At 41.2% G+C, this 72,089-nt stretch overlaps 1 protein-coding gene across 4 annotated transcripts; it reads left to right on the top strand.

Moving 5' to 3' along the window:
* Positions 1-34,924: 34,924 nt before the first annotated feature.
* Myoz2 (myozenin 2) lies at positions 34,925-63,722 on the top strand. 4 transcript variants are annotated; one of them, NM_001355462.1, is made up of 7 exons: positions 34,941-35,108; positions 35,648-35,736; positions 36,565-36,736; positions 43,696-43,865; positions 53,250-53,379; positions 56,145-56,328; positions 63,311-63,722. In NM_001355462.1, the coding sequence occupies exons 4-7, from the start codon at positions 43,707-43,709 to the stop codon at positions 63,543-63,545; spliced, it is 708 nt and encodes a 235-aa protein (NP_001342391.1). In that variant the 5' UTR covers positions 34,941-35,108; positions 35,648-35,736; positions 36,565-36,736; positions 43,696-43,706; the 3' UTR covers positions 63,546-63,722. The 4 variants fall into 4 exon arrangements, with proteins under 4 accessions (XP_006501891.1, XP_006501893.1, NP_001342391.1 ...); XM_006501828.3 differs by lacking the exon at positions 36,565-36,736 and having other exon boundaries at positions 34,925-35,108; positions 35,648-35,786; NM_021503.2 differs by lacking the exon at positions 36,565-36,736.
* Positions 63,723-72,089: the final 8,367 nt, after the last annotated feature.

Genomic DNA, 72,089 nt, shown 5'->3' with positions numbered 1-72,089 from the left:
TAGTTTATGTTTGGGGGATAGGGTCCATCTTATGCATTCCAGATGAGCCTCAAACTCGCCATGTAGCCAAGTCAGATCCTGAACTCATGATAATTCTTCAGCCTCAACCTGCAAGAGTGCTGAGAATATGAATAAGCCACCACACCTGTATTGAGGATGTATGAGGTATTTTCCAGGTGGTGTGAAAGAGAAGGAGGAGGAGGAGGAGGAGGAGGAGGAGGAGGAGGAGGAAGAGGAAGAGGAAGAGGAGGAGATAGCAATCATAGTTGTGGTTTTCATGGTAACTACTCATTGTCTACAGTTGCAATATAATAAGCCATAGATTGAATAATAATTTGAATAATAATTTAATAATGGGTTGGATGAGCCCAGCTGCTTCAGGCTCCTACCACAATAGCCAGAGATGCTCTCAATGCCTTCCCTTCCCACGGTGATAGACTGCATCCCATCTCAAGCATTCCTTCTTTAAGTTGTTTTTATCAGTATTTTGTACCATCGATAAGGAAAGTACATTAGGCCATAGTCGCCCAGTGGAGCACAGAAACACTCCATTCATGTTACCACCTCCCTTCCAACTCCACATTCTTCTCTCTCTACTTGGATTATCAAAGTGGCCTCAGGCCATGTCTTTCCCTCTGCAGGTCTTCATAGTTACACCCCACACTGAGACTTTGTTATATTGAACTACTTTCGCTTGCCTCTTTTCTGCCCTCCTGAAGGCCATTGGCCTTGTCAGTACTAACCAGTCTCTTGCTCAGTTCCCACTGCTCCTCTAGAGGGTTATCATCAGTCCATTCCCCCAGTTTTGCTATCCATGTTCCTTTGCACCTCAGCAGGCTCTTGTCTAGGTCTACAGCATCTACTTCAGTTCCTACCTTGCCAACTGGTACTAGTCACCCTCTCCCTGGTGTTATCTCAGTATGGGAAGCAAAACCAACTTGTTGGGTAATTGCATAAACTGTGAATTCCAGTAGTCTCTGGAATACTACATTGATTTTTTTTTTTTGTATATAAGACCCCATTTAGTCTTCTAGTTCATCCATGTATTAATAATATTTCTACTATCTGCAAGATGCTTTGCTAGGTCAAAGCCATACAATGGAGACAAAGGATAGAGAAGGTCCTGCCCGCATAGAGCTCTTCTACCAAGATGTTCAGATGATCAAACTAAACATGTGCTAGAGAAATAATAAGCAGCAGGGGAAAGAGGAAAGAATGAAGGGTCACCATTCAGAAGAAGATGCTAGGATAAGGTTTTCTGTGATGGTTTGTATGTGCCTTAATAGTGCCCAGGGAGTGGCACTATTGGAGTAGGCATGTGTGGCCCTGTTGGAGTAGGTGTGTCACTGTGGCCATAGACTTTAAGACCCTCATCCTAGCTGCCTGGAAGTCAGTTTTCTGCTAGCAGCCTTCAGATGAAGATGTAGAATTCTCAGCTCCTCCTGCACCATGCTTGCCTGGATGCGGCCTTGCTCCTGCCTTGATGATACTGGACTGAACCTCTGAACCTGTAAGTCAGTCCCAATTAAATGCTGTCCTTATAAGAGTTGCCTTGGTCATGGTGTCTGTTCACAACAGTAAAACCCTGACTAAGACATTTTCCAAGCACTTTTCACCAATATCTCAGGAAGATGCCCACCTTTGTAGGGAGTTGGAGATTTTCTATGCAATTAAAAAAGGCTTTTACACACCACGATCCAAAACCCAGAAGAGGCCTTTGTGGCCTGCATCACAAAGTGGAGGGGGGCATTTTGGTGAGAAGGGATTAAAGAGGTTGGCAAAATGTTGTTCAGCTGTCTTCCTGTACCAGAAGGATAACGTGAGGAAATGGTATTTTCTGATTTTTTTTTAAAGCGGAAAGTGAGCCAATGTCATCTGTGTATTGAAAAGTTGGGAAAACAAGTGTGTCTGACCTGAGAATAACTCTGAGGATAGTGCCAAAGGGTGTTGTTAAGGCTGCCAAGGGAAGGAAGCAACCCACAGTCCTACCCAGCCTGCAATGCCTGAGAAACACAACAATGACAACCATGGAAGATAGTCCCAGGGTGCACTAGTGGCACGTACGCCTTAGTGATAACCAATGCTGTCTACTTGAACTTAAGGCCCTCTCGACAAGAGTACATCATGCCCAGTCATGGAGACAACTGTGTAAGGCTACTGAGGTTATGGTTCTTAGAGGAAAGTTACAACCTCCACTTTTCTAAGCCACTGCAATTCTTGAGTAAAACAGAAAGAAAACAAGAATGACTGGAAAAGGTGAGGCAGGAGACCCATTGGGAAATTCCCGTTGAAATCCATGAAATTTATGTTAAAAGTGGAGTAATGAGAGACAGATGCACAGACAAGCTTTAGTCACACTCTGGAGACAGATTTGCTAAGTCTTAGAAACGTATCGGATGAGGGTGGCTAATTGAAGGGGCAGTTGGTTTTTAGACTTTTATGGCTTGCACCACTGAATAGATGGTATTCTTTTTTTTCTTTTAGGGATGAGAAACTCTGCACTTGAGAGATATATTTTGAATAGAAAAATTGAAAGCCTTGCATTGGACATCTTAAGCTGATATCAAGTATAGACATTTTTAAGCTTTGTGAAAACCATTGTTAAAATAAAAGAACAGCCAGAGTGTAATAAACAGAGCCACTAATGGTGGGGCTTGCTTCCTCTGTGTCAGACTGTTCACACACTCACTTATTTAATCCTCACACTCACCATATAAAGGAGTTGATATTGTAACTTCTATTTTTTCCGACGAGAAAAATGAGGTACAGGGCAGTCTGGTCGTCCAGCTCCCCAAGAGCTGTGTTTCTAACTGGAAGACTCGGGGCTCAGTCAGTTCTAAGCTATTAACTTCCAAGCCTGGTCCAAGCGCTGCACCTTAAAACCAGAGTGTTGATGCCAGAGAAGGGATTAATGTATTACTCATTCCAAATAATGCCAGCAGCAAGCAGACACAACGCTCTACCATGCCATGACAGGACCTACTAAAAACCGATCTTGATACATTTCAGCAATTCCATTATTGAAATAAGACTTTTTTTTTTTTTTTTTTTTTTTTACTTTTTTCCTGTTTTGTTATTGCTAGTGGTGGTTGGTTGGTTTCTTTTTGAGTCAGGGTCTCACTATATCACTTTGTATGGCCTAGAACTTTCTAGGTAGACCAGGGTGTTCTCAACCTTTGGCAGTTCTCCTGCCATTGTCTCCTGAGTACTGAGATGTCAATACATGGTACCACTCTTGGATTAAGATGACTTTTCTTATAACAGATACAATTACACACGTAGAGTATGGTCTGGACACTAAGGTCTTTTGCCTACATGTGCAGTGCTGGATAGTGACTTCTAAAAGAATTCTCAGCACCACCACTCAGCCTTCCTGCCTGGACACAGTTACCTGCACATACTCACTTATTCATAAGTGTCCCTCCAGAGGCTGTTTGTTGTCACAGTGAGCTGAGCCCTCATAGGTGCCCACCAGTCATGGGCCCTGCAAGTAGTTATAGTGACAACAATATAGAACCATCAAGTTACATAAGCTGTGTGAGCTGATGGCACACAGCACAGCAATGTTCAGCTATTAGGGGAGCAGAGGTGACATCTGCTGACTTTAGTACACACAGCAGTGACAACTGGAAATTAGGGTAGGTAGGGTGATAGCTTCACTGTGCACTGAAGTGACATTCAGCTATTAGGGTTGGTGGCGTGATATCTGCTGAGTGTCATACACCCTGCACGGACATCACAGGTGTCAGAACAGGTAAGTATGTGTGTGTCAGGGGGTTATACCTGCCCACTGTAGTACACATCACAGTGACATCCCTCTGTTAGGTAGGTGGTGTGATATCTGTTAAATGTAGTATGTTAGGATAGGTGGGGTGATTGATAGATGATGACTATAATGTATACTGTAGTGACACTTTGGCTGGGGACAAGGATCTGTTTTTGTGACAGCTTCCAGCCTCCAGAGCTTTGCACCATAGTACTTCTCAACACTGTACTAGCATCCTGCTGCTCCTGGCAGTTTGAACTGGTTTCTTTTAAGTCCCATGTGATGATCTGTTTAAAGTCATTTTTTTTTTAAACCCACTTAAAGGCTGTTAAATCTGAAGCGGCAGTGAGGACCTCCTGTTTATATTCTTCTTCGCTGCTTACCCACTTCATTCCTAGAGAAGTGTGAGACAAGAGCCCTGTTGGGGACAACAGCACAACAGCAGACTGTCTCCACTGACCACTTGATAGCCCTCTGTGGAGGAAGTTATATTTCAGTGAACGGAACTAAAATGTAACCTGGAAGCTGGCCAATCTTCAGGGTCCAGAGCACAGAGGAAGCCTTGAGAACACTTCAAAAATGGTAGATGTGTTCATCCATACTGTTCAAAACCCTCAAAAGTTATGGAAGGAACAAAGTTTATTGCAGAGAATATGCATGAATGCGTCGTGTGTGTGTGTGTGTGTGTGTGTGTGTGTGTGTGTGTGTGTGTATGTGTGCTTGCGCGCGCGAATGCGCACATACTTTGAGATAAGTCTTATTCTATAGGCCAGTCTGCCTTTGAACTCATGTTGATCCTCCTGCCTCAGACTTCCCTAACACTGTGATTACAACCATGAGCCATCATCCCACCTGCCTCAGTTCTACCTGCTTCCTCCACATCAAACCTCTTAAACTCCATAAACTCCTGTGGATACAGATTCCCTACCCTGAGGCTCTAAAAGCGTTATCAGCTTGAAATGCCTCTCAACACTACCTATCAAACCTGTCTCTCCTTTCAAGCCTCAGTCTACAGGTCATCTTCTCTCTGAAGCACTTCTCTGCTCACTCATCTTCTGCTCCAGATAGAGCTGACCTTTGCCCTTGTTTATGCCTCTGTTGCTTCTAACGAGAAGTAATTCCACGGCACTTCTGTAATAGTAATGTGGGCAGAACAATGCAATGCTGCCTATCAGAGTCCCTTCTCTTCAATCCTGTTCTTTGGGTCTCATGGGTACTGAGGAAAACATTTATCAAGAAGCCACATCCCCCAGCTCTCGCCGATCGCATTCTTCAACAGACACAAGTAGTCATAATCTGTCATACATAGGTGCTACAGCCAAATGCCAGAAAAGCAGAGAGAATAAGTCTTGTCCTCTGTATTTCTATATGATCACAAAGTAGAATGTTTTGGCCCCAAAGTCACAGGCTCTCCCATGCTGTTTATATCACAGACACTATAATGGACCTCCTTCCATGCTCTTTATACCCCAGGTACTATAGTGGGATTTCCCTGCAGCTAACAGCAGGACTAGTTTAGAGACTTCCCTTCTACAGTTCCGTGCTCATTTTTATATTTTTAAATTGAAAATTATACCTTTTACATAACATGTTTTCTAAAGTGCAGTCCTAAAGTTAGAAACATTTCAGGTCCAATAAAAACCTGCATCCACCCTGGCTCCAGGCTGCTGCAGTCATTTATCTGTGGCCACAGATTGTAAACAGAGCTGAGGAAAAGTCAACAGCGGTTCTGGGTGGGTTGCAGAGAGGTGGCACCTGCTTCCTCCTGGGTGGGGAGGCTGAGTGTTGAGTGAAGCAGGTCAGCCCTTGCCTCCCCTCAAAGAACTCAGACTGAAACCCCAAAGGCTGTTATTGTCTCCAGCTCCCCTGCTGCCCACCGCCCCTAACAGAGGTCAAAAAAGCCATGGCTCTACATGATCAACAGAAACGGCACCCCACTGGCTCACGGGTGTTCTTGATGCTGCTGAAATTCCGGGGAAACACAATGCCTACAGGCCAGAGAGGGGGGAAGGGAAGCGGGAAACAAAAACAAAAATGAGGTTACCTGAGGCCTCCCAGACCTGAAAAAGGAATCGCTTTCCCTGCCTTCAGCATGGGCTTTCTCGGTGGCCTAAACTAGTAGTACTGAGTCCAGATTATACTTGGGTTAGAATTTAGTTCTTTCAAGGTCCCAAGTACAGAATGAATGAATGAATGAATAAATAAATAAATAAATAAATAAATAAATAAATAAATAAATATTGGGGCTGCCTCTGCTTCCATTATGTAATGCAAACCACTCAAATATGTTTTTAGTGACACAATTTACATGTATGCTGAAATTAGGATATCCCCCCCCCCCCAGGTTTGGAGATTTGTACATTTGGGGCAGACTAGCGGACCTTCCTTTCTTCTCTAGTTAGCTTATCCTGCCTGTGCTCCTCTTTACTGACCCCTGTGCTCCCCTTTACTGACCCCTGTGCTCCTCTTTACTGATCCCTATGCTCCCCTTTACTGACCCCTGTGCTCCTCTTTACTGACCCCTGTGCTCCTCTTTACTGACCCCCGTGCTCCCCTTTACTGACCCCTGTGCTCCTCTTTACTGATCCCTGTGCTCCTCTTTACTGACCCCTGTGCTCCTCTTTACTGACCCCTGTGCTCCTCTTTACTGACCCCTGTGCTCCTCTTTACTGATCCTTGTGCTCCCCTTTACTGACCCCTGTGCTCCTCTTTACTGACCCCTGTGCTCCTCTTTACTGATCCCTGTGCTCCCCTTTACTGATCCTTGTGCTCCCCTTTACTGACCCCTGTGCTCCTCTTTACTGAACCCTGTGCTCCTCTTTACTGATACCTGTGCTCCCCTTTACTGATCCTTGTGCTCCCCTTTACTGACCCCTGTGCTCCTCTTTACTGACCCCTGTGCTCCCCTTTACTGACCCCTGTGCTCCTCTTTACTGACCCCTGTGCTCCTCTTTACTGACCCCTGTGCTCCTCTTTACTGACCCCTGTGCTCCTCTTTACTGACCCCTGTGCTCTTCTTTACTGATGGAGCGGTGGTGAGAGAGTCCCTACCCACTGTGTTTTGCTCATCTATAGTTGGTGTGTAATATCCCTTTAACCTTGTAGGTCTATTGATGCTCATTGTCTTTCCCCTTCCAAACAAAAAGGTTTCAAATACTTCTCAGGATTGTGCACCCTACTGACTTATACAGAGACAAGATGCTGATCAGATTACAGAGGCCATCCTAGGAAGGTACTGATGTATCTGATTTTACTCATTCCATAAATGCTTACTGAACACCTACCACGTTCCGGCTGTTGAGGGTACAGTGATAAACAGAGGAAATATTCCTTCCCTTGTAGGTTGCAGTCGGAACTCAGTGCTTGCTTATGGGATTGAGCCAGCTGTGTGAGTCCATGGTAAAGTATCCCGAGACTGTGATGAGGTAGTCTAGGCTCATGTTCCTTGCTTTGTGACTTTGGGCAATGTAGTTCTCAAGGCTCTGCACACAGCCAATTATTCCCTTCTCTTTAAAATCTGGTTAGAAATTGGATGTCCACATGCCCAAGATGTGTCTCACTCAAGGGATGCTTCTGCTCAGGAGATAAGAGCAGGAATGTACAGGCCCGTGGGGGTTTCCTCCTTGCCTCATTAGAAGATTCTGGCCTCGGAGAAAGAATGATTCTCTCTCCACTGTGTGTCTTATTTTGGAATTCAGAGTTTAGAGGGTGAACTAATGTCACACTGCGAGGCAGTGAAAACACCCTTTCTAAGGTTCAGAAAAGGATTGTGTTTCTTTACCGTCCTTTCATTTTTGATGGAAAAAATTGTCCTTGGGGGCTTCAATAGGGAATCAAGAGTAAGCATAGCTCCAATTTCTTCTGTCTCTTGCTCTTCTGTTTGATCTCCCCAAAATCTGCCCCCGCCTAGGAATGAATATCCTTGCCAAAAAGAAATGACTGAGAAATGTAGGGTTTACTCAAGAGTTTATGCAAATGAAGGGAAAGGGAAACCATTGAAAAAGCCTGTTAGACAGTGCCCACTTCTCTTTCCCAGATCCTCCCCCACCAAGTCACCAGCAGCAGCTTTAGTCCCCTCCCTGCAGCAACAACTGATGCCAAACCTTACTCAGAAAGCTCAGACTCTGTCCCCGATAGGCCAAGTTTGTCTGTGATTTTTCTCTTCCCTCAGGGTTAATCCTCCATGCCATCTCTACCCTGTCCTGCAGGGAGGCAGATGCAACCTGGATGGACATGGAGATCCAGTTCTGCCTCTGAGGAGATGCCGAAGTTGTGCTACAGGTTGCTCTCAACCGCCAACAAGCCTTATCATTCACAGCAAAAGCTTTGCTGAGTACGTTGAACGTTTACCACCACCCTTTGGATTTGAAGCTGGCCTGGCCTTCCCACATTTTAGCCCCTGGCAAACATTCTGCTTACTGCATGTTTTCTCTAACAGCCCCATCGCCTCCAGAACCCAACAGGTCTCAGGTTCCTATTTGCTTGACCCCTAGTAGATTACAAATTCCATGAGTGTAGGCGCTGGGGGCTTTTGTAGCTCAGCACCCAGTACAGAGCAGGACTCCATTAAGTACCCCGTGTATTCGTAGAATTAAGGAGTGAATGGAAAATGTGGGCTTTTCCACAGGTCATCCTACTGAGGGAATATGTACTGTGGTTTTTGTGGACAGTCCCAAGTATCAGCAGTCTACAATATGAAATCTGTCACAGGAAAGATCCAGTGTGATTTTAACTTTACCTCAGGATTCTCTCCTTGCCAGTCCTCCTCTAGAGCCTCACAGGAGATGCCATCATGGAGTCGTCATTTCATTTGCTGGCTTTCTTCTCTTGTTCTTTCAAAGCACAAGGCAAAGCAAACATAATATCTGGAGGTAAACAGACAAATAAACTAGATTTCACTATTCAGCCTTGTGGTCTTTAGAAATGTCTTAGCTGTGCAATGGTGGCACATGGCTGTAATCATTGCACGTGGGAGGAAGAGGCAGGAGGGCTATGGAGTTCAAATTATATACTCACCCCAGCTTGGTAGTATATAATCACAAGTACACTGACATACACACACACCAGTGGGGAGAATAAATTACCTTTCACTTCATTTTCCTTATGATAGAATGAAGACTCTTACCATAATAGTATTGTCAAAGAATTAGTTGGCACATATGGGCCCTCCTGGCACATACGAGAATTCTGTATATGTCAACATTAATCCTGTTAAAGTCTTTCTTTTCACTTTTGCGGTAACTGGACTATGCTCTGGAAGTTCGGTGTGATTCTCAGTTTCTTGCTTTCTTCATACTGTCAGATATTTTCTCCCTACAGCTGATTTTAAGTCTCCCTTGCCCTCCCTTGTTCCCTTCTCTGTTTCTACCCCACCCTTTTCTTGTTTTGGTGAGAATCTCTCCTGTAGCCCATGCTGACCTTGAACTTGCTGTGTAGACACGGGTGACCTTGAACTTCTCATCCTCCTGTTTCTACCTCCTGAGTCCTGAACTTGAGAACAGACTTTTCCAGACTTTGCAGCCAAGTTAATAATATGTCTTGAGATAACTTCAGACTTTTACTAAAAACCCTGCTGTCCCAGTGTGTGCTCAGTCTGTTTAAGTTTAACCCACCTTTAAGAGAACAATGTAACCAATCTTAATATTCCTTGAATTTTCCATGTGATCAGATTTTATAACCTAAGTTAACACATAGCTTTAATCTTAAATTACCTTATCTTCTGTGTCCCTGACACAGAATGATGTGTGTGTGTGTGTGTGTGTGTGTGTGTGTGTGTGTGTGTGTGTGTTGTGGTAATGATTTGTTGAGAGCAGCTAACAGGTTGGAAGCAACCTTAAAACAAATAGCCACCATCGATATTGCAAGCAGCATGTGGCTATGGATTGATAATGTCTGTTTACAATGTCGAGTGCTACACTCTTGAGTCATATGGGGCAGCAACTGCTACCCTTGTGAAATTCGATTGAAGAGTTTGTCTAAAAAGAAAATAATAATCCCCCATTCCTTTTCCCCATCATGTTTTCTGTGCTGCTCAGTTACCATAGAACAAAGCCTTTTGGAAGAACCAGACACAGTATCAGACACAAGCACAGATTCAGACAGACACAGGCACAGCTCACAGGCATAATGAACAGGGCACAGCTTTAGAGATGTACAACAGGCAGATCACAGATAGGCCAGTAACCACCAACTACAGGCAGACAGAAAGCAGGGAGAGAAAGTGGAGAACTCAAACTTGGGCTTGCTCTTGGTCAAATTAATCCAAGAGGAAGTAACTTTATTTTCATTGTTTATGCATCAAAGACATCTTCAGAGGCCATCTTTAGTGCATTAACCAATGCAGACCCCCAGCCCTGCATAACCCCAGTGTGGGATTCCATACCTGCCATCCCAGAACTCAGGAGGTGGAAACAGGAGGATGAGAAGTTCAAGGTCACTCTTGACTATAGCTTCCCCGTCCCACATAAAAGATGCTCTCTCAGCTCTCACTATGGTCCCTGGCTCTTACAGTTTTTCACCCTCTCTTCTCTGATGGTCCCTATGGCTCAGGTATAGGGATCATACAGTATAGTGGTGTAGATATGTCAGGTGGGGTCAGTTAGTCACCAGCTGGAGCTTTCTGTAATGGACCCCATCTGCTGAAGAAGCCAGAATCTGAAGGTACGTGTAGGATTTTAATGAACTACTCATCTTTCTTGAGCCTTTCCTCGTCTTTAAGACCTGAGGAAAAATGGCCTTCTATACATGGAGTTCCCGTTTGTTTCTTTTAAGTGTCTTTGCAGTGTTGGCTTAGGATCACTTGAAAATACCTACTGTCTTCAGATTCTCCCAGCTTCAGGAGAATGTGGAAAGCCAGTCTTCAAACACATACAAAACTAGTTAATAGTGAGAAGTTCTAAAGAGACTTTTTTATATACCCTGCTTATTGTGCATACTGGACAGGAACGCCACCACCAAGCTCATCTCTCTCTTACTTTTGCTTGATGTGGAGTCTTGCTAAATTGCACAGGCAGGCTGGCCTCTGAGTTGCTATGTATACCAAACAATCTTTGAATGTGTGATAGCCTTAGCTCCTGAGCAGCTGGAATTACAAGTGTGAACCACACCTGGCTTTATTGGCCAGAGGTTAAACACAGGTAATATCTCCAGGGAGGGGCAATGTACATAGTACAAGCAAGTTTATTTTTGGCTCTCCCTTGGGCTGCAGGTATAACCCTTTTATATTCTGACTTTATAGCATGTGGGCCTCTCAGCAAGCTTCTCATGGTGTCTAAACCCTTGGCTTTCTTGTCTATCTTCATAAAAGATATACAAATGAATTCTCAGGTTCGTTCAGGTCAGGAAACACCTTCACTATAGGATTTCTGAGGCAGGAGATTTGTATATGGATGCCTTGGTTACATTATTGTTCTTTACTCTTTTATCTTTGGGCAATGAAATGTTGCTAGAGAAGAGAGGATAAGAAAGCAATGTCAGTGGGGCAGTGGTGGCGCACGCCTTTAATCCCAGCACTTGGGAGGCGGAGGCAGGTGGATTTCTGAGTTCGAGGACAGCCTGGTCTACAGCGTGAGTTCCAGGACAGCCAGGGCTAAACAGAGAAGCCCTGTCTCAAAAAAACCAAAAGCAAGCAAGCAAGCAAGCAAGCAAGCAAGCAAAGATCAGGAAGAATATTCATTTGGGGCAGGGATCTCTCACACATTCCAGGCAGGGCTTAACCTGTTTTCTTTGCCTTACCCTGCTTATGATTTTTGCCAAGTTGGTTTCACAGTGGGAAAGCTGATTGTTTACACATGCTCAAACATTTGCTCGCTGACCCCACGGTTGGGTGCACCTTTGGGATAACCAAAGATAAAGAAGCTAAGATGAATTTAATTTTATCCATCTCCTGTAGACTGTTGAAAATAAACAACAACACATAGAAGCAGGAATACGTATACCTCATCGTGCACGGTTTCCATAACACAGACACAGAAGCTCTCACACAGTTCAAGGCTTGTAACCATGCTACAGCACCGGCTCAGCCAACCCTCTTCGGAACCAAACAAGGAACTACATGACTCCCAGCCCAGTGGGAACTACATGACTCTACAGCCCAGTGGGAACTACATGACTCGGTCAACATCACAGGATAGAACCGCTCCTAGGAATATAGCTCCCGATTTGGGCATAACAATTTCTTTCCACTATGCCATGTGTCTGGGTAACACACAATTTCTATTTCAATAGAAAATGATGAGTGTGTTCAACACACAGTGTACTTTATGAATGTAGCTTATGTGTCAAAGCTAATTTCTAGTATCTGAGTGCCCTTTCCGGTTCACTAGTTAGGAACCAGTATACAGCCAGGGATGCTGGCACATGTCTACAAATCCACCAGCTACGGGGCTGAGAAGAAAGGTTGGTGAGGTGGAGGCCAGCTGGCTATCTACTGAGTGCTACAGCATCCTTGGAAGCTTATATAATAAGACCCTGTTTTTTAAAAAAAATAGGATAAAAAAGAAAACCAGTATACATCAAAGTTACTTAAGCCTTCCATGACTATCAAAAAGAAAATTTTATTATTTAGATAATTTTCTTTTGGAACTTAGACATTGATATCCTGAGCACGGGTTTCTTCTTTGCTGACCACTCATGGTAAGATACAAGGATCGATAGCTGTATCTGGGAAGACCAGTGTTGCTTGGGGACCTGGTAGGAGTAAACTTCAGAACCCAATGCAAAACAAAAAGAAAAGATTCCGGAATGATAACTCTAAGTCTGTGTGCTGGTACATTCCATCTAGTCGCCTAGAACTAATTAGATCCGGCAGGTACATTTTTTTAAGCTTATTTTCTTTTGTTTTAACTACAAACGCAGAAAGTTCACTTATTTTGAGGTTTGTGTCACATCTGCAAGGGATCCAAAGTGAATATGGAAAGCATCTCCTTCAAACGTAGGTTGTGCCGTCAGAGGAGCTGCGTGTGCCGGTGGAGTTTAGTGTTTGAACGAAGTCTCATGAACAAGAACTGAGGGTGACTCAAACATAATCTCTGTTAATAACAAAGTGTCTAGCCAAGAAAATACAAGCGGATTTGTTTATCCTTATTTGTCAACCTGACACACCCCAGGTACATCAGCAAGGAAAGTTCCAATGGAGGAACTGCCTAGATCAGGTTAGCCTATGGGCAGGTCTGCTTGGGGGAGTGGGTAGTCTGGACTGGTGATTGATGTAGGAGAGCCCAACCCACTGTGGGAGGCACCATCCCTAAGCAGGTGGTCTTGGCCGCCCACAGGAGCTATGGCTCCGTGGTTAGGAGCTCTGTTGTTGAGGCAGAGGGGCAGTGTTTGGTTCTCAGCACCCATGGTGGGTAGCTTGTGATGTCAGTGAGGGGGAGAAAATGAAGGTCTCAGATTGTCCATGTATGCTTTCTTTGTAGCTCCTTCAGTAAGTAGCAGGAAAGCCTCTGCTAGACATTAGATAGTCTTGTTGATACGAATTTGATAGAAGGAAATAAAACTAAGTCCTTTTCTTCGTGTGCATATATTTCAGGGCAGGGACAGATCACCTTTGGCTATAAAAAGGCTTTATGGATTTGTGGTACCCAGCCCTGCTGCTATAATGCAGAAGTTTCTATAGAGAGACAAAGTTTCTATAAGCCATGACTTCATTCTAAGTAAACTTCATTAAAACAGGTGAAACCCGGCATGAAGGTGGAGAATGGAAGGTGCTTGGCATCTCCACACTCTGGAGGTGAGGGTTCATGAGTTCAAGGTCACCCTTGGCTGCGTTAGAGGGTTCGTGTCAGTCTGGGCTAAAAAAGACCCTGTTTCGACTCCCACCACTACGATGGTCAAAAATAAAATAAAATAAAAGATTTTAAATAGAGAGCCAAAGAATCAGATGCCATTTTGAAGGAGGATTTCTACTGGGTGTTTCAGAACGAAGTACAAAAACAAAACAGCGAAAGCCTTTAATCCCAGCACTTGGGAGGCAGAGGCAGGCGGATTTCTGAGTTCAAGGACAGCCTGGTCTACAGAGTGAGTTCTAGGACAGCCAGGGCTACACAGAGAAACCCTGTCTCAAAAAACAAAACAAAACAAAACAAAACAAAACAAAACAAAACAAAACAAAACCCAACCAACCAAAACAACAAAATCATAAAATCATGTGTGGTTGTTAAGATTTTGAGTTAAACACCACAGCACCCATGACAAGTACCAGTTTGTATTGGAGCAGCAGACAAAATCTGAGCAGCAGTGTAGATAGATCTGGAGTACGGAGTTGAGCAATGGGCCCAGAGGCATAATAGATCAAAGGTTGAGTTTATTATTCTTCATTTCTGTCTGTGAGCATGTGTGTGTGTGTGTGTGTGTGTGTGTGTGTGTGTATGTGTGTGTGTGTGTGTGTGTGTGTGTGTGTGTGTGTGTGTGTGTGTGGTGTGTGTTGTGTGTGTGTGTGTTTACATTTTGGTTTATGTCCTTTCTATCTTGCTTGGTTTTACTACAGGAGAAGGTCTTTCTTTTCTTTTCTTTTCTTGTCTTTTCTTTTCTTTTCTTTTCTTTTCTTTTCTTTCTTTCTTTCTTTCTTTTTTCTTTTTCTTTTTTTTTCTTTCTTTCTTTTTTTTTTTGAGACAGGGTTTCTCTATATAGCCCTGGCTGTCCTGGAACTCACTCTGTAGACCAGGCTGGCCTCGAACTCAGAAATCCGCCTGCCTCTGCCTCCCAAGTGCTGGGATTAAAGGCGTGCGCCACCACTGCTCGGCAGAGAAGGTCTTTCTTTTAAACTGTTTACTTTGTATAAAGCATTTATCTATGCATTCATTTATTTTAATATGTTAACATGGCTCACATAAGACCATCTTCATGCCAGTGTATGAATGAAATCCGAATACATGCCTCAGCCTGTGCCCTTACCGTCTTCATGGGACAAGGTTCTGCTATGTAGTCTTTTCTGGCCTGACACTTGGGTATACCAGGCTGGCTTGACCTTTCAGCAGTTTGCTTGCTTCTGCCTCCTGAGTGTTGGAATGGAAGCCTCACATCGTCACATTAGATCTATGAGAAATTCAAAAGCTGTTTTTGTAGTTCTGAGGATTGAACCTACAGGTAGAAACCTGCTAAGCAAGCACTTCCCACTGATCTATATCCCAAACAATTGTGGGGGAAGAATGGGAGGGGCGCAGTTAAGCTGTTTTCAGATGCACCAGAAGACCGGCATCTGATCCTACTACAGATAGTTGTGAGCCACCATGTGGTTGCTGGGATTTGAACTCACGACCTTCGGAAGAACAGTCAGTGCTCTTAACCACTGAGCCATCTCTCTAGCCCTTGTGTGTGGTTTTGATGTAAGATATAAAACAGCATGTTTCTATGCTGATGTAAAACTCTAATAGAAAGAGAACAACAGAGATAGAGCAAAAGCAAGTGATAACTGTAGGAAGTAAGGGCATCATTTTGAGTAGAGATGAACAAGCAAGACCTAGTACACAAGAGTAGGCCTTGACTCTAAGAACACGGGCAAGCATCTCTTATAATAAACATGAGGTTACACTGGCAAGCAAGTTATTGTGAATGCCTGGGAGTATGTGGCTACTCTACAGATCACCAGTGGAAAGTGATGATGAGAACTTCTGCCACGTTTGCTCTCTAATTTCTATTCTTTGTTATCTGAAGACAAAAAAACTCAGTGATTAGTATGGGCAGCTAAGAACATCTCAGAAATAAATCCCATGGCAGCTTTAAAGGAGGTAAGGCATGTAGCTTAGCGGGAGGGGAAGTACATTCCAGGAATATTAAGTAGATGATGTAACAGCTTTCGGGGATCTCTTGTGACTTGGGCACACTGCAGCCTAGCTCACAGTACTGGAATGAGCTGTATGATGATGAATGGAAGGTAGGCTGTCATCAGAGCAACATAAAAAAGTTATGAAAAATCTAAGTGTTATTTAATCAGCAACACTGTCAAGCAGTGGGAGCCGTCGAAGGGTCTGTAGAGCAAATATAAAAGGTGACGCAGTCTATAATATCTACTCCACTAGCAAATACTGACGAAGAGGTTTCTTGTTCCAGTCTCACTGGGGCAATCTCGGGCTTGACTTCTAAAGGTATCAAAGCATAGGCCAACACGGCTGATTGTATGCAATCAACGCATGCAATCAAAAACTGTGACAAAGACGACGACTGTCCAGCAGGTAATATGGAGACAGAAATGGGAAACAGAAAGTTAAACTTGATAGTTAAGGATGATCAACACATGTATAAAGTGGATTTCAAAATTCTAAGACAGTATAAAGAAACATTCACTTAATGGGATATGAATTCAGGCATACTCATATTCAGAAAACAGTGATACCTTTTAGGGCAGTATTAACTGTGCCTATTCTGAAATATTACATCATGCTGGGCCGATACCTAGTGGGTGTAAACCGTTTCAGAACAAGAGGGCAATGGGTCACACTGTCTGTATTCTTCATTCCTACTGGTTGACTCAAGTCTGCCCGAAAGTCAAAGCCTTTGTTCTTCAAGAACAATCAACTTCAAGGGCAAAGTTTGTCCAAAGGAATTTCAAACTGGCGTTTAATATGTTCTTTTAAACTTAACATCTCAAAATAAAACTGTGATTTTCATGTCAGTCAGAAACTGTCAAAGCACAATGGTGCTCACATTCAAGAATAAGACAATACGCTTTAACAAAAACACAATTTTAATAGGGAAGCATAGAGTAAGGCGGGTATACGACCCAATATACACATAACACTTAAAACCACAAACTTCCTTACTCCACACACGGCTGGGTAAATGGTTCACTGTTGCAACCTTGAGTCAGCCATTCAAAGTTCAGACATTCAACTTCCTTCCAAATAAACAATGACCTAGTAAGAAAGCTTGAAAACTTAAGAGAACATTTTTTTTCTCTCCAATCACCAGAATTAACAGTAATAAATAAATATAAAAGAAAAAAGGGGAAGCAAACAAAATGTCATTCCTTATCATAGTAACTCTAATAAATCATCATTTCCTTTGGAAATGCAAATTTTGCACCGTTTCCACGTGCACACTAGAAGAGCTGAGTAAAAAGTTAAGGCTTTTTTTTCATATAAACCAGCTTCAAAACGGTGGCCCTAGAACTTGCTGAGAACGTGTGGCAGCAGCATTTTATTGTGTTAATTCAGATGGAGGCTCACTATGAAGCCCCAACTGGCCTGGAGGTCTCAGGCTGACCTCTAAACTCACAGAGATCCACCTGCATTTGCCTTCCAAAGATGCTGGGGTTAAAGGTGTTCATCACTGTGGTGGTCTTATATTCGAATGCTTAGTCACCAGAGAGTGGCACTATTTGAAAGGATTAGAATAATTTCGGGGAGGTGCTTGTGGAGTAGGGGTGTCTATATTGAAGGAAGTGTGTCATTGGGGGTGGGCTTTGAGGGTTCAAAAGCCCATGTCAGACTGACTCCTCTCCTTTTCCTCTCCCCTCCTCCCCTCTCTCTGCCTGTGGATCAGGATATAACTCTCAGCTACTGCTCTAGGACCATTCATGCAGTCATGCTTACCCCCATGGTGGATAATGGGCTAAACCTCTGAAGCTGTAAACCAGTCCCAATTAAACATTTTCTTTTATAAGCATTGCCTTAGTAAGGGTGTCCTTCCACAGCAATAGAACAATGACTGAGACAACCGTCATACCTAGCCAATATAGTCTTTTTTTATGTAACTTTTAAAATTTTTATATCTTTTTTATATCTTTCTTTCATATAGTATATCTCCACTGAAATTTCTTCTCCCTCCCCATCCCCCCAACACTCCCCTCCACCTTTCCTCTCCCCCAGCTCCACCTGCCTCCTTCTCCCCTCAAGAAAGAACAGGCTTCCTGGGGACATCAACCTAATATAGCATAACTAGCTACAATAAGACCAGGTATATACCATCATATCAAGGCTAGACAAGGCAACCCAGTAAGAGGAAAAGGGTTCCCCAAGTAGGCCAAAGAGTCAATACAACCCCAGGTCCAAATGTTAGGATTCCCAAAGAACACCAAGCTACTCAGCCATAACTCATATGCAGAGGAAGTAGGTCAGACCCCTCTGAGTTCTGAGCTCTCTGAGTTCCCTGAGCCCCTGTTAGTTGATTCTGTGGGCCATGTTCTGCGGTGTCCCTGACCCCTCTGGTCCTGATCCTTCTTCCCTGTCCACTGCAGGACTCCCAGAGCTCTGCCTAATGTTCAGCTGTGGAACTCAGCATCTGCTCCCATCAGTTGCTGGATGAAGTCTCTCTGGTCTCTTTGATGATGATTTTTCCAGTCCCAGCACACTCTGCAGTCAGGACAAACTGTAGGTGAAAGATATTACAGTTGGGTTGATGTCCCAATCCCTCCATTTTGGGCCTTGCCTGGTAATAGAAAATGACCAGTTTAAGCTTCATGACCCCATTACTAGGGGTCTTTGCTAGAGTCACTCCTGTAGATTCCATTGAGTTTCCACTGTACTAGGTCTCTACCCCATTCATGAAGTGCTCCCCACCCCCAATTTCAGTAATTTCTCCCAGTTTTTTCTTCCTCCCTTCCCCGGGATGATCCCTTCTGTTCTCAACCCCACTCACCCCCAGCCTACCCAATATGTTTATTCTATTTCCACTTCCCAGGGAGATCCTTGCATCCCACTTAAGCCTTCCTTGTTCCTTAGCCTCTACAGGCCTGTGGACTGTAGCATGAGCACCGTTCTTTTTCTTTATAGCTAATATCTATTTGTAAGTAAGTACATAGCATGTTTGCCTTTCTTGGTCTGGGTTACCTTACTCAGGAGAAATTTTTATTTTGTAGTTCCATCTATTTGCCTGTGAATTTCATAATGTCACTGTTATTAACAGATAATTAATACTCCATTGTGCATATGTATCACATTTTCTTTATCCATTCTTTGGTTAAGGGACATTTAGATTGTTTCCAGTTTCTGGATATTATGAGTAAAGCTGCTATGAACATAGTTGAGCAAGTTTCCTTGTGATAGTCTCCTTGTGATAGGTCCTTTGGGTTTATTACCCAGGAGTGGTGTAGCTGGGCCTTGAGGTAGATTAAATTCCAATTTTCTGAGAAACCACCATCTTGACTTGCAAAGTCCAGCCAGTGTTTTTAAAACATAAAATGTCATTATACTGTATACCATGAACAGGTCCTCTGATAATTTAATCCCAAAATTTTCACCAAATATTACTTCAACTACAGCTTTCCCTCAGGAAGCATAACTTATGTTGTTAGGGTTCTACTTATTAAAGAGAATGAGGGCTGGCCCTCCTATCAACCTCTCTACACACTACAATACACACCATCTCATGGGGTCCCACCTAGAAGCACAGGAAGGTCCTTTGGGACCATTCTCTTTGCCTGCCTATCAGTCACCTATGGACCTTACCATCTGGCACTGCATGGTACCCATTCTACCAATTTGACCACCTATTAGTCACTCATCCACCATGCCACCCAGCATCTCTAAAGTCTGACCAGTAGCTCCAGGTAAAGACTTCTAGAGCCAGACCAACACCCAGGGACTGTAGCATCCTCCAGCCCACTCCACCAAAGAATGGTGTGACATCCTGTGCCGCACCCACAAGGGGCATTGTCCATTCCTACTGTGATCCCATTCACTGCTACCCAAGGACAACTTGCAGAACCTGGTGATCTCCCACAAACTTCTAACAAATGGCAGCAAGAATTTTCTAAGCCAACAGAAAGTTTCCTCCTGAGCTCAGAATTTACATCTATCCCTGGCTGATCTGAGACTACTTCTGACCTCTTATTTGTACATCAACCCAGAGGATATTAAAATTCTAAATGCTGGTGAACTAAATACAGGGGTACCCAATTTCATGAAAGAAACATCATTCGATCTAAAATCACAGATTGATCCTAACACAGTTACAGTTGGTGCCTTCAATACCACACTTGCAACAATAAAGTCATCCAAGCAAATATCAAACAGAGAAACTCTGGAGTTGAATGACAACATAAATCACAGAACTCTATCCAAATACAGAAGAAATCATTCTTTGCTCAGCTACCCATGGAACTTCCTTAAAAATTGAACATATATTAGAATATAAAGCAAATCTCAAGGACAATTGATATCACATGGTATACCATATATGACCACAGAGAAATACAGTTTTATATCAACAACAATAGAAATGATGGAAATTATACAAACCTAGGAAGGTAAACATTAAACTACTGAATGAAAATTGGGCCAAGGAAAGAGATCAAGACAGATATTTAACAGTTCCTACAATTAAATGAAAATGCAAATACCCAAATCAACAGGACGTAATGAAGGCAATCCTAAGAAGAAAGTTTGTAACTTTAAGTGCCTAAGTTAAAAAAAAATGGAGGGATCTCATATGGGGTGGTTTGAATGAGAATGGCCCACACAGGCTCATATATTTGAATATTTGGTCCCCAGTTGGTAGAATTGTTTGGAAATGATTCAAATGAGTGGCATTTTTTGGAGGAGGTGTGTCACTGGGGGGAGGGGCGACTTTGAGGTTTCTAAAGCCCATGCCTATCCCAGTCTTCCACCATCTCTTTTGAACTCCTATTTGTGAATCAAAATGTTAGCCCTCAGTTACTACTCCAGCACCATGCTGGTGTGCCATAGGATGGACGCGGACTCTAACCCTCTGAAACCATAAGTCCAAAATAAACTCTTGCTTCTGTAAGATGCCTTGCTCATGGTGCTTTCTTACAGCAATAGAAAAGCAACTAAGGCAGCACTGAGCACAGTAGTAAGGATTACAGCACTGAATACCATGTAAAAAACCAGAGAGGTCTCATACTAATGGCTTAATATTGGACCTGAAGGTTTTGAAGAAATAAGAACAAACAACACCCAAGAGAGTAGAAGGAACAGATGACAAAAGCCAAACTGAAATTTGCAAAATAGAAAAAAAAATGATACAAAGAATCGATGAAACACAGCTAGTTCCTTGAAAAAAAAATACCAAGATTGACAAACTTTGGGTCAAATTACCCAGAAGAAAGAGAAGGTCTAAATTAATAAAATTAGAAGCAAAAATGGAAATCTTGAAACAGATATTGAAGAAACTGAGTCATAAGAACACACTTAAAAAGATCTATGTTCTGTTAAACTGAGAAATCTAGATGAAATGCATGAATTTCTATATGCATGCCCTACCAAAATTAAATCAAAATAAAGTAATTCAAATAGACCTTTAACAACCAATATGATAGAAGCCGAAATTTAAAATCTTCAACTAAAAGCCCCAGAGTCAAATGGGTATGTTCAGAATCCCATTTAAAGAATTAACGCAAATACTCCTCAAACTAGCCTATAAAATAGGAAGGGAATGACCTCCTCCAAACTCTTTTAATGTAGTCATATTACCCTAACACCAAAACCAGACAATGTTGAACAATGAACAGAAATCATAGGCCAATATCTCTGATGAACATAGATGTAAATTTACTCAATAAAACACTTGAAAACCAAACTCAAGAACACATCAAAAAGATTATTAGCTATGCTTAAATCTGCTTCATATCAGAGATGCAGGGATGGTTTAAGCATGCAGATAAATAAATGTAAAATACCACATGAATATACTCAAAGATAGAGGTCACTCCAGGCAGGGTTGGCATAAACCTTTAATTTCAGCACTTTGGAGACAGAGGCAGGCCAGTTTCTGAGGTTGAGGCCAGCCTGGTCTACAGAGTGAGTTCCAGGACAGTCATGGCTATACAGAGAAACCCTGTCTCAAAGAAAAAAAAAGATAGAAATCACATAACTCATTAGATGAGAAAAGATTTTTGAAACAATTCAACTTCCTTTATGATACAAGTTCTAGAGACTGGATGATATTAGAGACATAGTTAAATGTAATAAAGGCAATATATAAGTGAGCTTATAGTGAATATTTTCCTAAACAGATAAAACTCAAAGTGTTTTCACTAAGATCAGAAACAAGACAAGCATGCCCACTCTTTCCACTCCTGTTCAAAATACTATTTGAAATTTTAGCTAGAGTAGTAAGACACATGAAGGAGATAAACGGGATACAAATAAGAAAAAATATAAGTATCTTATTTGCAGATATTATGTTATTATACATACAAGAACCCTAGAGACTGCTAGAAAACTACTATAACTAATGAAAACATCCAGGAAAGTTACAGGATACAAACTTAACACACACCCACATCAGTATCTTTCACTAAAAAGATAACAAACATACCAAGAAAGAAATCAGGGAAACAATCATATTCAAAATAGTCTCAAAAACATCTTGAGATAAATCTAACTAAGGGGGTGAAAGAATTGTACAAAGAAAACATTAACACATGTAAGAAAAAAAAAAGAACACAAAAGAATATGGAAAGACCTCTCAGGACCGTGGATTGTTTTTGATTAATACTATGAAAATGATCATCTGGCCAAAAGCAATCTACAATCCCCATCAAAATTCCATGACTTTTTTGACAAAAATGTAAAATAATACTAAATTTTACATGGAAACACACACACAGAGAGAGAGAGAGAGAGAGAGAGAGAGAGAGAGAGAGAGAGAGAGAGAGGAGAGAGAGGGAGAGAGAATGAAACAAACCAGGATAGTCAAAACAATCATGAACAATAAAAGAATTGCTAAGGTATCACCTTCCTTTGTTTTAAATTATAATATAGAGCTATAGCAGTTAAAACAATGTTATTAGCCGGGTGTGGTGGCGCACACCTTTAATCTCAGCACTGGGCAGGCAGAGGCAGGCAGATTTCTGAGTTCAAGGCCAGCCTGGTCTACAAAGTGAGTTTCAGGACAGCCAGAGCTATACAGAGAAACCCTGTCTCGAACAAACAAACAAACAAAAAACAAAACCAATGTTATTGTTTTAATATTACTAATGTTTTTAATAATGTTATTTTAAAATCCCAGATTGATCAGTAAGATAGAAGTGAGAATCCAGATATAAGCCCACACATCCACGCCACCTGACTTTTGATGAAAAGTCCAAAAGTATGCAGCAGACAGAAGAGAGCATCGTCACCAAACAGTGAGAGCTAAACTGGGCAGCTGCATGGGGAAGAGTAAAAGAGCATCCTGTCTCCCACCCCACATAAAACTCAACTCCAAATGGAATCACAGGCCCATAAATAAGACAGAGTAGCCCAAATCTGATAGAGGAGGAAGTAGAGAGTGTGTGTGAACATATGGGCATAGGAAAAAAACTTTCTGAACATGAACTAAGACTAACAACTGACAAACGGGACCACAAGAAACTAAAAAGGGGGGCTGTAAAGGAAAAGACACCATCATTTGTTTGAAGAGGAAGCCAACAGAATGGGGGGAAAGCTTTACAAACTGTACATCTAACAGAGTTCATGCCTATACTAGCCAAAGAACGCACTGACATAACATCAAGAAAATAAGCAGTCAGAGTTGAAAATGGGGACATGGAACTAAACAAAATTCTCAGAAGATGATACATGCGAGGGGCTGAGAAATATTTTTTAGAATGTTCAACATTTTTAGCTGTCAGGGAAATGAAAATTAAAACTCCTTTGATATTTCATCTTACCCTAATCAGAATGTCCAAGATAAAACAAAACAAAACAAAACAAAACAAAACAAAACAAAACAAAACACTAATGACAGCAGATGTAGGCATGGCTGTAGAGAACGGGAGGCAGCTATCTACTCAGTGCTGGTGGGACTGAGTTGATATTCCTAGTCATCCAGAAATAGATCTGCCCAAGAGACTCACTACCTTCCTATAGAGACATTTACTCTTCCTTGTTCATTGCTAGTCTATATTCTCAATAGCCAGATAATGGAACCAGCCTAGATGTTCATCATCTGAGAAGCAGGTAATGAAAATGTGATATTTTTGTTTAGTGGAATATTATTCAGTTGTGAAAATCAAATTATGAAATTTATAAGTAAATGGATGAAACTGGACATAACAAGCCTGGGTGAAGTAACCCAAATCCAGAAAGACAAATATCAAAGGCCTTCTGTCCTATGTAGATGTTACCTTTGAGTCTCTAGATATGTGAAATGAAGTCATTTTCAATACCCATATATGTTAGGGAAACAGTAACAGGCCAGGGGGCTAGAGGGGATCTCTCAAGTCAGGGGACGTAGGATATAGTGACACAAAGTGGAGAAGGGACTGATGAAGCAGGAAGGGTTAAGCGGAGTGGGCAATGGGAGGACAGAGCACAGGAGAGGATATGATCGCTCTTCTTGTAGCAGATGTCAGTTAACACAGAGGTCCTCAACTGGTCAACAGGCAGGAGGAATCATGGGAAGGGCGACTGACATTAAAAGCCCTTTGAAAGCCATGTGAAACCGTTGAGCCACACAGAAACCTACTACTGTAGAAGTTTCCAAAGATATATTCATATACACACTGAATTTATATGAATGCTATATTCATGTCAGAAATGCTACGAAAAAGTGAGAATTAAAGAAAGCTAGAGGTTCTGCCTCCTGTGCCTGAGTGTCAGCAGTGGAGTATTGTGTATGGCACTTTCAGCACCAAAGAATTAAAAAAAAAAATGGAACCAAGGTCACTGTAACAAAGGTCGTTCTTCGTGAGGTACTGGCTAACCTCTCTACATTCACTTTTCTTAAATCCTGTCTTGAGAAAGTAGGGGACTTGGCCAGGAAAATGAGCTGGTTAGACCGTGCTGGCCTCCTCCCTATCTACCCCCTGAACCACATTTACAGCACAGGTTGCTTTAGTCTTTGCTGTTCTTCACTGGATACTTCTATCAAATGGGATTTGCTGTTGTTGCAACTACTGGTATCTTGTTGAAAGAGACTTTCTTATTATAAATTAAATATCCAGTAAATATGTTACTTCCTGGCTATAGAGTCCATTGTGTCTTCATAGCTAAGTTGAATAGGAATAGCAATCATAAAGTGTTCATGAAGGATATAATCAGAACTGTAGGGCTTAAGATCATTTAGCTAAATAGTCTTAGCAATTTATTAAGAAGAAAGCCTATCTTAATTACTCATATACTATAGAGTAGAAGGCATGTTTCTCCACTTTTATATCTAATTCTACTCTTATGGTAGGAAACTCATTCAAATGGAGTCAAACACGATTTTGTATTCTTAGAAATACATTGAAAAAAAAAGAAAATACCTAATAAAAATTGGAAAAAAAAAAGAAATACATTGAACGATTCAGGAAGTTTTTCTCTTTGTAGCCGATAGACAGGCCGGACAACGGCAGCTCACACCTACAATGCTGGCACTTGGGAGGCTGGGGCTGGAAGACTGTGAGCATGAAGCCAGCCTGGGCTACACGATGAGACACTGCCTCAAACAAGCAACAGACAATGAAACCGTCTATAATTGCCACATTGATTTTTTTTTTTTTAAAGAGCACTGCTCTAATACCGAGAGGGCAACACTGAATCTTTTAGTTTCCATGAAAAATAAAATAAAGTGGTATTGCCACTCTTCACTAGGGATTCAGGCATGGCATTGACTATCACAATGAAATCTGCTCATCACACAAGACCCTTCCCTATTGTTCAGTAAATCTCTCTAAAGGAATGTCTTTGGTTATCCTTACCTCTGTCCTACAAAGAGGTAGGGGTGTTGGTGCCCAGGATGGTGGGAAGATACTTGGTGAACATATTAGGTGGGACTCCTGCTTCAGCCTCACCACACAACGTTGAGTAAGTGATTTCATTTTGTTGACACTCTTTTCCTTGGTTGAAACGGGCAAGGTGAGAGTGGTGGCTCATGCCTGTCACCCCAGGATTTGAGAGGCTGAGGCAAACTTGATGTTACAAGTTTGAGGCCCACTTGTGCTACACAGTGGTCCAAGCCAGCCGCTAGGATGGTCTCTCAACAAACAAAACAGAAGAAATGAAGAAAGGAAGGAAGGAAGGAAGGAAGGAAGGAAGGAAGGAAGGAAGGAGAGAGTGTGAGAGGTAAGAGGAGAGAAAGGGGAAGCAAGAAAGAAAATGAGGACAAAAAAATATTTTCCCTTGAGTTATTCAAGGTTGTCATCAATATCAAATGAAAGGCATAAAATGAGTTTTTGGTTTGTTTGTTTGTTTAGCTGAAACCCTTGAACCACAAGCATAACGGTCAATACCGGGAATCCCAGCATCCTGGAGGTGGCAGCAGAAGGGCTGGCAGTCAGAGTCAGCCTCAGCTACCATATGGAGCTTGAGTCCAACTTAAGGCTACATTGTATCCTGGTTTATTCCCCTCTCCTATTGTTCATCTTTTACTAAAGACATGGAATTAAGCATCTATTACTATTTATTTTCTCTAATTTAAAAAATATTTAAATATACCTGTGGATATAATTATCACAGCATATTTTGTTACAATCAGGGGTGCGGGCATATGTGTATGTGCTTGTGCATGTGCGTGTGTGTGTGTGCGTGTGTATGTGTGTGCATGCTTGAGGATCCTGGAGAAGTGCTATTGCTCTACAATAACCACATTGTGGTGGTGGACCGGAATACCTTCGAGGACATGGCCCAGCTGCAGAAACTCTACTTAAGCCAGAACCTGACCTCTCACTTTCCTCTGGAACTGATCAAGGGTGGGAACAAATTACCCAAATCTACACTCTTGGATCTGTCCTCCAACAAGCTGAAGAAGTTGCCCCTGACTGACCTGCAGAAATTGCAAGCCTGAGTCAAGAATGGACTGTACCTGCATAACAACCCCCTGGAACATGACGGAAAGCTCTTTTCACACTGGCAGTCCCAGCAACTGCGTTCTGTGATGGACTTCCAAGAGGACTTGCATTGCATGCATCCCAAGAAGCTGCACAACATCTTCAGTCTGAATTTGCTCAATAGCAGGGAGTCCAAAGAAAGTGCCTGGGAGGCTCACCAAGCGCTACAAAATAGACAATATATTAGAAGAATAAGAATCTGAAAGGCCTGTGTGTTAGGTAGCATCTACTTACTACGTACTACAAGAAGAGGCAGACATGTTCCTGTTAGATGCTCCAGGTTCAGGGTTGAGAAACTTACCCAACTGTGCCCTTAAATCTTCTCACCCACATTGTACTTGCATCTAAGGAAGTCTTTGAAAGCCCTGTCTGTTGTTGTTGGAATTCTTAAGAAAGAAAAGGCTCTAACAATATGACCTGCCAACAAGAGAGAAACCAGCCAAAGATGTATGTCAAAGCCCAGGTCTCCACTTCCCTTCTGTGGTTGACTTTGGATCTGGATCATAAGGAAACAGGAAGCAGAGAGTAAAGGCATTAAATGGGAGAGTGTCTTCATTTACACTAAGTACTGCTGCTGCCTCTCTGCTGTGTGTGCTGGGATGGTTGAACTGCAAACGTCAGGAACGTCTTCCATTTCTGCCTCCTATCTTGGTGTAGGCGGGCTCATAGACACACGCTACCATGGCCAACTTTATGGGGTTCTGGGGATTCGAACTTAGGATTCGAGCCAAAAACAATTGGTGGAGTCTGGCTGCATCATTTGAGGACCATTTGTCCTAAATCATCCAGGAATAATTAACATCATGATCTAGGTTTACTCTTCCAATGTCATTTAGTTGTCTTTATCAGTAGTTCTCAACCTCTGACTAGCAACCTCTTTGAGAGTTGAACAACTCTTTCATAGGGGTTACCGAACACCATTGGAAAACACAGATACTTACATCATGACTCATAACAGTAGCAAAATTATAGTTATGAAGTAGCAACAAAAATAACTTTGTGGTTGGGGGTCACCACAACACCAGGAACTGTATTTAATGGTCACAGCAGATTTCTGCCAAATGTATATTCCCATGTAGCATATTAAAGTAAAAAAAAAATTGTAATTCAAACCTTTATTAACCTGAGCCATCTGTACAGTTCCTGTTTGCTTACACTTTATATCCAGCTCATTCTAATCTTAATGAGCACCCCCTCAAGCTAACATTAGCTTTTACTCCATGATAAACTGTACCCACATATGCCAGCCTTCCACTGTCCGTTTTGGATGTTTCATTTCTCAGCAATCCGTGTGTATTAATATTACAACTCAAGTTGGTTTTGTTTTGTTTTTCTCAGACAGGGAGGGGAAGAGAGAAACATGATCAGCTATTGGGTAGGGTGAACCGAACTGAAGCCCTGAGGGCCAGCAAAAAGAATGGAAACAGGCAACCTCAGGAGGTAGGAGATGGAAAGGCCCTCTAGAATGTACCAGAGGCCTGGGAGGTGAGAGACTCTCAGGACTCAAAGAGAGGGACCTTAGATGAAATTCCCTACAGTGGGGAGAAAGAACTTGTAGAGCCCGCCTCCAGCAGAAAGACAGGGCATCAAGTGAGAGATGGGGTTGCCACCCCACAGTCACAACTCTGACCTATAATTGTTCCTGTCTGAAAGAAGTGCAGGGACAAAAATGGAGATGAGCCTAAGGAAAAGGAGGTCCTGTGACAGGCCCAAAGTGGATCCACCTCTAGGGGAGACCCCAAGGCCTGACACTATTGCTGGGGATATGGAGTGCTCACAAAAAGGGACCTATCATGACTGCCCTCCGAAAGACCCAACAAGCAGCTGAAAGTGTCAGATGCAGATATTTACACCCAACCAATGGACAGAAGCAGCTGACCCCTGTGGTTTAATTAGGGAAAAGCTGGAAAAAGCTGAAGAGGAGGGCAACCCTTTAGGAGGACCAGCAATCTTAACTAACCTGAACCCCCAAGATCTCTCAGTCACCAACCAGGCAACGTACACCAGCTGACATGAGGTCCCCGACATATAAACAGCAGAGGACTGCCGGGTCTGGGCTCAGTCAGAGAAGGTGCACCTAATCCTCAAGAGACTTGAGGCCCCAGGGAGTGGGGAGGTCTAGTGGGGCCAGGTGGAGACATCCTCGTGGAGACAGTGGGAGGAGGCATGGAATGTGAAACAGTCAGAGGGTGGACTGGGAAGGGAATAAAATCTGGACTGTAAAAAAAAAAAAAAAAGATTAAATGCAATTAAAAAAAACAACAAAACATTGTACTGTTTTCTCTGTGTGCAGCCTTTAATATGGGAATTAATCTCTCCCTGACTCATCTGCAAAAAAGGTTTAGCTACAGACTCGACACATGCCACATGACTGGAAAGTTACTATAAAAATAAGGATAAATTCGTGTTTCCTTCAGTGATATGTGTGCCATGGCGTGAGTGTACAGGTCAGAGGTCTTGCTGTCCCATAGGAGGGAGGGTCCTGCTGCTGCCTCTCTGCTGTGTGCGCCGGGCTGGTTGGCCTGCAAACATCAGGAGCGTCTTCGATTTCTGCTTCCAATCTTGGTGTAGGAGGGCAGATAGACACACGCTACCATGGCCAACTTTATGAGGTTCTGGGGATTCGAACTTAGGGCCCCACACTTTGACAGCAAGAATTTACCCTCTGATCTATCTCAAAGCTTCGTAGTTTAGTTTTTGGGGGGAGGGTTGGAGGGGGACAGCCTTACTTATATAGCCCAGATTGTCCTTGAATTCATGAGCCTATATCCTGAATCTCCTGAGTGCTGAGATTCTAGGTATGTGTCATGATATCTGACTACCTGAATGAATTTTTATTTAATTAGATCAATTGAGATCTGTATGTAAGAGAAGTGATTTTTTTTTTGCATAGGTGAGAAAACTATATTTTTCAGTGTTTTGAATCTGTGCAGAATATGGCCTTGCTAGAACTGTGGGAGAAATTTTGACAAAGCTGTGTAAGTGTTGGGACTAAGCAAGAAAGGAGAAAGGACTTATAGGTTTGTTTTGGCAACTTGTTTTTATTATTATTATTATTATTATTATTATTATTATTATTATTATTATTATTATTCCTGCCTACAAAACTGTATTTCTAACTTCTTAGCCAGCCATTGGATTCTGCTTACACCTCCTTCTGTTCCTGGCTTATCTGAGGCTTCGATGCAAACATTTAAGGAGACGTATTTTAAAACAAAACAGAACAAAATCCTTGCAAAGGAAGCGGGTGTGTGCGCTCCCTTAGCAGGCTGTTTCGACTGGATGAGTGTCGTTGGTAGAGGCGGTGTGTTCACAACACTGTGGTACCCAGGCCAGAGGAAGAAGGAGAAGGCGAAAAACAAAGCTTTCTTGCTTTCCTGTGTTTATGCTCTGCGTTTTAATAACTGGTATTTGCACAGCTGAAGGAAAGGAAAGCATACTGAGAGCAAGGTATCACTGAGAGCCCCAGGAGCCGGCAAACCAGAAAAACACGAAGAGGAAAACAGTTGCACAGGTTACAACCCAAAAGCATCCCATCCAAGACAAACCCAGTCCTGGGATTTCCAGAGGAAACCGCTAAGGAACACGTTGCTGTACTTACTTTGAGCATTTTCAATCCTGTTTCTTTATTTATAGAGATGCTCAGAACAGATGAAAGAAATAGAGATCTCTCCATGATACTGTAAAAGGGCAAAGCCTTTGGATCAGACCAAACTAATTTTTTTTTTTTAATGTTTTTTCGAGACAGGGTTTCTCTGTAAAGCTCTGGCTGTCCTGGAACTCACTTTGTAGATCAGGCTGGCCTCGAACTCAGAAATCCGCCTGCCTCTGCCTCCTGAGTGCTGAATATTTTCTCTATTTCTCTGGATTAAAGGTGTGTGCCACCACGCCCAGCGAAACCAATTCTTAATTCCATCTCTGTAATTTACGAGCGTGACCTCGTGGAGATTTTTCTCAGTTCCTCCGGACCTCAGTTCCTCGTCTTTGCTACAGTCCAGGCATGGCAAATTCAACCTCAGTAACGCCTATCATTGTGCCTCACGCCATTCCCACTGCTCTTAGGTCCTTTCTGTCATGAGCACTGTTTCAAACTTGCCTATCTCTCGCTGGTATGTAGGATGGGTAGTTTATGGCCCTTTATGGCTAGGGAAGAGGGAAGAGGTCGGTTGCTCTGCCCCTTCCAGACTAGGAAAATGAAAACCACGGAAGACTCAGCAAGAAAAGAACAGGGCATTTTGCATAAACCAGAATCCGTGTTTCCTGAAGAGCCTCTCCACAGGAGGGTTGTTCTCACAGCTGTGGAATTTATTTCAATCCTAGAGCCGTTCTTCTAGCTCTGTCCCTGATAAACCGGTCATCGGCTTCTGCCTACGCCCTGTTCTCTCGGGCTTATTTTAAGGCTTGATTTGTTGTTCATCCCTTACAGGTAGCTGGATCACTTGCTGTCTGAGTCATCCCTCCGTGGGGCCGCAGTCACTGCCTGGGTTTGGTTTTATTGTGTGCAGATCCGAACCCAAGCCTCAGTAACAGTAATGTGAAGTTTGTTCCTGGTCTACCAGTCAGCTCTCACAGCCTGCCCCCTTCAAATCCTGCCTGAATCCATAATTTCACACAGCCACCTCATATAAACTGGAAACCGGACACAGAGAAACACAGAATTTCAAAACAAGCTCCGAGTTAAGGACGATCACGGCAGGCAAACCTTGTTTACCAGTTGGCTGACATGTTTCTGTTTACCCACGTACCTCCACCCAATTGAATAAGTTTGCCTTTCATGGGTCTCAGGGGTGTGGATTTTTGGTGGGTAGTACTGTGGTGAGAAGAGTCACCTTATTTAATCTTTTCTACTCTTTCACCAAATGGTAAATTTAGAAAGGCAGCTGTGGCCAGCCCAACATCAGAAACAGCTGTCCTGCATGGGTGTTGAGGCTATATAACGTATACAACCCAGCACCCCACTCACAATCTTCCCGAGACATACAGTCTAGCCACCCACTTTGCTCACTAAGGAAAACAGCCTCCTCTTTTCTCTTTAGCATGGATTGGAAAATATTTAAGAGTTTAGAACCTGAGGGAAAAAGAAAAGAGTGTCCAGTTTGAACAGACATTGGAAGACTCTCCAAGGAAGACAGTACTTAGGGGGGCAGAATGGTGTCTTGGGTGTGAGGATATTCTTTTCTAGTCTTTAGTGTGTTTGGGGGTGGGATGGGGACAGGGCAGGTCCTGGGACATAGGCATGGATGGTGTGATCACCATGTGACAGGTTGGGGGCGGGGCACAGTTTGGTCTAGTACTAGATCGCCTTTTCAATACAATAGAAATACATTAACTGTGACTTTGTTTGAAACTAAGAGCCTGTCAGAATGGAACATCTGATAACTCATCTTAGCACTGAAACACTGAGATCTCTGTGTGCACAGAAATGCATGCGTAGTATAGGCTGCCTTAAAACTTCAATGTCAGGGGTTTGGTTTTCGCTCTCTTCCTGAGCAAAAGTAACTCAGAAACCAGTTAAGCCATCACTGAGAAAATAAAATAGTTTTGGAGTATGTTTGAGAACTAAACAAGCATTTAAGCTATTAGTGCCCTAGAGCATTTCTTAAATTTTCAAAAATATCTATTTCAACCTTGAAACTGTATATAACATAAAAGTGGGAAGAAAACTGAGCAGGAAAACTGGGCTTTCTTAATCTATTATTTTTAATGTTTTATGTTAATGAATCTATTGTTTTTGCTAAATAATACACTTGATTATTCTAAATCCTTCCATATTCGAGGAACAACAATGGTGAAATGAACATTTATTAAGCTTTCACTAAGCTTAATGGATTTCTCAAATTGTTATAGAAACTGTTCAAGGCTCTATATAACATACTGTAACCTTCATTGTGCCGATAACAAAACTAACTTAAAAGCTCTGCCATCTAATCCTGAAGCCAGGAATACAGGAAAATTTAAAGATTTTGTTTTGGGTTTGATTCTTGGATTCTTGTTTTTTTTTTTTTTTTGAAACTGTCTACGCGGGCCCAGCCCAGGCTGACCTACAGTCAGCTTTTGTCGTTGATGGCTTGAACGCTCATCCCCAGGTTGATGAATGCCGAGCTCCTAAGTGTGTGCTTCCATTCTCCCAGCTAATGAAAGGATCTTGAGAGGGAATGCAAGTCTGTTGACTTTAACCAATGTTAAACGCCAATGGTTATTGGCGTGGAGTTCATTGTTTCTGGGCAAACATTTGCTTAGAAGCAACCTGGAGAGAGAAACTTCAACCTGCAGTGTATAAATTTAATACTGTGGCTAGGCTCACAGTTTATTTCTGTGGCTCTTGGTGCCCTGTCTCCTGCCATGTCATCTCATGCCATGTCATCTCCTGCCATGTCCTGTCATCTGCTCTTTTGATTTAATGACTGTATATGTGGTGCTGGGGATCAAACCCAGAACCTCACACATGTCTTATAAACACTCTGTCACTGAGCTACAGCTCAAGCTGTATTCGACCTAACAACAGAAGTCAATTCCTGCCAAACCTTCGAATGCATTCCACAATTAGTCCCCAGACCCCTAATTCATTACCTTGAAATCAAGTATTTATTTACAAGATAATGTTTTTTAATTGGCTTGGGTTTTGTTGTTGTTTGCTTGTTTTTTGAGACAGGGTCTTATTAGCTGAGGCTGGCCTCCATCTGTCTATGTAGCTGAAGTTGAAGTTGAGCTCCTTCTGCTCCAGTTGAGCTACATTCCCAGGCTCCAGGTGCAGTTCTGACTACTGAAGGTACAGCAAGGCCCCAATTCTTTTGGAGTTTGTAGTTTAGTAATAAAAAGATGTAGCAATCAATCAAAGATTACATGAGATGTGATGAGCAGATTTAAAAAACAAACAAACAAACAAACAAACAAACCCATCCTACCATGCATATTCTTGGGGCGGATACTGAGAACTGTGACCCGGAAACCACTGCATACTTTGTAAAACAGTAAATTACTCTTTTATGTTGTATGTGGCTGAATGGCTAACCTTTGTCCCATGGATATAAGCAGGAGAGATATAAACAATATTCAGACACCTTCTGAAGAAGAGGGAGTGTTCTTTTCTTTTTTCTGGATGGATAAAATAGAGGCCTCAGAGATCTGCATTTTAGGGATAATGGAGCAAGAAGAAGGAAGGCAAAGTCAGGTAGATCAGCCCTACCCAGAGTTCCTCACTCTGGATTAAGTTTTCTTGGGAGACAAACAAAAGTCCACCTCATTGTCGGTTGGCTGTTTCAGTGGGGGTTGAGTCTGTCCCTCACTCACATAGGATGTTCCTCTTGACTGGTTTCAAGACACTAAGAAAAATGCATGAGAGATCAGTCAGTGATGCAGTGTAATGTAAGCAGGATGGTTGGGGTAAGGTGTCATGAGGACTTAATACCAAGCCCTCGACATGCCACACTGTGAACTCTGAACCTGGAAGAAGTGAGCCAGGTGAATTGGGAAGTGTGTTCCAGAAAATAAGGAATCGTAAAAGGAAAATACCACACAGGATAGGAAAACTATGACCCTGTGATCAAAATCCAGCCAGGAAGCCAAGGTGGTTGACTCTGAGAACTTTTCCTGTTATAATTCCTTGAGGCAGAAGTCCTTCCTTCCCTCCAGACCTGGGAGAGGCTGGGCAACTTTGCAGAGGCAACTTCTATGGATGTCTTCCAAAGTATGATCCAGTTAGAAGCCTTGAGCTTCATGGCTTGGCCGATGTGAAACTCTCTTTATATTCCCATTCAAATATTACCTATTGTTAAAAGCTGCAACAATTCTCACCTTTGCTTACGGGCTGGCTCTGTTGACAAACTCATCACAGCCTTTGTTCGTGGTGAGGTACCATAGATATTGGCCATAATGTTCATTTTTAAAAAGGTTTTTTCTTCTCTCTCCCTACTACCCCCTTCCCCACCTCCCCTCCCTTTCTGCTAGGTCTCCCCCCTCCATGTGTGTGTGTGTGTGTGTGTGTGTGTGTGTGTGTGTGTCCATGCAGATACTGGAAGAGGCCAGAAAAACAATGTCTGATCCTCTGGAGCTGGAGTTACAGGCAGTTGTGAGCAACCATGTGGGTGACTGGGACTTGAACCCAGATCCCCTGAAAGATAGCAAGTGTTCTTAACCACTGGGCCATCTTTCCAGGGCCCCTACTGTTCATTTTTATTATGAATAATTTGTCATTTTGCTCTAATTAATATACATCTCTTATCCCCTCGACTAAGGTATGGGATAAGAACTACATCTTCAGAAAGTTTTTAAATCCATTTTGGCTGTGGTACTTTCCAACGGAAAGTGTTCAGTAAAAACATTCTTCAGGCCCAGTGAATGAATATTTCATTCAACTATCTCAGAGGCCAGAAATACAATAGAGAGAACCCAATGTGTCCCCGTCCCTCCCTTTCGCCAGGAAGATATGAGTAGCTAAAGTATTTGGTGCTATATATAGCCAGTTGATGTCAGCTGGATGCCAGTCTTCTCAGAAAGGCTCAGTCCCCTGTTTGAGTCAGATCGAGGGACCATGCCGTTCCAGGTTCAAGGATAAAACCCATTGGGCCCAAGTGCCGTCATATTCCACCTTCAGTGCCTTCCTCCACAATTGGGATTCACCCCTGCTGAAAAGCGCAGCCTGACAGCAAGGTGAGTGGACGGTTTCCTAAAATGTTTTATTAGTCAGTTGGCCCCAGAGGTTCAGAGTTATGTGACTCATAAAAGGATGGTAACCCTTTGCTGTAAAGGGTAGCTTTCAACGCTGACTTAAAATGTACCAAATAGTCTGGCTGAATGTGACCTCTTCCTCACTCTTAAGAGTTTGCTGGGAGTGATGTCTCCTGATGCTCGTGGGATGACAGCCAGGAGAGAAGCACTGTCAGATGAGAAATAACATGTAGGAAAGAGAGGGGAGAGCAAGGAGGCTGGCCCCCTCCCTGTTCCTCAATGCATAGTGGTCAATGTACTGGGTCATGTACAGAGGCTGGGTCGGAGACTGTCACCCTCTGCCCTGGGACATGAGCTGCTGATAGGCATGTGCAGTGTAGACAGACAAGCAGTCTATGTTGGCCTTTCAGTAAAAAAGCAGTAGCTGATTCGTACTAACGAAGGGAGATTTTCTCTTTCAGAAAGGATGATTGTAAAGAACCCTTCACACTGCCTCAATCATGTCCCCTTACTTTCAACAGGGAACAAAAAACTATGCTATCACATAGTGCCATGGTGAAGCAAAGGAAACAGCAAGCATCAGCCATCACGAAGGAAATCCATGGACATGGTACCACTAAAAGCTCTTCATCGTCTTAATGTAGCATGGCACGGATTTAGGTCCTTTCTGATGTTAATATTCTATAGTTTACTTCCTGTCTACCATAACAAACGTGAGACGCCTGGGGGGCTTGGGGGTGGTCGCTGTAGAGAAGCCTATGGCAATGCATCCCTTTGCAGCCATCCTTCCTCATCTGAAAGCTATTTTCAGATGAACAACTGCTGCAGAAGGAATGAAGCAAGCTGACAGCTGATGCTCACTCCCGGGCCCGCCTCTCACATTATCAGTGAACTTGATGCTTGTTAATTTTGTTTGCTTATAGACAATGGTCACACAGCCCTATCTTTTTTGTTCTTTCGTGATTACTTTTACTTTGTATTACTTAAAAAATTCAAAATACGTTCTACCAGCCTTTGAAATTTTTCAAAACAAACAACTGACTGCATAGAATTTCATGTTCAGTGTTTAACCCTGACACCAGCATTCACAATTAGCAATTGATTTACTAACATAGATTGCATGCAAAACCAACTTTATTAATACTTTCTGAAAATGAGTTTTTTTTGTGAAAACAACTTAATTTTAATATTTGACAGATGCAAGATATTATTTCAATAATAAATAATATTTTTATTATTTTAAAATCCTAGTAAATAGTTCTGGAAGACCTTATATTTTACTTGTTAAAAAGGAAATTCATTTCGTTCATGAATAAAGATTAGCATACTGTTAAATTTCTAGTTTAATATCCAGACCCTTTTTAGGGCTGATCTGACCCATTCCAGATATGTTGTGGAATTTGTAGGGTGTCCCCTTATCTTTTTGTTCTGTTGGCAGCAAATGAAGCCTTGCACCATGAAAATATTCACATCTAGAGTCATGAAACCTTGTGAGGCATCTGGAAACCTGGATGAGTGTAGTATTTCACATCATCTTTTCCATAAAGCAAGCTGTTCTACCAATCAAAGTGTCTTGCATACCGGCCACATACCGCAGTCATGTTGAAAGGGTACGGCTCAGCTGTGATCTCTTTGCTATCAAACCATCATGCTGGCTTCTGCTTGCTTCTCAGGCTTTCCTTTCATGGCAAATTCATTTAGAATAAAATGAGAATAAATCTGCCCTACCTACCAGACAGGATCAATCCAAAGTTTCAAACTTCGTGCTTTTTTTTTTTTTTTTTTTTAATTTGCAAGCATCTTTGTGTATCCCATTTTGGGTAATTTACTTGAAATCATGTCTGTGGCTTTCCTAGTCAAAATGTGCCAAAAGTCAAGTAATAACTTAAGCTTGAGACTAAAGTGTTTAATGTAAAACTAGGCTTTGGAAAGTCACTTCCGAATTACATCATCATCATAATTGTCTTAGGCTATACCACCCTGAACACAAATGATCCCCTATAATTATACCATAATCATAAGTAAGTGAATCCATTTAATATACTCTCACTCTAAATTAAATGTTAGATTCTACTCTGCATTTCCCTGAAGAGTAAAATTATCTCTTTAATTTTAATAAATATAACCATTGAAAGCTTTATGTCTAGAAAGTATAAAAAAATTATATATCAAGGGGGGAACACTACAATCTCCCCACCAGGAAGTTTTGGCCATGTGAAGACTTCCCCTCCAACACTGGATGAGCTCCGGGCGAGGTAGGAAGAGCCCCAGACTGTTGAATATTATAGATAGAGCTGGATAATCAGACTCACCCAAGACAGGACAACTAAAGTGTGTTATGAAGCAAGACAAATATGTAATTTCTTTCTCTTATCTGTGCTGGAGTCTTGCGTGGAACTTGACTATTTGTGGGCTGCAAGGAATAGATAGTTCTGCAGCAGGAAAGCATCACCTTTTCTAGGGATGAAGGAATAAGATATGGTCTTCAGAGAAACATTAATGGCGGAAATGAGTCTTTATGTTTAAAACATCTTGCAGCTGTAAAAACACCTGGATAGTTTAAAATGATATATGATAGAGTTCCAATCTTTATGTTAAGACTAAGTGGTCTTCTTACACATAAGAACGATGTTAAGTTTTATAATTCACATGTTCTTATTACCACCCTCCACAACCATCTAACCTGGAGGGAATGCTGAGTGAGCCTTCGTGAAGTGGACATTCGCCACAGTTCTTGTGATGGAGACCACAGCTGGGGAGACTCTGAGATGAGTAGGAAAATAGAAGAGGGGAAGTTTCACACTAGATCACTCTTGTTATCAGAAGGACAAACTGCCTGGAAGAATCACTGAAAAGGTCTATCTATAGAGACGACAGTGTCAACTGTACAGAATGGTTTTTTAAATCCTAGTTTCCATTTACCTCACACATGTTATTGCTCGTTCTGGACCCATGGTAATTTGATGTCATGTTAATACACCAGAAGTGAATATATCACACGTCCAACAATGAGCTGATTAAAGTATATAGAGCCTGTCGGATGGCTGAGAGCCAAGCCTGGGGACCTGACTTTAATCCTTGGAATTTACATGGTGGAAGGCAAGAACAAACTCCCAGAAGTATACACACACACACACACACACACACACACACACACACACACACACACAAGAGAGAGAGAGGGAGAGAGAGAGAGAGGGGGGGGGGAGAGGGAGAGGGAGAGGGAGAGGGAGAGGGAGAGGGAGAGGGAGAGGGAGAGAGAGAGAGAGAGAGAGAATAAACAGATAAATGTTAAAGAAAACAGTGTGTCCTATTACCCAGGCTGTCTGCCCAGATTTGGTCTCATCGCTGAAAAGCACTATCAATGTACTGGTACTAGAGGAACAAATGGGGGAGTGGACTTGTGTTACTATTGTAACAAAAACATTTGTGCTTCATACAACAGTATTTCAGCATCTAAAAAGTGCTATGATGCAAGACTGATGGGATATATTGCTTTTCATCTGTACATGAATTAGTTGTGAGGACAAGAAAGGACAGCCCATAATAGCCCTTGACCCATTCTCCCTGGGCAGTTTACCTGGAATCTGTACTGGTTTCCAGCATGAATTGTGATCCTTGCTCACTCAAGAATGCCTTCCAGTCTTGAGAAATAAACACAGAGGGATAGGAATAAGAGGCTAGGGATAGGCGACAAAGGAAGAGACAGAGCCATCAGGATGGATTAAGGACAAGCACTCTATGATATGGTTGGGAACGGAATTGAGAGTTAAAACGACCACAAGATGAACTGAGTGTGAAGTGTTCTTTACCTGTAAACACGGTTTCTCAGCAGCTCAGAATAAGATCTGCATAATAGAAAGGGGACCAAAGTGTCACCTGCCACCCAGTAGCTTTTCTTCCTGCACTATAGGAGGGCTTTGTTGCCTTATGCTTTTTGGATTTTTGTCTTCCTCTTGATAACTGGTGAACTGCCTTCCTTGGCATGCTGAAAAGAATCTGGAAGGTTATTTTTGTAATTTCAGGGAAAGAGTTTAGCTTTGTCCTCTGAAATCGGAAGGCCCTAGTTCTGAATGGAGGGCTGTGTGGATCTGGCTTCGCGCCGCTGCACCGAATTTTGAAACTCCATTTTTCCATCCACTGAGCTGCCTGAAGGCTGGAATGTCTGTGTCCATTTCTCTGTCAGTAACAAAAAGAATGATAGCATTGACAGACATTGCCAGGACTCTTGAAAATCTACAGAGCACAAGGACTAGACTTTCAAATGACAGATTTTGCAGGATTGATTTTTTTTTCTTTCTTTTTCTTTCTTCCCCCCCCCCCCCCCCCGTCAACCAAAATCTCAGTATCAAAATGATGGGGAGAACAATTCAGTGTGTGGATTTTTGATATTTCTTTAACTTTTAACGTTAGCACTATTTTAATCTCAAGGGAAAAAAGAGTGTGTTCTCTTTAGAAAAACAGTGTGTAGTCACCCATTGGGGATTCAGGGTTTCTAAGCACCTAATCGTACTGAGGTCTTTAAGAGAACTACACCGAACTCTTTCACACTAACCACCACCTTGGGTTTCACTGTGACGAGCCCTTTCCCTGTACACTACAGGCAGCGCTGGATGCTTCCGTTGTGCAACTCTAAACATTGATAATAGAATCTCCTAAATATGCATAGGTCTTCACAGTTAATCACACACTGATGGAAAGCTTTTTGAGTACTATTAACACTTAAATTTAAAGGCATAGGTGGTGGTGCACACCTTCAATCCCAGCACTGGAAAGGCAGAGGCAGGCGAATCTCTGTGAGTTCAAAGCCAGCTGTGTCTACATAGTAAATTCTAGGCTAGCCAGATCTGTACTGTGGGCTCTGTCTCAAAAACAAACAGAAACCTAAACAAAACAACAAAATGCCCTGAAATTGATATAAAGATTTATGAAATAGGAAAACAAATGATCTCATATAGATATCAAATGCACCTTCATTTAGAAAACATTTTCAGTTAAAGTTTTCTTAACATATTAATTAGGAGTTTTTCAAACATTCCTCAAGATAACAGGCCAGGCTACAGTGCTCTATGTTATAGGTAATATATGGCTTATAGTAAATAATAACATAGATTTTACGAACTATCATTTGTAGATGAAGCCCTTCACAAGTGCAGAAAGTATCTCTTTGAATCAGTAAGGCCACCCTAAGTAAATGCACTTTATCTGTCTCTCTCCCACGGTTTATCCATTCTATTAAGACCCCATTTGCCTGGCAGTCTTGAGGAAGTGAGTTTAGATCTTTGGTCGTACTACAATTGTTTGTAAGTGGATTAAATTCCTGGATCCGACTGCAGTTCTATATCGCTATAAATGACAGCTGTAGGAAAGTATGCCTAGCCATTTTATTTTCAATGGATGAGCTAATGCCTCAAAGACAACCTCCTCAGTCATGAGGGTGTGAGTGTGCATCGTTTACCAGGCCCTGAGATGGAAAAATACCATTAGGACCCCATGCTGGTGTTACACTAAATGACAGGGGACACCTGAACTTGTGCATAGGACCCATGAGCATAGAAGCAGGCAGCACACTCTGCTGAGAGTTTTAAGCAATGGGGGTGACCACTCCTTGGAATTTCAGCTCCCACACGGTTCTGAAACTTTTGCTTGTGTGACATCGTAAACTTACCTTTAAAAGGGAGGGGAAGGAAACCTCGGGGATTCAGCTGGCCTTTTGTTGTTGTGTATGCAAAGGATGTCGTCTTGATGTATTCCTGACACGTTGATGGATATGATGCTGTGGTTGGTACCGTCAGAGAGGCTCTAATGAAGTGTGGGGAGAAACGAGCACATACGTACTCATAAAGCGACGACAAAGCAAACAGTGCAGTATTTGAAGGTTTTCCTCTCGTAGCTACAATCGATAGGAATAACCTCAAGGCCACAGAGATAATAGCAAACTTATCCAGCAACCATTTGAACAGTTATTCATGTTTTTACTTTGACTTGTTTATTACACATATAGAACTTTTTGTTTTTTAATGGTGATCTCGCTGTTGTAGCTCAGGCTGGCCTTCTACTTGGAATCCTTATGCCTCTGTCTGCTGAGTGCCACTATTCACAGCTGGAAGTTCCTTTTATTCATTGCTAGGAATGGATAAAGCTCCTTAGCTTTATCCATAACCCTGTATAACGTGTGTGTGTGTGTGTGTGTGTGTGTATGCATGGGTGAATTGTGCATGTACTTGTATGTGTGAGTATACAGTTTTTGGTTAGTTCAAACTGGTCTTGATCTGAGGTTGACCTTGAATCCTTGATCCTTTGTCCCCACTTCCATCGTGCTGGGATTGCAGTCGTGCACTGTTACATCTGTCTAATCACTTAACTTTAATCATGGTATGCTCGCTGTATAACTACTGGCTTGTAGAATTTCTGGGAATGCTTTGGTCTGGCCTGTGAAACACTACATGTCCTGTCACATCACTTTGTTTCTTAGGCAATGCTTCTGAGCTTAAACATCCAGATGTTCTGTCACTCAAAGCCACTGTGGAGTGGAAGGTGGAAGTTTAGGACTTGAGACAATACAGATTGGGATGTAATGAATGAGTTGACTGGTGAAGTATTTTCTTTTTTGTTTCTTATTTCAGTGTTCTTGTGGCATAAATTTACAAGCAGCACTGGATTGTATCAGCAGATGATTTCTTTGTATGCCCTAACGTTGAGGACTGATAAGTTTTCGTAGCTGTGGGTGCACATTTTCCTCTGATGGCAGCTTGTAGTGAGCTGCTAAAGAGGAGTAATCATTTCTTGTGAGCCCAGTGAACCTAGAGTAAAAGGCAAAAGCTTTCTTTCCCCAAATACCTCCCCTATGCCTTCCTTACCATGGACCTCAGCATGGGTTTTCTAGATCAGCCTTTCTCATCCTTGGCTGTGATTCTATATTTAGCACAAGTTTTGTTCTTCTCTTAGCAAGATTGTGTAGAGAAAGTAGCTATCTGAGTTAGCACATGCTTGGTTGAAAATAACAGAAAGTAGCTAGGTAAATGATAAAGGAAATTTAGTGATTTACATATCTGAAAAAGTCAGAGGTGACCTAGGAGGCCTTGTGGGACGGCCTTTACACAAAGCCAGGGCGTAACCCCGGCACTGATTCCCTTGTCTTTGCCCTGTTCTACTGTCATTCTCCCGTGGACTGTTGTGTTCCAGTACACGCTCCTCAACGCTTAATTATCACAGCTCATTTGTCACATCATCTATGGCTTCTGTCTTAGTCGGTAAAAATAAATATCTGTTTGCCTAACAGTCAGTTTTCCTCTTTATGTACTTAACAAAACTTTTCAGTGGCAAAGAGATTCTGAGCATTCTACAGAAATACATTCCTGATTCTGAAAGCACTTGGAGGTCTTGATGAATTATACCTACAAGTTCAGAGTTTGAGAAGGCTGGCACAGGAATAGTGCCATTGGTTGGAAGCTAGTGTGGGCTACAAAGAGTCTGAAAATAAAATCCAAATGAAAGAAGGAAGTAGAAGAATTTTATCTCTCTTGACCTCTGGGAAAGCTCTTTAGTATTAGAAATAGAAAATAGTGATCTTTTGTCTTGAGTTTTTGGTTGGTTGTTTTGAGACAGAATATCGGTATGTAACACAGGCTGATATATGGAACTCACTCTATAACTTAAGCTGGCCAGGAACTCACAAGTGTTCTGCATCCACTTCTAGCTTCTGGGACTTTGGGCAAGAATACACACTCTCAGCTAAAAATAACATTCATACAATTTTTTTCTATAATTACAACACAAGGTACATAAAAATTAAAACCAAAAGAAAATACAAATATAAATAAATAGATAGATGATTGATAGATAGATAGATCGATCGATTGATAAATAGATAAAAGAATCATGATTCAGAGCTTTGGAGATACAATGGAAGTGTTAGTAATCATACATCAATCTTAGTGCAGGGATTCACAGAAATGGCCTTTGAGCTGGTTGGGAAAGATCTCCACTCCATTTTCCTTCCTGCCCCCTTTATCCCGGTTGCTTGGCGCTAGCTACAGAGAGAATGGTATTTATCCAAGACTAGACAGTGAGCTGGAGAGAACGTGTACTTCAGTAATAGGCAAAACCCAAACTAATGCACACAAATGTGAGGATAAACGCAAAGCTTATTAATGTAAGTGTGCAGCAGTTCTGTTTGAAAAGTCGGCAACTGGAAAGCCTAAACAGTACTAAGAATATCACAGCCAACTCATTAATTCTTTCTATATGCCTGGTAGCATGCTGAATAGCTTATATGGAATATTTTATTTACTTAAATACCATTTAATACCAACTCTTTGCAGTAGTTATTCTCGTTATTATTAGCTGAACATTAGCGAGGAGGACATGGAGGTTTAGACAAAATAAGCAACCTATGTGATCATGTAGTGCCAAAATGATGAGCTCAGATGTCCCTCAAGGATGACTGACTCAAGCACAAGCCAATGACTTACTGCAATACTGGGGGAGGAGACAAATCATAGAACTTAGCCAAGTGTGTGAAATTGCTTTCTTTTGGATTCTCATGAAGGAAAATGTTGTCTTGCAGATGTTGACGGCATGGACCTGGGCAAAAAAGTTAGCATCCCCAGAGACATCATGATAGAAGAATTGTCCCATTTCAGTAATCGTGGGGCCAGGCTGTTTAAGATGCGTCAAAGAAGATCTGACAAATACACCTTTGAAAATTTCCAGTATGAATCTAGAGCACAAATTAATGTAGGTACAGCCTGACCGTGAGTACATACACAAATCGACAGCATTTCTAAGTTGAAATGTGTGTTAGCAGGCTCCCAAACGAGTTGTTCAACATACCTTCTTTTCAGTTTAATTCTATGAGACCCTTTTAGTCAGGATGATGGATGGATAGCTTAGGTGCCTAAATAAAGGAAACATTATGTATGACATGAAAAGGCTTTTCTTCTCAATAGGACATTGTGAGCCGTAGATTTGGCACTGGGGGTGTGGACTGTTCTGCTAAGAGGATGGGAGTGAGAGGGGAGAAGTGGTACCAAATGTTTCCACATCTTATCACCTACAGTTAAATGTTTGTGGTGGAAATACTCCCAAAGAACACAGAGGTCCACAAAGCAAGGCTAAGGGTTGTGTTTGCTGGATAGGCTTTGTAAATGCTGAGAACAGGACTCTCTGTCAGTCTTGTCTCAAAGTATTTCTTCCATATGGTAATGGCCAAGCCAGCACTCACCTAACTTTTCGGGCCAATAAACATCAAAACCTTAACACTTTTGATTATATTTTATAGCTGGGTGTAGTGGTGCATTCTTGTAATCCCAGCACTCTGGAGGCAGAGATAGAAGGACCACTCCCAACTTCCAGGCCATCGGGGCAACACAGGGAGTTCTAAGCCAGCCAAGACTGCAGAGTGAGACCTTGTCTCAAACTAACAAACGTTAGATTTTGACATCGGTTACCATCATATTCATTTAAACAGTCATTGAGAGGAACTGTAGAGAAGGAAGTTAGTTAATAAAAGACAGATAACCAGTTAAGGTAAATGAGTCTGTTTATTTTTATTACTTGTATTTCCTTGTTATACTAACTAACTAACAGTTAAACGAAAAAAATGAAGACAGAGTGTTTCTATGTAGTCCTGGCTGGCCTGAAACTCTGTGTAGACCACGCTGATCTTGAACTCATAGAGATCTGCTTACCTCTTCTACCCAAGGACTGGGATTAAAGGCCTATGCCACCATACCAGGCTTAAATTAAGCTTTTGAAAGCCGGGGATTAAATGTGCTGATTGAGTCCCTGCCTGACTTGTTCAAACTCCAGAACTATAGTCAACCAAACAACAAGCAAGACTTGATTCTAGTTTTAATTGTGAATTCAGTGAGACATGGAAAATCACACTCAATTACGATATTTTCATTTGTGAAGGATAAGTTTTTTGGTTTTTTTTTTTTTTACCTGAAGTCATGGGTAAATAGATGATGTTATTTTAGCCTATTATTATCCATAATACCCTCTCCTCGGAAAATATCTGTGGCTAGTACAGTATGAACTGAAAATAATCCCTATTTACCCAATGGCCTGTTACAAAATTACATTCATGAAGGAATAACAACAAAGACGACATTTTATGAAGTAATATGAAATAGGTGGATTAAGGAAAGCCTTGCAAAACCACCTGCAAGTTCAGACTTCTCAGTAAATGAATAATGCCTGCTTGCATGACTCCCACAGACACTGCAAACACTAACGGTATAACTACCGCTCTGAAGAAGGAAGTGGCTCTCAACCTGCCAAGTGCTGCGACCCTTTAACACAGTTCCTCATGTTGTAGTGACCCCCAACCATAAAATTATTTTGTTGCTACTTTATAATTATAATTTTGCTACTGTTACAAATCATAGTGTAAATATCTGATATTCGCTATTAGTCTTAGGTGACCCTTGTGAAAGATTCATTTGACCCCAAAGGTGTCACAGCCCACAGGTCAAGAACCACGGGTATGTGGGATTAGAACTGTCTTCATGAACATAACATATCCTCTCATAATCTTACATATTTGTTTTCAGTTATAATAAACATATGAAGATATGACTTGAGATTGTTTACTATTCCAAGAAAATTGGACATGAAATGATTAGTAGAATCCCAAACAACCAAATCAAACAATATAATGATGCTAAATAACTTAGAGCAGTATATACCAATAAAGATTGTAAAGGCAGGGATTGCTTGGTCTTTTAATGTTGTGTGCCTTTATCATCTCTAGACAAAAAAAAAAATGCATTTATTTGCTTTTGGATTTCCAACATAGTGCCTACAACATAATAGGCACTTGCTAAATATTTCCCAAAGGTATAAATTGACAGGAATCAGAATTCTTTTTTTTAATCCCTGTCATGTTAACGATGTTCCAAATTGCAATGACTGAGTTGTCACACTTGACAAAGTGACTGTGGCTTATATATGCTATCTTTCTCATATTTCTCAGGCATATTTTAGCACTAAAATCATGTCACAAAGAGGTTGTGCAACAGGTAACACCTTAGAGAGGATTTCAGTCCCCATATTTTACAGTTAAAAAAAAACTAAAAAAGACAAAGTAATTTGTAAATTAAGCAATCATGTCGTTGATAGGAAGTTAGGACCAGTTTCCTCTTAGTGCATAATGAGCTGGCCTAATTATTGATCAGTTGTTCTAGAAAATACTTTTACCTTTCCACATCCACTGAGCTACAGACACAATTACTTATCTGTATGGTTCCTGTTTTATTACATTGTTTAGTATCTCATATAGATGATAACACGGGTCAAATCCCCATTTCAGGATCTCAACTGTTAAGTAGCATTGTTTATTTTCTTTGGTTGGCTGGGTTTTTTTTGTTTTGTTTTGTTTTGTTTTGTGTTGAGACAGTCTCACGCCTGCCAGACTGTCCCTCAGCTGACTATGCAGTCATGGTTGGCCTTGAACTCCTTGAACTCCTGATTCTCCTGTGTACCCTGAGTATAGGCACATCCTAAAATAAAAATATAAATACAGCTTTGAGCTTAATCTACTTCTAAGGGGCACTGGCAAATTCAAGTTTCATGTACTTTGTATGAAATAAATAATATTCAGAACAAATGGATGAATGCTTCAAAAGAATGGTTGCCTGCTACATGAACTAGTTTTTTTTGGTTTTTTGAGACAGGGTTTCTCTGTATAGCCCTGGCTGTCCTGGAACTCACTTTGTAGACTAGGCTCAAACTTTCTCGAACTCAGAAATCCGCCTGCCTCTACCTCCCAGGTGCTGGGATTAAAGGTGTGCACCACCACACCCGGCATGAACTAATTTTAAAGTCCTGGTTGATAAGGTTGTTTATGTCTTAAATAAAAGGCAAAACAAAATAAAGAAAAAAAAGAAGGAAAAGAAGAAATTAGTGAAATAAATGTTCAAGATAAAGTAAAAATGTAAAAGGAATTAATGATAATTATAATCCTCTTTATAAATCACTGTTAATGGATATTGGGCTGTTTGCAGTCTCTAAAACTTCTAGGAGAAAGTGTACAATAAAAGACCATTATCCCAGGGAAACACACACCAACTGGTTACCTAATACCAAATGGCCAGCCCTGAAAACACATAGACAAGCAAGATTATACAGAGTGAGCAGCAGCAGTTAAGAGCACTGACTGCTCTTCTAGAGGTTCTGAGTTCAATTCCACTTGGTGGTTCACAACCATCTGTAATGGGATCCAATGCCCTCTTCTGGTGTGTCTGAAGACAGCTACAGTGTACTTACATAAAATAGATAAATAAATCTTTTTTAAAAATACAGACTAAGCAGATTGTATTTAGGTATTGAAGAATATATATATATATATATATATATATACACATATATATATACACACACACACATATATATATATACATGTGCATATATATATATATATGCACACACATATGATAAATGTAGCAACAGTTAATGAAAAAAGAAGGCATGAGTTTGAAGGAGAGAAATAGGGATATATGGGAGGGCTTGAAGGGAAGAGAAAGAAGGGGGAAATGACATAATCTCAAAAAATAAAAGAAATAATTTAAAAACTAAAAGACTAAAAGAAAGCACACATTTGCAAATGTACCAAAACATTTTGTTTCCTTACAAAACAGTTCTGTTTGTCACGATTTTAAAATGCCACATTCCATTTTTCTCCAAAATACATTTGTTATTGTATCAAAATAAAAACATCTGATTTTTTAAAGAAAACAATTCTTAAATAAGACTAAACAATGTATATTGGAAGTCTTAATATAGATTTATTACGTTTTGTTTAAAAAAACCATTTTCTTTATATTTGGTACAAAGTTTACAACAAATCTTTTTTGTTGTTATTTCTACAGAAATCATGCAATTGCATATTTGTTTTGAACTTGTATGTTTTGAGCCTAGAAGACACTGCTTTCATTTTATGGTCAACCTCAGTAAATTAACAACCACATTTTCGCTTGTCTTTTCTACCTTTCTGATGGGAAACAGAGATGGTTTCTGGTGGGAACACCATAATTTAAGGCTTAGGCCACAATCACTCATCACCTGGACATCACAGGGCTTTGTTTGTACACTAAACAATGATAATAGAAGGCTTGCGGCCTTCCTGCTAATGACTAACCAAAGAGTGGATGTTCCAGTTCGCTCTAAGCCGCAGGAGATGTCCTGTTTCCTAAAATGAATGTGGGTAGGATTCCCTGTCCCCATAGGTGAAATTCATATTATAGACATCTAGACACGTAACAAATGGTGATGTTTTATGCATTATGCTTTGAACCTTCCACATTAACTCAACAGCCATTTAATGTATACTTGAAGCTGGTAAAATATAAATATAGTAAATTCAGTAAAATACTTGAGGTAGATGATAAATTCAAAATGTAAAACATTAAGTTATGTATGTATGCAAAATGATTTACATTTAGTAATTATTAAAAATGGCATTTAAGACTTTTTTGAAACAGAGTTTCACTCTGTGATCCTGGAACTCACTGTGTAGACTAGACTGGCTTCAAACTGATAGAGATCTGTCTGTGTCGGCCTCATGAGTGCTGGTATTAAAGATGTGCACCACTACACCTAGCTAAAATAGTCCTTATGTATAACTTACAGAAAAAAATTTGCTTAACTAGATTTAAAAAGACTATTACCCTTGGGAAATCACAGTGCTATGAATGTGGTAACAAAATTCTGTTTGACATGAACAAAAAAGAGAGGCCATAAAAGAACGTTGCAGATGCAGTTGGAGTGTTGAGATTGTACAGATGTGGTGGCATTTTTGCTATGATACACTAGAAAGAAGAAGGAAATTGAAGTTAGACATGGAGGATTTAGGATTTGGTTTGATAGTGAACAGAGGAGGCTCACTGGAAGTAGATGAAGCAGCAGTCTTAACATGATGAGCAGTAAAGAACGGGAATATGTGCGACCAGATCTTGGAAATGTGCTGGTACAAGTAAGAGGCAAGTCCAAGATCTTAATGGCCGGACATGAGTTTGAACAGTATTCAACATGAGGTAAGGAAGAATTTCTAAAGGTTGGAGTCATGTCAGACATAGACACATTGTGTTCCAACTGACTACAAGAGAAGTAAGTGGTGGGAAATGAACAGAAGGCAGATGTCTATATGACAAAAATGAGGAAGGTTGGTGACTCAGCAGTCAAGAGCACTTGCTGCTCTTGCAGATGACCTGAGTTTAGTTCCCAGCATCCACGTGGCAGCTCACAACTGCCTGTAACTCCAGCTCCAGAGGGTTGCAAACCCTTCTTCTGTCCTCTGTAGACAACCACACTCACACGCACAGACCCATACACGGGTACACATGCATGTAATCAAAAATAAAATAAGGGGCTTTTAATAAGGGTTATTTCTTTTATGTATATGAGTACACTGCAGCTGTCAGACACACCAGAAGAGGGCATCAGATCCCATTACAGATGGTTGTGAGCCACCATGTAGTTATTGGGAATTGAACTTCAGAAGAGTAGTCAGTGCTCTTAACCTCTGAGCCATCTCTCCAGTCCATGAAATAAGTTTTGAAAGAGAAATAAGCAAGAAAGATATGCACATTGAAGACTAAAGTGGTAAAGACAAACAAAGTTTAAGAAAGTTATGGCAAAAAGAAATTAGCTGGATTTGATGATTTACTCGCTAAAAATTCAGCAAATACTCATAGAATAATTATATTATATAAGGCTTTGTAAAAACAAGCATTCAATTAGATTCCAAGCAAACATGTGTACACATGAAGATGGCCATGTGTGGGAGAGGCATACAGTGTGGAAGAGGCATTCAGTGCTGTTTGTGGCCCAAGGGCTTCCTAGAGCTTGGGGAACTGGTCCTCAGGAAGACTTCCGGGTCAAATTCATTCTTGTGTTTGAAGTGTGTGGCAGGTCACCACACTCATCAGTATAATAGTTTGTAATTCCATTAGTTACCTTCAAAACTCATGATTTCATTTTCCTTTATAACTAAATAATATTTCACCGTGTGGATGCACATTGATCAACTGAGTGGAGAAGAAACTGCAGAGTGGGAATCTTTGCCAGCTATACATCTGAGATAGGATTAAGACCCAGAATATACCAAGACTCAAAACAGAGTCAAGAAAACGAATGACCTGGGTTATTGTTATTATTATTTAAAAAATGGGTTATGGTTCTGAACAGAGAGTTCTCAGAAGAGCAAATCAAAATAGCTAAGATAGAGCTATAAAATTGTTCAACATTCTTAGAAATCAGAGAAATGAAAATTAAAAATACTTTGAGATTTCGTCTCGACCCAGTCAGAATGGCTAAGATCAAGCAAACCACTGATAGCACATGCTGATGAGGATGTGGGGGAGGGGATGTAGAAGTTAAACCCTGGCTCTTCCTCTCAGCCCCATGCTCCCAGGAATAAGACTCAGACTCAAAATATATTGACACCTTGAATGCCTTGGCCATATAGCTAGGCTCTTCTCTGACTAGATATGACTTAAAATACCCCATTTATTCTAGCCTACATTCTGCCATGTGGCCGGTTTCCTGTGCTCAGGTACCATGCATCTGCCTTGTCACATCTTTTCAGTGACTCTCCCACCTTCTCTCTCCAGAATGCTTCCTCATCCTGATGTTCCACCTCTACTTCCTGCCTAAGCAATAGGCTATAGGCTTTTTAATTGACAGACAACGTACCCATACAATACACGAGATATTCTCTCCACAAGGGAGCACTTAGTCATTGTTAGTGGGATTGAGAATCCATGCAGTCACTATGAACATCATTATGAAGAATTCACACCAAGCTAAAAATAGGACTACCAGATGACCCAGCAGTACCACTCCTTGTCATGTGCCCAAAGGACTGACTCAATGAATACTTTCTTAGCTATGTTCCTTTCTGATCTATTCACAATAGCTAGACAATTGGAAACAAACTGAAAGTTTTTAAAGGTGTTATTCTGTTGCCATAGAGGCAATCCTAAATTATAAGACTACAACAAATTCACTTACACCTTAAAGGAGAAGTATCTCTTTTCAGAATTTTATTTTCTTTAAAACACACACACACACATTCTTTAAGTTTATGTAGCTAAATACATGTCGCTTTTCTGTTTATAGGCATGGTAGGAACGACAGCTGTTCAGATGCTATAGAATTGGAAAACTTTCTATATTCTAATGATTCTAAAACTTAAGTATAAAATACAACACTAATATAATAAAACTATGAGCCAAAGAGGGCCACACAACCTTCATTAAAACATTACAGGGTATTAGTTACCTTCTAGAACTGTACAGTAAGATCCCAAGGCTGAAGATACCATATGCTGGAGTCTTATAAAACATGGGGGACGGGGCCTAGCAAACACATAAGTTGATGCTCACAGTCAGCTATTGGATGGATCACAGGGCCCCCAATGGAGGAGCTAGAGAAAGTACCCAAGGAGCTAAAGGGATCTGCAACCCTATAGGTGGAACAACATTATGAACTAACCAGTACCCTGGAGCTCTTGACTCTAGCTGCATATGTATCAAAAGATGGCCTAGTCGGCCATCACTGGAAAGAGAGGCCCATTGGACTTGCAAACTTTATATGCCCCAGTACAGGGGAACGCCAGGGCCAAAATATGGGAGTGGGTGGGTAGGGGAGTGGGTGGGTAGGGGAGTGGTTGGGAGGGTATGGGGGACTTTTGGGATAGCATTGAAAATGTAAATGAGGAAAATACCTAATAAAAAGTATATAAAAATGGGGGAATCCAGCTAGTTAGTCAACTGGAAGCTTCCTCCCTACTGTCTGCCTTTCATAAAGCTGAAAGCTAACGGAGGAGAAAAGCCAACATAGGTCACGGCCAGCAGGGACCCTTGCAAATGAGATTAATGACTGGCCTAGCAAGACATGCCCACTGATGTCATGCAAAGAAGGCAGAAAAATTTTGAGAGTAACCAACTACCTTTTCATTGAATTAAGACTTGTTTCAAGAGATAGAACTTATATATGATAGTGTCAACAGAGCCAAAAACTTGTGGCTACAAAGGTCATGAGCCCTAGGGGAAATTTTACTACTGTAATCTGCTAAAAGACATAGCATTAAAGTGATTCCTAATGAGTTGCTGCTATAGCCATCAGTGCACTCCTCAGGCCTCATGGGAGAAGCCTCTTCTTGCTGTGGACAGCAATTACCATAGAGATTCTAATATGAAGAGATTAAAAGACTTCAGAATGTTCAGCCCTACAAGGGACATCTATATCACAACCCTCTTATCAAGGTTCAGGAACCATTGCTGACAAGATGTTGGAAAGATTCTCACAGTCGGAGGCAGTGGAGGCCTTAAGAAAAGAGTGTTTGTCAGACACAGCAGGGCAGATACACATATGAACTCCCAGTACTTGTGATAGCAATATACAACACCTGAGAAAGCTCAAGCCAGACAAAACCCCAGCATGGAAGAGGGGAGGTGGGCATGAGGTCCCAACCCTAGCTTGAGCTCCTGGTATTTGAATGCTGCAGAGAGAGGGCAAATCAATTTTCTTCAATACTGTGACACCTAGTCAACTACACTCAAGGGCAGTCCCCACACCCAGGAGTTGTTGGCCAACACATACTGGACTCAGTGGGGGTCGGGAGGAGCATGAGGTCTAATGAAGTTGGAAAGGATCTTGGAGGAGTTAGGGGAGAGAGATAAATATAAGCAAAACACATTGTATAAAATTCTCAAAAAAATTAATAAAAGACATTATTTTTTTAAAGAATCTCTAAGTCAAATGGTTGGTCAATATGCTTTGTTTTATTATATTGGTAAATATTTTAAATTAAACATAATTCTTATGGTGATGTTATGGATAGAAATCAAATAAATTGAGGGGAAGTTCTACAGTGCCAGGCACACAGTATTACTCAATTAATTTTGTTGTTGTTCTTGTTGCTGCTGCTGCTGCGGCTGCTGTTGAGTGGAATATAGACTGACATCACTGAACGGCTCATACTGTATTACCGTGTAAATCCCTGAGGTCCCGGGTGACATGGTCGCAATGTGTTTACTTTCTCTATATACAAATGGGAGCTAGCATTGCCATTACTGTGCCTAATAGTTTAAATTTACTTTTAAACAAATGCAGCACAATATCGCCATGCAGAATGGGAGAGTTGATGGAAGCAACCTGGAAGGTGGCTCACAGCAAGGCCCCTCAACTCCGCCCAACACCCCCGATCCACGAAGCCCCCCAAATCCAGAGAACATCGCACCAGGTAACTAACCACCTTCAAATGCAACAGTAAAATTTCTATGAATTTAAAAATACTACCCCTCTGAAGTTTCATTAAATGATATTTTGTTCATAAGTTTAGAATAATTGTAACATTTAAGTTTAAAATAATCATTTAAAATATTTACAATAGTTATATGTTGTTTCAGATGGTCCATGCTATTCCTTTTAACTATTTTTATTTATTTATCTGGTGTGTGTGTGTGTGTGTCTTTTGCTGAGTGCATGTGTAGGTCAGAAGACAGTTTTCAGTAGTCAATTTTTTGATTGGTTTCTGTTCTCTGAAAGGACTTTATCTGAAGTCTATAAAGTATATATTTGGTCAGGTGTGGGTGGCTTATTACTTTAATCTTGGCACTCTGGAGAAAGTGGGGAAAAGCCTCGAAGTTATGGGCACAGGGGAAAAATTCCTGAATAGAACAGCAATGGCTTGTGCTGTAAGATCGAGAATCAATAAATGGGACCTCATAAAATTGCAAAGCTTCTGCAAGGCAAAAGACACTGTCAATAAGACAAAAAGGCCACCAACAGATTGGGAAAGCTCTTTACCTATCCTAAATCAGATAGGGGACTAATATCCAATATATATAAAGAACTCAAGAAGGTGGACTCCAGAAAATCAAATAACCCCATTAAAAATGGGGCTCAGAGCTAAACAAAGAATTCTCACCTGAGGAATACAGAATGGCTGAGAAGCACCTGAAAATATGTTCAGCATCCTTAATCATCAGGGAAATGCAAATCAAAACAACCCTGATATTCCACCTCACACCAGTTAGAATGGCTAAGATCAAAAATTCAGGTAACAGCAGATGCTGGCAAGGATGTGGAGAAAGAGGAACACTCCTCCATTGTTGGTGGGATTGCAAGCTTGTACAACCACTCTGGAAATCAGTCTGGCGGTTCCTCAGAAAATTGGACATAGTACTACCAGAGGATCCCACAATATATCTCCTGTATCCCGTCCCGTGGGATTCAGTTATTCGTGGGTGCGAGGGGGACCGCAAACCTGGAAGGAAATGGGAATAAAAGAGAGTCGGAGGACCAAGTAGATTGAACCTATCAAGGTCTCGTTTATTAGGCTGAGGTGCCTTCTTTTTAAAGCATACATCGCGGGGAATATGGGAGGGGTCTAGGGAGAATTATACAAAGAACAAAGAAGTGGGCATCTGCTGACATGGGGGCCGAAGTCAGGCGCCAGGCAGCGGGCACTCTGGATCTTATCTCTGGAACATCGATCCTCCTTGACAGCCTTGGGGGTCAGGCTGGGCTCAGGCGTAACTCATGTCCTTGGATGTCATGGGAACTCAGGAAGAAATAGGGAAGAGCTTTTACAGCCTCAGGTGCCAGGAAAGGAATAGGGAGGAAAGGGGGGTGACAACCAGCTCTCAGTACAAGGCCATTTGGCCTGCCAGGGAGATTGTGAAGGGCTCACTTTCTTACGGGATGGTCTCTGACACTCCTGGGCATATATCCAGAAGATGTTCCAACTGGTAAGAAGGACACATGCTCCACTATGTTCATAGCAGCCTTATTTATAATAGCCAGAAGCTGGAAATAACCCAGATGCCCCTCAACAGAGGAATGGATACAGAAAATGTGGTACATTTACACAATGGAGTACTACTCAGCTATTAAAAAGAATGAATTTATGAAATTCCTAGCCAAATGGATGGACCTGAAGGGCATCATCCTGAGTGAGGTAACTCAATTACAAAAGAACTCACATGATATGTACTCACTGATAAGTGGATATTAGCCCAGAAACTTAGAATACTCAAGATATAAGATACAATTTGTGAAACACATGAAGCTCGGGAAGAACGAAGACCAAGGTGTAGATACTTTGCCCCTTCTTGCAATTGGGAGCAAGGCACCCATGGAAGGAGCTACAGAGACAGAGTTTGGAGCTGAGACGAAAAGATGGACCATCTAGAGATTGCCATACCGGGGATCCATCCCATAATCAGCCTCCAAACGCTGACACCATTGAATACACTAGCAAGATTTTGCTGAAAGGACCCAGATGTAGCTGTCTCTTGTGAGACTATGCCCGGGCCTAGCAAACACAGAAGTGGATGCTCACAGTCAGCTATTGGATGGATCACAGGGCCCCCAATGGAGGAGCTGGAGGAAGTACCCAGGGAGCTGGGGGGATCTGCAACCCTATAGGTGGAACAACAATATGAACTAACCAGTACACCCCCCCCCCCCAGCTCGTGTCTCTAGCTGCATATATATCAGAAGATGGCCTAGTCGGCCATCAGTGGAAAGAGAGACCCATTGGTTGTGCAGACCTTATATGTCTCAGTACAAGGGAACGCCAGGGCCAAGAGGTGGGAGTGGGTGGGTGGGGGAGTGGGTGTGGGGGAGTGGGTGTGGGGGACTTTGGGGATAGCATTGGAAATGTAAATGAAATAAATACCTAATAATAAAAAAATAATAGTTTTACTTAAATGAATGCAAATTATAGTCAAGGGAAAACAATATGATTTGAAAAGCGCAAATCATTAAAATAATAAAATAATAATAATTATTAATAATAACCATAATAAAGTGTCGCCTTTTTTAGATTCCTTAATTTTAAAATGTTTTTAAATATCTCCACTTCCGTTTACTACTTTCTGGTGACTCATAGAAAGGGCCCTTCACAAACTCCCCAGCACGAACAGTAAAGGCAAGAAGATGTTGGTTGGCGTTTAGTGTCTGAAGGGCATTCTGTTCACTCCCTGTGCCCTGTTTCCAAAGGATATTCTGGACCACTGAAGGAAATTCCTCCTGAAAGGTTTAACACGACGGCCGTTCCTAAGTACTACCGGTCTCCATGGGAGCAGGCGATTGGCAGCGATCCGGAGCTCCTGGAGGCTTTGTACCCAAAACTTTTCAAGCCTGAAGGAAAAGCAGAACTGCGGGATTACAGGAGCTTTAACAGGTAACTCATTTATCCAGGGTGAGTCGGAGGATATGTGAACAAGACTTTCACACTACCGTACCGGGAATCAAACTGTCCGAGAAAACCATCTTTCATTCTGAGAAAAGAATCTAAGAAGAAACCTGGGCCTCTGCTAAGTCTGAGTGGACACTCAGTTTTGCATTGTTACTAATACTCTCCAAGTTTAAACTAGTCAATTTGCTGGGGTCTGTACGAAGAACTTCATAAAAGTGATGCATTTTTAAAATGTTATCATTTATCTATATATTTCTATTTCTCCATTTTATTTGTGCGGTGGGAGGACAGTTCACGTGCCGTGGCGCTCTGTTAGAGGTCAGAGGAAAACCTGCAGAGGTCTGTTCTCTACCAAGCTTCTACCAAGCAAGTCCCAGGGATCGAACGCAGGCCATCGGGCACGACAGTGAGGGCCATTACTCATGAGTCATATTGCTGGCACAAGAGTCATTTTTTAAAAAGGTGATTTAAAAAGCTATGAAGTTAGTCAATTATCCTGATGACCAAAATCTTTTAAAAAAAAAAAGTTAGAATCTAACCCCATTATTTGATGCTACTTTCCAGGGGGAGGTGTTCACTGGTAAGATATAAAGATAAAGGGTAGATAAGCTAAGCAAAACTGAGCAGTTTGCAGCCTGGGAAGAGCAGGAACAGACTGAGATATTCCATGTAGAAGCCCTGGCGGCTACTCCAGGCTGACAACTAGAAATTGCAAGCATATCCGTTAGGAGTAAAGGCAAACAAGAGACCAGCCTTCAACAACCTCAATGTGGCTTCTGTCAGCAGTGTCAAGCTGAACAAACACCATGTCCTCTTAGTCACAAAAAGTGACCACAAATATCAGTCTTTTTGCGTGGCCCAATTTTAGATTCGAATCATCTCTACCATAGTTTCGTTTCTGTCAATTTTTAATTATGGCAAGATACATAGTATAAACTTGACAACTTTAAGCATTTTTTTAAAAGATGTGTTTCTTGGGCCGTGCATGGTGGCACATGTCTTTAATCCCAGCACTTAGAAGGCAGAGGCAGGTGGATCTCTGGGAGTTCCAAGACAGCTGGGGCCCCTGTCTCAAAACAAAAACAAACACCACCACACACACACACACAAAAGAAACCCAAGACACACTTCTTTTACTTTATATGGTTGAGTGTTTTGCCTGGATGTGTGTGTGCACTGTGTGTGTACATGGTGCCCTTGGAGGGCAGGAGAGGGCATACAGCCCCCTGGACCTGGAGTTGTTACAAATGGTTGTGTGCCACCATGTAAACGCTGGAAACCTAGTCACCTGCAAGAGCAGAGCATCCTCTTAACTTCTAAGCCATCTTTCCCACCCCTTGCTTTGAATCATGCTAAGGTCTAAGTGGTGAGCAGCATTTCCTACACTCACGATGCATGTAACCATCACCACCATCTCCAAGGCATTTTCTTGTAAGACCAGAAGTCCTGCCTGCATCTGTTCTGGATGGTGAGTCTTATGGTCCTCCTCCCTAGTCAACCTGCTTTCCACTTCATGATTTTTACTGCTCTATATTTCCTGTAGGTAAAATCATATAGTATTTGTCTTTTGTTTTGTTTTGTTTTCATTTTTTATTGGATATTTTCTTTATTTACATTTCACATGTTTCCCCCTATCCAGGTCTCCCCTTCGAAAACCCCCTATCCCATCCCCTAACCCCCTCCTCTATGAGGGTGCTCCCCCACCCACCCACTTCTGTCTCCCCTCCCTGACATTCCCTTGTATTTGTCTTTTTAGACTTATTTAGTGCCATGTCCTCTAGTTTAAATTTTACTTGGTGTTTATACTACAATAAAATTCAAAATATCGACTCCTTCCAGGGACAAGAGGGTTTAAGATTTGGCAGGAATGCATATAGTGCTCCACAGTAGTTCCTAATATGTACCGCTATTCCGTGACGGTTTGTTCTATATGTTACGGAAATTGATTAAGTTTTCCTGTTGTGTATCATATTGAGAAACAGAGAAGCTTTCAGCTTAACAAATGAACTTAGTGACATTAGACATGGCTGAAGAGAGAACTGTGATATGACACAGGACAATGTTCCCGCTGAAATACAGAGGAAAAGGAAACCAGAGAGCAAGGAAAGCAGAGGACGCTTGCGCAGCCATGACGGTCCATGGGAGCAGGAACCCGGGGAAGGAGTTAGAAGCAACACAAAAGGGCTAATGGCCAAGACCTTTCCACACTTGACAGAAGCCTCAAACACACCGCGCAAGTCAAGGAGAGTGAACAAGACAGGAAAGAGGTTTGAAGTCCTGGGATTAACGTTTCTCTTCAAAGAAACAAAAGCAAGTTAATTTCCTAACTAAAGTGATGGAAATCACGATCGAGCAACTAACATCATGATGTAACTATCAATGTATGATCCTATATCCATTAAAAGTATTCTTTCAAGATCAAAGTTACATTTAAGAGTTACATACACATTTTCTGACACAGACATTTATCGACCCCTTTTAGACAATAAGCAAGAATAATAAACAAAGTTGTTATTATTCACGGAGGGCATATTGTGCTCACACACATTCCAAGGGAGCTACTGCAAATCACCAGAATTAGTTAAGTAAATATGTCAGGAATAAAAACTACAAAGTCCCAGTAAACTACAAAAATGACCCAGTAATTATCTCTACCTGTATAAGTTCAACATGACAAAGGCCCTTCGCTGTATTATTCAGAATATAATCCAGTCATTTAAAAGAGAAGTTCAAATACTTTTCCAATGTAAAATAGGCTCTTTTCCCATTATAGGTCAACACAATTTTATTTCTTCAAACTATTAATGATTTTGAGAACATAAGTTAACCAAGAATTTAGTTCAACTATTATACATACATATTTCAAAAGTAAAATGCAATTAGTATTGTTTCACTCTTATATTATTTAATTATTCAACATGTTACTACATTGAGAGTTTATTCTGATATAACTTTTTCATTTTTGTAAAACAAATGGCCAAGACTCACAAAGGAGAGGGAAGGAGAGAGGGAGGGAGGAAGGGAGGGGAGAGAGAGAGAGAGAGAGAGAGAGAGAGAGAGAGAGAGAGAGAGAGAACTACTACAGTTTAGTGCCCCCATGTTCTCAGGCATAATCATTAGATATTAACAAAGGTTGAGATACAAGCTGATAACTCTCAGAGGTGATAATGATTAAAAGAAAATGGACCCCCAAGGAGAATTACAATCTCAAAATGACAAAGAACTGAATACAACTTTTGGTTCTTTATTCCTTTTGTATGTATTCAAACTCCATCCTACATTCAAGCCCATGGAATATGTGGGCAATGAACCAAGAGCAAGAAATTTTCTGGTTTTTCTGCAAATTACTGTGTGATCTTATATATAACTTTGAACTTAATTTTCTTATCTGTAGAACATATTCTGTGATTAAAGTGTCTTTAAATATAGCACATTGATTTGTTAGTTGGTAAAATGGTTTATTTTTCATTTCTATGCAAGCATTTTACCCTGTAGAAAAAAAATAACAATTATTATGAGTATATTATGTATCCAGCACTATTCATACATCTTTACAATATAATCCTTTCAAAATAAACAAGAAACCATCAATCTGTGAATCTGCAAGATACAGGGTTATTATTCATTACATAGGTAACATAATATGAAAACCATTTCAACTCAACTATTTCTGAAAAGTTACTATTATGGAAATTATGGATTTTTTTATAATTATGGGTTGTTTTTTCAAAAAATTTTTTCAAGTCTTTCCACTGGAAATTTCTGCTCTACCAGCTTGTACTAAAGTTTGAAAGTATTCCCCTGGACTTAAACAGCCTTACAGGAGGTCTCCTACTCTGGATGCTAATGCATGATCCTTCAGTGCTGCGGAGAGGATGAGAGAGCCCAAATCAACAGGATGTAGTTTCAGACATGCCAAAGAAAAGAAAACTTCCTTTTCCAAACAGCAACCTCCAACTGGCCCTGCGGTGAGAGCTAAGAGATGGATGATGGAACCGAAGGGATGTGGCCCTTTACAAGACAAGAAGAATGCTCACGGTACCATAGGAAAAAACAAAACGCAAGTGGTTAAAAAGAAAGAAAGCAGCACACTGGATGCTAAAGCTACACCCTGCCCCTACGGGGCTGAGCAGCTTTCCCTCTGAGATTCAGAAAACACAGTCAGATTTCATTTCTGCAACAATTGTAAAATCACTTGAGCAAATTCAACTTACTTCAGAGACATTCAACTCCAGCCAGCCTCCTTAATCTAATGGTGTAGCCAGTCTTAAAAGCCCATGTAAAATAGCCGTGCTTGGTTCAGTGGCTCTATTGTTCCTATCTTTCTTTCTTTACTTTTATTTAATTTATTTATTTTTATTAATTGGTTATTTTATTTATTTACATTTCAAATGTTGTCCCTGTTCCTAGTCTCCCCTCCCAAAATCCCCTATCCCATCCCCCCTCCCCTTTCCCACTAAGAGGGTGCTTCTCCACCCACCAACCTGCTCCTGCCTCACCCCTCTAGCATCCCCCCCCACAACCTGGGGCCAAAGGCCCCCACCGCACCAAGGACCTCCCGTCCCCTTGATTTCAGATAAGGCAGTGCTCTGCTACATATGCAGCTGGAGCTATAGGTCCCTCCATGTGTACTCTTTGGTTAGTGGTTTAGTCCCTGGGAGCTCTGGTGGGCCTGGTTGGTTAATATTGTTGTTCTTCCATGGGGTTACAAAACCCTTCAGCTCCATCAGGTCTCCCCCCAAATCTTCTACTGGGGACCCTGGGCTGTATCTGCATCTGTATTATGTGCTGGCAGAGCCTCTCAGAGGGTAACCATACAACTCCTGTCTTTAAGTACTGCTTGGCATCAGCTATAGTGTTGGGGTTTGGTGTCTGCAGATGGGATGGATCCCAAGGTGGGGCAGTCTCTGGATGGCCCTTCCTTCAGTCTCTGCTCCACTCTTTGTTCCTGCATTTCCTTTAGACAGGAATGATTCTGGGTTAAAATTTTTGCCATGGGTAAGTGGCCCTATCTCTCAACTGGGGACTGTGCCTATCTGCTGGAGGTAGATTCTTCAGGTTCTATCTCCCTTCTGTTGGGTATTTCGGCTAATGCCTTTCCCATTGGGTCCTGTCAGCCTCTCACTCCCTGGTGTCTGGGACTTTCTAGTGGTTCCCCCCAGTCCCCTCTTCCCACCACTGCTACACATTTCTATTCATTCTCCTGACCCTCTGGACTTCTCTCCTGTCTATTCCCACACCTGATCCTGCCCCTCCCCTTTTTTTCCTTCCCCTTCCTCTCTCCCTCTCAGGCCCCTCCCTCTACCTCCCGTGATTATTTTGTTCCTCTTTCTAAGTAGGATTGGAGCATTGGCACTTTGGTCTTCCTTCTTGTTAAGCTTCATATGGTCTGTGAGTTGTATTGTGGGTATTCTGATATTATTCCTATCTTGAAATATTCTCTCTCTCTCTCTCTCTCTCTCTCTCTCTCTCTCTCTCTCTCTCTCTCCCTCCCTCCCTCCCTCCCCCTCCCTCCCTCCCTCCCTCCCTCTCTATCTCTCTCCTCTATCTTTCTCTCTTCCCCTCCCATTTTTCTCCCTTCTCCGTGTTCTCACTGTGGGAAACTTGACCCCAGGCCCTTGTCCCTTGCACAGGCTAGGCATGGACGCCACTACTGAGCTCCAGGTGAAATCATTAGTAAATTGGGACGAGGGCTCTGTTTTATCTTGCCAAGACTCGCTGAGGAGTAGATTTAAATGGTGCTCTTCCTTCTGTGCTATAAGGTCTGCGACATTCTAAGTATTTTGCTTTATTTTTTCTTCATGGCTCCATATTTCTTCCCTAGACAAAATCCCCACAATCAGCCTGTAGCCTCTCTTGCCTCCCTCTGTGAGTCTAGAAAGAAAGGTCTTCTTCCTTTCCCCGAGCTTCCCAGAATTTTATCTGCCTTTGAGTCATCTCTTCAGTGGGCGTGCTGTTATGCATTAGCCAAATTCTAACGGCTAACCTCTCACCTTCAGAAGTAGTTTAAGTGCGTGCGTGCGTGCGTGCGTGCGTGCGTGTGTGTTTCTAGAGAAATATTTGTGATGATTCAAACTAAAGTCACTGAACACTAGGCTGTTCACAGTGTCCTCCTCTTTTGCTGCATAGCTCATCACTGTTAGATGTTTTATTTTTTTATGCCTTCTACACTTCACAAGATCTGAATGTGCACTGCATTGTTCATTTAGAACTGTGCCTGGCATTAAATGAGTGAAGCATGCCTAACAGAAAACAAGCTAGAAATGCACGAGAGATCTTGTATGCAGTAGCAGAGGTTAGATTTTTATTCAGAGATACATATGAAAATTTTATTTGTTTTGAGAGTGCGTTTTAATAAGGACATCTCTCCCTTCCCTTTCCTCCTTCCAAACTCCCCCCACATATCGCTCTCTGCTCTCCTTCAAATTCATGGCCTCTTTTTACAAATTTGGAAACCTTTAAGGTGAAGATAGAAACACGCACAAGACACATTTCTTACCTTCAAAGACTTGGGGGTTTGTAGATGACCCCAAGTAAATGGTAATCTTAAAAATAGATACAAATAACCACACCTCAAGTACAGATGGTTGATAGAAACAACCCGCGCCACAAAATTTGACTCAACAGTGTGAGCTGGGATCATTGGGGGGAAGACAGAGCTGAAATGTCACAAGCACTAAAAAAAACACCAAAAGCATAGTGGCACGGATTGATGCAGTGACTCAGGGATGAGATTTGTCCAAATAAGAGTACATGAAAAGAGGCCTCATAGTAATTTGGTGTCTATCTTCTTTACTGTCAACCCAATGGACCTTTTGATGAAGATGCTTGGTCCTGTGGCCCCAAACTGAAAAACATCAGTTGGAGACTATTAGAACAGGTCCATAAGTTTATGAGATTATTTGCATTTTATGGCAAATAGAATGGAAGATTAATTATTATTTGCCTTTCCTTTTGATTCCCACAGGGTTGCCACTCCATTTGGAGGTTTTGAAAAAGCATCAAAAATGGTCAAATTCAAAGTTCCAGATTTTGAACTACTGCTGCTGACAGATCCCAGGTTCTTGGCCTTTGCCAATCCTCTTTCGGGCAGACGATGCTTTAACAGGGCGCCAAAGGGGTGGGTATCTGAGAATATCCCCGTCGTGATCACAACTGAGCCTACAGAAGACGCCACTGTACCGGAATCAGATGACCTGTGAGAGGGAAGCTGGGGATGCCACAGGAAGTTCTGCACATAGAAGCTGCTGTTGGTCTGCTTAGGGCAAAGCCATTGGAGTTGCTCACCTCTAAAGTCACTCAATAGCAGTTAAGTACATTTCATCTTATGGCACTTAATTTGAACTGGACAATTAAATTCTTATTTTAAAAACTTTTAAGTCCCTTGTATTCATTCAGCACCTTATTTTCATTATTTAGCTTCCTGTTTTGAATAAGCTAGCCGTTTCATTGCCAGCTTAAGATAGAAAAGAGTTAGCTAGCAGACGTTCTCTTCATCTCAATGAGTTATCCCAGAAAATTTACACCACCTCTAGAATCAAAGTATACAGGAAGATATGTAGGGCTGTTCAGGATTTTATTTGAGGGTGAGAGTCAAGTGAGATGATCTACAGATGTTACTGCTGAAGAGGAGGGTAACATAGCACAGCTGGGTGTGTCTCCTCTTCATCTGTTAGTAGACTTATAAATGCATATGTGTGTATGTATATATTTAAATTATTAACATTCTTGAGTTATTAAATTCATTTAGAAGTAAAAGGAGTGAGAGGTAGTGACCCAGAGAACAAAGCCAAATTCTACAGCACTTCTATTGACTAGTGTGTTCTTAGAATCCAGGCTTCCCAAACCTCAATACAATGTATTGATTAGGTGTATCTTTACATATAAATTTTATATGTAAAATCCCAGCACTTGGGAGGCAGAGACAGGCAGATTTCTGAGTTCAAGGCCAGCCTGGTCTACAAAGTGAGTTCCAGGACAGCCAAGACTATACAGAGAAACCCTGTCTCCAAAAAAACCAAAAAAAAAAAACCATATACATGACAAGTATGCAACATGGAACTTGTCGACCCCAATTTCTTCCCATTTTAATTTCGTTAAGAAGCCTCTGAGAGGGCTGGGGAGATGGCCCAGATATAAAAAGCACTGGCTGCTCTTCCAAAGGACCCATGTTCAATTCCCAGCACCTACATGGCAGCTCACAACTAACTGTCTGTAACTCCAGTTCCAGGAGATCCAATACTGGACACAGACCTATGTACAGGCAAAACATCAACGCATATAAAATAAAGTGAAAAAAGATGTCTGTGAGAGATGGGGATACAAAAAATTTGACTACCATTCATGAGGCCCTATGTTTAAACCTAAGCACTGAAAAACAGTAGTAATTTATATAGAATAATAATATTCATCATTGATTTGAGGGAAATTGCTGGAGGTGGGGTGGGGATTCACATCTGTAATTTCCCGGTGAGGAAGCATAGCAAACATTCTATCAAAAGAAAGAGAAAATAGAAGAAATTCTGTGGTAGGTATTCACAGCGAACAAAGAGCATCTCATATGTCGAAAATTCTGCCACATTAAATTTAGCTATTAAAGTAGAGAAATAATAATAACAACATCAAACAGCAATATTATTACACATATTTACAAAGGCATGTGTAGATAGTGCAGGAATTGGTGATTTAATTATCTTTTACACTGACAGAGAAAAAAAAATCTGTCTCACTTGTAGACCAAGCTGGCCTCAAACTCAAGAGGTCAACCTGCCTCTGTCTCCCAGGTGCTGGGATTAAAGGTGTGAACCACCACCACGCCCCATGAAAAATAATTTAGTTAATAAAAAATACTCCTTAGAAGTAATATCAAAATATTGTGTTTATACATATAATCATTGTAGAGACTATGAATAATTTAAAATGTATTTTAAGTTATATTTTATATTTATTAATTTTACTTACAAGTTCTGAAGTAACAACACAACTTTGGCATTTGTGATAAGTCATTAGACTTCTACCATACCAAATTTTTGTTCATCTTAACCTTAAAAATCAAATCATATTCTCTTCTGCATTCTGTGTTTTATTACCATTTGTGAGTCACTATTTTAATGAAATTGAAATTTATCAGATTACTCCAATTATGTCCCGATTCCTAATTTATATGCTCATAGATATTTTTCCTTCAGTCCCTAAAAACACAGCAATTAACTGTGTCAATTATAAAGCATTACTCCCTAATCTCATAAACATTTTTCATTTAAGAGACTCTTAAGTGACTTTTCTTAAGATTATGTAGGACATGAAGAAACAACCCTCTATTCAATATTAGGTTTCTTCCATTCCTGGAAATGTCTATGAACTCATACTCAGCTGACACCTCAGAAATGCCAAAATTTCTCTCTGGTTGCTACGCAATTTAAAATTCAAAAGGCATTTTGAATGGGGTTTTTCACTGACCTGAAAAGCAGCTAGAGTTTTTCAGAGTCCAGAGAAAAAGAAGAGTCTCTTAAGAAAAGCAGAAAAACTGTGGTATTTTTCCATGGAATTTGCAAATGTGAAATATAGAGAAAATTTTAAAAATCAAAAGAAAAAGCAAAATAATAAAAATAGCATTTGTTGATGAACTATGTCAGACTTATTATACATTACTTCATAAATACAATTATATGTTTTAGTAATTATCCTGTGTTCCAGATATTGTAAATGATCTCAACTTTATGAGAGAAACATCCTCAGAGAGCTAAGATGACCTTCTAGTTAGCCTTACTTATAAGAGATAGAATTGGGTGCCTCTAGCCCTAAAACATATACTCTAAGATCACATGCTTGTTAATTCTTTAAAATAAAAGATGAAAACCATTTTATTATATTTAGATAAATATGGTTTGTTAGAGTTAAGCAATAAATATCTCATCTTTGTTGTTTTATTATATCTAAAGAACAATGATGTTCAAATAATTTTATATCATTCCATTTAGACAAGCATTTTTAAAGCTTCCATTATTTTTGTTTTGCTCAATTATACTGATAAAATGAGTAAATTTTGTGTTCAACGATGTATTAGAAGAAGCTGAACGTTAGATTATGTTGAAAGTTGAACAATTAAAACAAGCAGCATGCGTAGCATTTATAAGAAACAAAAACGTTTACCACATGAAACCTGCTCATCTCTGACCAGGGCACTCTGCTCCCACTGGGTCTGCACATCTCTCTTTCCACTCTATGATAAAGGAGAGTAAATGGGGGGGGGGGGGGGGAAACGTGAAAAAGCCAGAAAGATAGCGTCTATTGTAGCAGTGCACCAGAACTATTCTTTCTGAAGACAATGTTTAGATGAAACTCTTTATAGTGTCCATTATATTGTTCAATTGAATTCGATGTTATTAAATTTTACCTCCTATTTTATTTAAGCCAATTTCCTTTTCTTGGTAGAACTGATCAGATGGCTACCTATTCTTAGACAATAACTAGAACTGATTTAAAAACTCTCTGGTCAATCAAGAGACAATCCTTAGCTTTTAATTCCAAACTTTAGCTAACTATTTCTCTAAGTTAGAATCTTCTTATTTCAATGTTTTTCTTAATTCTTTGATAATTTCATACAATGTACTTTGCTTATATATTCATCTTTGCACATCTTCCCCCACCTTCCTATCCATTCAAGTTCTCTCTCTCTCTCTTTCTCTCTGTGTGTGTCTGTCTTGTTTCTGTCTCTGTCTCTCTCTCCCCATCTCCCTCTCTGTCTCTGTCTCTCTGTCTCTCTTTTTCTCTGTGTGTGCCTATCTCTCTTTCTGTCTCTCTGTGTCTCTCCCCATCTCTCTGTCTCTGTGTCTCTATCTCTGTGTCTCCATCTCTCTCTGTGTCTCTGTCTCTGTCTCTCTCTCTCTGTCTCTGTCTCTCTCTGTCTCTCTCTCACACACACACACACACACCCCAGTTTGTGTTGGCCAACTACTCCTGGGTGTGGGACCTGCCCTGGAGTTTGGTCAACCAGATGTCACACCACTAAAAAATAATAGCAACTGACCTTTCCTCTCTCAGCAGCAATCAAATGCCAAGAGCTCCTTAGCTAGGAGTGGCACCTCACGCTCCCCTCCCCTCTCCCATGCTGGGCTTCTGTCTAGCAAAACTTGCTCTGGTCTTGTCAAAGCTGTCACAGTTGAGCTTCCGGTTGAGTGCCAGCTAGATTTTCTCATGTTCTATGACTCACATATGTGTTATCTTCAGCCATAGGGTCTTATCACCAAGTTCTGGAGGGTAACTAAGAGCATTGGCAATAGCCTGCAATGTCGTGGGGACTTATGGGAGTCCATTGGTCAAAAATTCAGAAAGAGGCAACCCACTTTGGAATAGGGCATTTCATGTGGAAGTGTATGGTGTCTAGCTGGGGTGTTATCCCCCCACCCCCATTATAAGGTAACTCCATTTAAACCCCACAGTAGATTTCCATATGGCTTTTTCAAAATATCTTTAGTATTAGTTATCCCTTCCCAAACTTCCTCTTCTGGCCTGCCCTCCATCACCTATCCTATTTAATACATCCTTCCCCCCTTATTTTAATGTATTCCATGTCCCCTTTCTTGGAATATTTCTTCCTCCCCTATGGCCCCTTACTAGTTTCCTAACCTTTGTAGGTATTAGAAATGAAAAGTACTTGTTTAAAGTTTAAAAGCTATCATCCATGTATGAGAGAAAACATTTGATGTTTGTCTTTCCAAGCTACCATACTGGGGGATGACTATTTCCAGTTATATCCATTTGCCTAAAAATTTCATTTTTCCTAATAGCTGAATGATAATCTAGTGTATGAAAATACTACATCTTCACTGGCCACTCTTCAGTTGGTGGACATCTAAGCTGTTTCCATGTCCTGGTTATTGTGAATAGATTAGCTCAGCTCAGGAATGAGCAGGTACCTCTGTAGCAAGGTCTTTGGGGTATCTACCCAAGAGTGGTATAGCTGGCATTTGCAGATCTACTTCCAGCTTTTTGAGAAACCTGCACACTGATTTCCATAGTGGCTGCTGCCATTTGCACCCCCTCCAGCACTCACAGAGTTAATAATTTCCATCTCTGAAATCAACATGTACAAGTACTTGGTGATTAATATGTTAGCCAAAATGACCACATACTGCATCCAGTTAAGATTTTACATTTTCTATATAGATCCACTGATAAATATTTTAGTAGCCCGGAAACAGAGGCAACTGATTCAAAGTCTAATGAAGAGCACAATGTCCAGTCTTGAGTATGCAAAGAACTTCTTGAACTTGTCCGTGCAGGGCACAGCTGGACCAGCAGACTTATTAATTCTGGAATTCCCTCCCTCTGCTGCTTATGTAAGACAAACACTACATGACATCATTGCAGCTCTTCAGCTGGAACTCCTTGCTCTTAAGCTTGGGAAAATGTGGCTTTGAATAACCCTTTTCTTATGAAAACTGCTTTTGTTGGTATTTGCCCTCTGCAGGACAAGAAAGCAGTTTGCTCTCCTTGAGAGGTGGGATGGACGTAGACTTCTGGTCACAGAGCCAGCAAAGGGAATCCAGTCCAAGCTAAGTGTCCAAAACACTTGGCAAGTATTCAAAACTAATTGTTTTAAAGATCCAAAACGTCATCAAAACCTAAGAAACAAAATTAAAAACTAAAATTGTGTAATGTTTTCAATGACTAAAATGAAATGTTCCTGGATTTTAAAAGTATGTATTCCTATTTGGATTCTTATGTTAAGTGAAATATAAATTTATCCTGACTTCTCACTGCAATATGAGTGAGAAAATCCATTATGTGGGGACAGAGGGTGATGAGAATATTATTGTTGAGAGTTTATGGAACTGCGCAGTGGCTCACACCTGCAATCTTACCTGTAGAGGTGGAGGCAAGAAGATCTGAAGTTCAGGATCATCTTTGGCTACAGTGAATTTGAGGCCAGCCTCAGCTACAGGAGACCCCCACCCCCTTCAGTAAACAAACAGACAAATTAATTAATAAGATTAATGGCCATTGTGCAGTTTGACCTTTATGACCATTTCATCAGTGACTTAGCAAATGTTCTAGGAAACAGCACTGGAAAAGTCAGGAGATAAAAGATAAACTTAATGTCATTTTCTATTTTTAAATTTTGTGTATGGGGAGGGCAACTTTGAGGAATCAGTTCTCTCCTTCCATCATATGAGTTCTGAGGAGTAACTCGAGTCTCTGATGAGCCATTTCGATGACCCGCCTAATTTAATATTTTTAAAACTACTGATTGAAGAATTAGCATAGAAACTGCTATCTTACTAGCAAATCAAACATGAAAGAAGTAGAAGTTCCAGCCCCAATGAAGCGTGATGAATAGAAATGTAATTTCATTGGTACGCAGCAGTTTCGGCCATCTTAGAGTATCTGGAGCTTCACCTATGCTTTATAACTGTATTCCATGTATGCATTCGCTTGATGTGGACTGCTACATAATTAGACATTCTCGTTATATTCTCCTCATACTCACAAATAACATATAAGCAGTTGTACATAAAATTGTCACATTTGGGGTAAAAAGTTTAAGTACTGATCTATCACAGATTGGTGAAGCAATACACTTTTCACTGTGTAAGTCACCATTTTCTCAAACTGTTCAAATGATATGTCCTCTTAATGTTCCTGACCTTGCTTTTTGAAAGACACCCATTACCCTCTAGCTCCTCCCTGAGCTTGCGTTCTTTTTACTACCCTTGACACTCTTCTAACAGAATGTGTCTGGCTAGATTCTTTTAGAGGCTGATGCCAGGATGGAATCAAATGTAAAGTAATTTTCATAGGAAAAATGTCTAAATGACAGAAAGAGGGGTTTGGGTGAAGAAAACCCAGAAGGACCCGCACAACTCTAGCGGAAGGTCACTGGCATGCTGGACTGCCTGCAAGCTCAGGAAGACACAGAAAGGCTGCGGAGGAGGTCCTGTCAAAGAGGTTTGTGTTGACCAGAAATCAACCGCCTTAGTCACTGCCTATGTCCGCCCTCCATAGGGATCAGTCCTCAGGTTTGACACCAACAGGTAACATAAAAAGTCAAGATGAGTATGAACTATAGTTGCTTCAGTAATGCAATCTTTACTCTTTTTGTTTTGTTTTGGTTTGCTTTGGTTTTTGGTTTTTTGAGACAGGGTTTCTCTGTGTAGCCCTGGCTGTCCTGGAACTCACTCTGTAGACCAGGCTGCCCTTGAACTCAGAAATCTACCTGCCTCTGCCTCCCAAGTGCTGGGATTAAAGGCATGGGCCACCACCACCTGGCTACAATCTTTACTTTTAATACATAGAAAGATTGATGCTGTCATCAGCAGATTGCAACAGCTTTCCTTTCCAATTCATCAAAACATTTTAAAAAGGGCTCCTTTGCTATGAAGTTTAGTTTTCACATCCGTTTAAGCAAAGAGAGTTCAATGGGGACAGGAAAAGGACGACACACATCAAGTGTTTAAATGGGTTTTCAAGACAGTTGCACCTAAAAAAGACATTGAGATATAAAACTTCTTGTGTTGGGATCCTTTTGCAATTGTTGCTGCTGCTTTTGTTGTTGTTGTTGTTCTTTTTATTTGTTTGTTGCTGTAATAAAGTAACTGACATAAACAACCATAGGAGGGAGAATTTTGTCCCGGTCACAGTTTCGAATGTGCTACTTTTTAGTCCTTGACTGTTCATTCTGGGCTCTCAGCAGATCGTCCAGAACATTGTCGCTTCAGGAATGTCAAGCAGACAGTTGTCTACTCACCTTGCATTGCAGAGGAGGAGGCAGCGGGGAAAGTGCAGTGAACAAGGTCTAACCCACAAATCAAGCCTGGAGTGTTGTACTTCCCCCAGCGAAAAGTTTCCAAGACCTCCCCAAAGAACATCCGGTATCAGTTAACTTTCCTTGGAGCTGATACAAAATATCTAACAAAAGCGACTTAAGAAAGGGCTTTTGTTCACTCAGAGTTAGAGAGGGTGTCCAGCATGGCAGGCAAGGCAGGCAGCGGGAGCGTGATGAGGCAACTGGTCTCACAGCATCCCTAGTCAGGAAGCAAAGGTGGATTCTGGTGCTCAGCATTCTTTTGCTTCCCCACCTCAATTTACCTAGTCCAGACACTCCTCCACAAACAAGTCCAGGTGTGATTTAACCTAGATAATCCCTCATAGATAGTCCTAGAGACCTGTTTCCTAGGCGATTCTAGACCCTGTCAAGTTGACAATCAATATGAACCATCACACATACCCCCCAAGCTGGAGACTAAGCATTCCACACATGAACTTACCGGGGACATTTCATTTTCAAACTGCAATACCTTGCGGTTGCACATTATAGAACACGTTAAATTTTTGGCACAAAGAAAAATGATTGTGTTTTAAAATGTATATTTAGATACCAAAGATGGTGAATAATCACAATTATCAGACTCCATTGGACTATATTATATATGCAATGTCATAGCCTGATGTTTAAGTGTTATCTTGTTAACAAAGATAAAAGATATTTTATATACAGAAATAAGCAAAGACTACTCTGATGGTGATATCGTCAACTTGACAAGCTCTAGAATCACCTAGGAGACAAGGCCATGGACATGTCTGATGAATTTTCTGTCCTGGGTTAATTGGGTGAGAAGACTTACCCAAATGTAAGACGCACCATTCTATGGGCTGAGGGTCCAGACTTATCTAGGGGATAAGGTGATAGCTAGCTCAGCACCAACATTCACCTTTTTGCTTCCTGATTGTGGATACAATGTGAC

The sequence above is a fragment of the Mus musculus genome, chromosome 3 (genome assembly GCF_000001635.26).
Source record: "Mus musculus strain C57BL/6J chromosome 3, GRCm38.p6 C57BL/6J".
Taxonomy (NCBI): Eukaryota; Metazoa; Chordata; class Mammalia; order Rodentia; family Muridae; genus Mus; species Mus musculus.
Note: the sequence above shows the minus strand (reverse complement) of the source record. Positions and strands in the feature narration are given on the sequence as shown.

What these genes read in the sequence shown, in the direction of transcription:
- Myoz2 (NM_021503.2), top strand. Translation starts at nt 35,661, where the DNA reads ATGCTATCACATAGTGCCATGGTGAAGCAAAGGAAACAGCAAGCATCA. An exon ending in GAAGGAAATCCATGGACATG is followed by an intron (nt 35,737 to 43,695) that starts GTACCACTAAAA and finishes GTTGTCTTGCAG; the next exon opens with ATGTTGACGGCATGGACCTG. An exon ending in GATTACAGGAGCTTTAACAG is followed by an intron (nt 56,329 to 63,310) that starts GTAACTCATTTA and finishes TGATTCCCACAG; the next exon opens with GGTTGCCACTCCATTTGGAG.